This window comes from Salvelinus namaycush, chromosome 35, assembly GCF_016432855.1.
Source record: "Salvelinus namaycush isolate Seneca chromosome 35, SaNama_1.0, whole genome shotgun sequence".
In the NCBI taxonomy this organism is placed as follows: domain Eukaryota; kingdom Metazoa; phylum Chordata; class Actinopteri; order Salmoniformes; family Salmonidae; genus Salvelinus; species Salvelinus namaycush.
Window position 1 is genome coordinate 21,818,741 of NC_052341.1, and position 64,807 is coordinate 21,883,547.

Genomic DNA, 64,807 nt, shown 5'->3' on the forward strand with positions numbered 1-64,807 from the left:
TGAACCCGATTGAACATCTCTGGCGAGACCTGAAAATAGCTGTGCAGCGACATTCCCCATCCAACCTGACAGCACTTGATAGGATCTGCAGAGAAGAATGGGGGAAATTCCCCAAATACAGCTGTGCCAAGCTTGTAGTGTCATACTCAAGAAGACTTGAGGCTGTAATTACTGCAAAATGTGCTTCACCAAAGTACTGAGTAAAGGGTCTGAATACTTATGCAAATATGATATTTCAGTTGTTGTTTTTTAACTTTTGCTCAAATCTATAAAAAAAATATATAAAAAAAAACAGTTTTTGCTTTGTCATTATGGGGTATTGTGTGTAGATTGATGAGAAAAAAAACTATTTAATCCATTTTAGAATAAAGTTGTAACGTAACAAAATGTGGAAAAGGTCAAGAGGTCTGAATACTTTCTGAATGCACTTCCATTTGGACAGTGAGGCTATACTTAAATGTGGCTCTATATTCCAGTAAAATCTGGATTTTTCTTAATCATGACATTATTAGGATTCATTTAAAGGTGTTGAGAAACATCTTATCCACTCAAAGAAAATTACTCCAGTCATCATTCACCATTCAGCTTTTAGTGCTTTTATTTCTAAACGGTAAAACAGATATGTTTAGCAATAGGACATTCTGTACTGTTGCCTCATATCAAACATTTGATTTAAAATCCAAAACGCAATCCTGCCAATTTTTGTTTCTCCCTGACCTAAATTGATCGATGAATGACAGATTGCCTAGACTAGAGCGTGCATATACCTGGTTTACTAAGTCTCTCAATAAAAGAAAATATCAAAATCCAGACACTGACTGCGTCCCTTGACAGTGAGAGTTCTACACAGTACACGTGTGATCTATACTTGGAACACCTGATTAAGTTATCACAGACAATGGTGCACAATTCACTCAATTGTCAAGCTTCTGATAAATACTTTAATCCATCAACTTCCCCTTTGGCAATATAAGTCCTATCAATATCAGATCCCGCTAAAGCAATATGTCTGCAACTGTCAGTGTCCTTACACCACCACCTCCACCTGGGAGGCTTTCAGAAAGCAGCTCTTTGATCCAAAAGCAGCCCAGAAAATATCTACCGTGCCAAAACTGACATATTGGCATTTCTCTGCTACCACAGACATCCTATATTTGGCAATACACTGACAAAGCAGAGAAATCAAGGCCTTAGAAAAACAAGCTTGGCTTTGTTCGATCCCAGATAAACTTCTTGCTTTGTCACCACTTCACTTGAGTTGTTTTCAATCTTGATCTCACTTCTGACTCTAGTGCCCGAGGTGTAATCTCTGTGGTGGGTAGCGAGGAGTGGAGCTCCAAACCAGCTTCTCTCTCATGTGGTTTTGCCCTATAGGCTGAGACGTTACTCAGCATCCTGATTCCTGGCACCCTGAGCTCATCCATCGTCAGCTAAACCAATCACCTGTCAGCGTTTGGTGCGGCTTTTCTGCCCTTAGGCACAGATCTAGGATCAGTTTACTCTCCCCAAATCTTTAGCATAACAATTAGGGGGGAAGCTCTGGAAGCAACTTCATCCTGAGTGACCACATCAACCATCCATCACACTGCAGCAGTCATGACTCAGGTTAATTATAAAAGAGTAAAAATAGCAGCTGAGCTCTCAGGATGATTGTGGGATAGATTCACTTTCATTGCGCAAATATACTTAATGAAATGCTTGACATTTCAAATGACTGTTTATGTTTATTGGGTTATTTTCTGCATTCAAGACAATACTGCTGCGGAGTCTTTAAAGGGTAAATGTGGTCCTTTGTGGCTCAGTTGGTAAGCACGTGGCACTAGCAATGCCAAGGGGGAACATTTCAGTTGAATGCATTCAGTTGTACAACTGACTAGGTATCCCCCTTTCCCTTACTCAGACAACACCAGCTCCCATCAGTACTGAAGCCTGAGTCTGAGGAATGATGCAGCGTGATTTAAGATCCCCCTCTAGTGCTTAGATGCAGTAACTTTAGCATGAATGTATTTACCTCACTGGTCGCCAACCCTGGTTCCGGAGAGCTACAAGGTGAGAAGGCTTGGATAATACCTTTTGACGCTAAAATGAATCAAACTATCAATTATGATGGTGGTTTTGGCACCACTACCTCACCTTTGAGTGACAACAGCCTCTCACTTTGCTTGTAACAAGGAGTCCATTGTACTAGTCAGTGAGATATTCCATGCAGAAGGCTTATAGGTTCGCTAAAATGTCAATGTTAATCTAGGCCAGGGCTATTCAACTGGCAGCTCGCGGCCAGATCCGCCCCGTTTATTAATATAGACTGGCCCTTTGATCAATTCTGAACATTAATAAAATATCTGCAAAAAAATCCCCGCCAAAATCCTAAATTCAGTGCCAAAATGATAAGCACTTTGGTGGTTGTCTATACTGTAGTTTAGTGTTTTGCTTTTTCTAGTGCAGATTATTTTTCCTTCATATAAATTTGTCTCTAGCGTGTGAACGGTGTAAGCTACAAAATATTATGACCCCATTTCTGAAAGCTATGACTCTCAGCAACATGGACCTGCCTTCTGTTCCCTTCTCTGATGCTGACACGGACTCTTTAGAAGGGAGGTTGACAAAAAATGCACCTAATGACTGAGGGAAATGAAATCAAAGCATACTTCCTTAAGACTGGACTTTGGCATTACCTGATTTGACATATCTTTGTTATTTATTGAGATGCTTAGTTTTCAGATTTTAAATTACCTAATTCCTTTTAAGAAACTTTCAATAGTTGTTGAAATAATGCAAGCCTTGCGCCTTCTTTTTCAATTATGATAAAATTATGATTTTCGTAAAAACATTCAGCGACATTTAATTTGTAGAAAAGTGCTTTATTGGTGTGTTGCTTTTTTTATACAGTTCTTCCAAAATAATAATAATCTCTGGCCCACGTAAGAATATAGTTGAATAGATCTAGGCCATACGTTCTATGTATGTATGCTCTGTTGTGTTGACAGGCCATATTTATCAAACCTTAAGCCACACCATAAGTCCTGTTAATTCCTATCTTTCAGCTAAATGTTCTACATTCTTAATATTGTTTTCCTCCTACATTGCTAACTATGTTGCGGTTGTAGCGTATGCTATACCAGAGTAGTTAACATGTACTATGATCTATATGTATATAAAAATAAAATGCTTCACAAAAACATCTAGAAGGCAGTCTTAATGTCTTTTTTTAATAAAGGCATCACCATCTCTCATATTTTGGTAGTACAGAATTCAAGTTTTTACAGATTTGGTTCACAAAGGAGTCACACATTGAACAGAGCAAACTTCCCAATCAGACAACTCTTAATAATAAAAAGTATAGCTTAAATAATAAAAATGATACAGTACAAAAATAGCTGGATTCATCCTGAAACTCACTCGTGGAAATTACAGTGACACAGTTTTTCTGTCTTTTCTTTTTTAGAAAAAGTAACATTTAAAAAAACTAAAGTTTTTATCCTGGTTTTGCAGCGGACTGCAGAGTATAAAAGGATACATTCACTGGCGCTCTGTGTTCTGACACAAGGCACTATAGGTTTTATGTAGGTACAGGGCTGGGTGTGTAGAGGAGAGGCAGTGCTATTGTGCAAGTCCTGCATCTTTAGCCATACCATAGAAGATTCCTCTCTGGAATAAGAGGTTTGTAGGAGTGTCAAATTCAGCAATCTGTCCCTTGTCCAAGACCAGCACTCTGCAAAGAGGTGAAGAGGGGTTAGTAGAATGTTTCATAACTTTATTAGGTTTCTGGAGAGAATAAGACCAAACACAACACAATAACATGTCATCTTAGATCAAAATATGTATTTCTATGTCTGTCTGTCGGTTTATGCGTGTGTGCATGTGTTATGTATTGTACATTACCTAGTATAGTCCATGATGGTGTTGAGTCTGTGAGCGATGGTGAAGACGGTGCAGTCCTCAAACTGTGTCCTGATGGTTGACTGGATGAGGTCGTCGGTCTCTAGGTCGATGGCAGCTGTAGCTTCATCCAGGATCAGGATCCTCGTCTTCCTCAGAAGAGCCCTGGCTAAACACACCAGCTGCCTCTGGCCCACACTGAACACACAAAGGCATTACATTATTTTTCAGAAGAGTAAAATATGAAAGATATAAAAAGCTAAAAGAAATATTCAGAGAAGGAATACGTTCTTAAGAGAAAATCCTAATAAAGACATGTTTGCATTCCACATGTTTTCAGTGTTTAATTCCCACCTGAATATACAGGTAAAGGCCTTGTACAGGTGCAAACATGTGTGAATGCAAATGAAAATCAAAGCATGCAGTTGTTAAGTGGTTAGGATTAGGTTACCTAAGGTTCTCTCCTCCCTCTGAACACGCCAGCTCCAGTTTAGCCGGCTGGTTGCTGACAAACTTGTTGAGGTGGGACAGTTCCAGAGCCTTCCATACCTCACCGTCACTGTACTTCTCAAAGGGGTCCAGGTTCATCCTAAGACTGCCAGAGAACAGCACTGGCTCCTGGGGAGGGAGAGAGGGTAGTGAAGGTGGAGGTGAGGACGGTGTAGGGTGTGTGTGTGTGTGTGTGTGTGTGTGTGTGTGTGTGTGTGTGTGTGTGTGTGTGTGTGTGTGTGTGTTTACCTGTGGTATAATGGTGAGTTTAGATCTCAGGTCATGCAGTCCTATCTCTGATATCTTGACCCCGTCGATGGTGATCTCTCCCCCTGCCGCCTCCAGAAGCCGAAACAGGCACAGTGTCATAGAGGACTTACCAGCCCCAGTACGACCCACGATACCTATCTGTAAGGCATACACAAGGCAACTGTTAAATGGCTAATAACTACTGCCCCCCCTCACACCTACGCTGCTGCTATAATGATTATTGATGAGATGTATTACTACCACTACGCTGCTGTCCATTTTTTTTCCATTACCATTAGTATCTATTTATCCTGCTACGGGTCACTATTACTCCCTTTACATGTATACAGTGCATTCAGAATGTATTCAGACCTCAGACTTTTTCCCCATTTTGTTACGTTACAGCCTTATTCTAAAATTGATTCAATTGTTTTTCCCCCTCATCAATCTACACAAAAAATGGAAACATGACATTTATATAAGTATTCAGACCCTTTATTCAGTACTTTGTTGAAGCACCTTTGGCAGCGATTACAGCCTCGAGTCGTCTCAGGTATGACGCTACAAGCTTGGCACACCTGTGTTTGGAGAGTTTCTCCCATTCTTCTCTGCAGATCCTCTCAAGCTCTGTCAGGTTGGATGTGGAGCATCGCTGCACAGCTATTTTGTACAGTATATCCGTCTATCATATCTACACTGTCACTCTTGCACACATACTCACCCACCCACCACTTATGCTGCAGGCATACTGTTTACTATTATTTATCCTGATACCAGTCACTTTCTCATAATCCCTGCATATATGTATATAGCCTCCTCTCTTTTTCTTGTGTTTTCTTTATTATATGTATTTTGTATTTTTTTGTTACACTATTTTGATATGTATTAATGCATTGTTGGGTAGAGCTGACAAGTTAAGCATTTCACTGTACTTGTGCATGTGACAATAAAACTTGAACATTTCCTGCCTTTCTAGGGAATTTTTCCTAGCCACAATGCAGATGCTTCTACATCTGCATTGCTTGCTGTTTGGGGTTTTAGGCTGGTTTTCTGTATAGCACTTTGTGACATCTGCTGATGTAAAAAGGGATTTATAAATACATTTGATATGAATAAAAAACTGCACGCTGGAGATGCTCCCATACTCAGTGTAGTTCATCGTAGTTCACCAGTCTCAATTCAAATACTTCTTCCAGCTAAATAAAGGTTAAATATTTTTTTTCTGGATATCTGCATGCTCGACACACACACATCAGTGCCAGCTCTGATAAAGTTAACAGAACTTTATCTGTGTATAAAATGTGTATGAAATGTGATGGCAGGAGTACAGCGTTCTTTCATGGGGGTACATTCTATAAAATAGTGTGTTAAACAAGCATTTAACTTGTTCTGATTGGCATATGAAGCAATGTTTTTCACCTCAAAATGAACATCTGCCAGGTGTTTTCTTGGTGTCAAGTTTCTCTGTTCATGTGTGACTGAAATGAAAGCCTTATTGCAGGATCTGCAGTACCAGTCCAAAATTTGGACACACCTACTCATTCCAGGGTTTTTCTTTATTTTTTAAAACTATTTTCTACATTGTAAATATGGAATCATGTAGTAACCAAAAAAGTGTTAAACAAATCAGAATATATTTTACATTTGAGATTCTTCAAAGTAACCACCCGTTGCCTTGATGACAGCTTTGCACACTCTTGGCATTCTCTCAACCAGCTTCATGAGCTAGTCACCTGGAAGGCATTACAATTAACAGGTGTGCCTTGTTAAAAGTAAATTTGTGGAATTTCTGTCCTTCTTAATGCGTTTGAGCCAATCAGTTGTGTTGTGACAAGGTAGGGGTGGTATACAGAAGACAGCCCTATTTGGTAAAAGACCAAGTCCATATTATGGCAAGAACAGCTCAAATAAGCAAATAGAACTGACAGTCTATCAAAACTTTAAGACATGACGGTCGGTCATTCTGGAAAATTTCAAGAGCTTTGAAAGTTTCAAGTGCAGTCGCAAAAACCATAAAGTACTATGATGAAACTGGCTCTCAGGAGGACCGTCACAGGAAAGGAAGACCCAGAGTTATCCCTGCTGCAGAGGATAAGTTCGTTAGAGTTACCAGCCTCAGAAATTGCAGCCCAAAAAAGTGCTTCAGAGTTCAAGTAACAGACACATCTCAACATCAATTTTTCAGAGGAGACTGCGTGAATCAGGCCTTCATGGTCAGATTTCTGCAAAGAAACCACTACTAAAGGACACCCATTAGAAGAAGAGACTTGCTTGGGCCAAGAAACACGAGCAATGGACATTAGACTGGTGGAAATCTGTCCTTTGGTCTGATGAGTCCAAATTAGAGATTTTTGGTTGTTTCAACCGCTATGTCTTTGTGAGACGCAGAGTAGGTGAACGGATGATATCCGCATGAGTGGTTCCCACCGTGAAGCATGGAGGTGTGCTTTGACAGTGTGGGTGTGCTTTGGTGACACGGTCAGTGATTTATTTACAATTCAAGGCACACTTAACCAGCATGGCTATCACAACATTCTGCAGCGATACGCCATCCCATCTGGTTTGCGCTTAGTGGGACTATCATTTGTTTTTCAACACACCTCCAAGGTGTGAAAGGGCTATTTTACCAAGAAGGAGAGTGATGGAGTGCTGCATCAGATGACCTGGCCTCCACAATCACCCGACCTCAACCCAATTGAGATGGTTTGGGATGAGTTGGACCGCAGAGTGAAGGAAAAGCAGCCAGCAAGTGCTCAGCATATGTGGGATCTCCTTCAAGACTATTGGAAAAGCATTCCTCATGAAGCGAGAGAATGCCAAGAGTGTGCAAAGCTGTCATCAAGGCAAAGGTGGGCTACTTTGAAGAATCTCAAATAAAACAATTATCTTGATTTGTTTAACACTTTTTTGGTTACTACATGATTCCATAAGTGTTGTTTTGATGTCTTCTATTATTCTACAATGTAGAAAATAAAGAAAATCCTTTGAACGAGTAGGTGTGTCCAAACTTTTGACTGGTACTGTATGTCATGTTTAATGTGCTTGTTTCCCTCATCAGTCTACAGAATCAAGGCCTATATGTCTGTTGTGCTCACCTTCTCTCCTCCTTTGACACTGAGGGTGAGGTTCTTAAGGACCAGCTCCAGTCCCTCTCTGTACCTCACACTGTAGTCACTGAACTCTACGTTCCCCTGGGACGGCCAATCAGACGAAGGCTTCTTGTCCTCCACCTCCCATGGGGCCTAGCAGCATACACAATTATACACACCAATAAGCTTGATACACACTTGAAATTCTGTCCACATCTGCAGAGGTTGAGGACAGCCATATTTCATAAACAAACACACATGCACATACTGTAGCATAGTGTAACACTATAAACTCAATCACATGATCAGTAAAGAGGGTGACATATTTGTTGGGTGTAATAAACAAAGTGGTCTGAAATGTGAAATGTACAGTATACTAGTGCCCAGCCGCCCAACATCAAAGGTAGGCCTTATATGGCACATAATATCCAAGATATAGATGTAGTTATACTTTTATTAGTCTTATGGTTGTGATTGTGAGTTTGACTTGGCAGCCAAACAGTCAAAGGAATGTGTAAATTCCACATTTTTTATGGATTATTTTCCTGGAAAACAGCATGAACAATGTTTCTCTATTAAGAGCAAATAAAACACACTTCAAGTGCCAATTTATGAGAGAAAAAAAAAGGTGGTCAGTAACTAACAAAACAGCAGGCCACAACAACATTTCCACTGTCGCTTTGCCTTGTACTTATGAGCGATTAAACCTGGTTCATTTCCATATGTAATGTACCATTCAAGTAAGCATCGCGTGTATGTACTTTTTGTACCTCAGTCTTGGTCTCAGAGTACTCCTTGACTCTCTCCACGGCTACGATGTTGCTCTCCAGATCTGACGTCATCCTCACCATCCAGTTCAGTGACATGGTCACCTGTTACAAGGAAAACACAGTAGCATGAGAGATGCTTATGGGAAAAAACACACGCACGCCATTTAGCCATCAGTCTGAAGTGTCCCCACTTGCGTTGCTGAATAGCTAGCTTTCAGTGGGTTCCAGCCTCGGTATGAGCTGAATTAGGAAGAAGCGGTAGTCGCCAAGCAAGCAGCGTGACATCCTTAACACTAGGACTACAGAATCACAGTGGCAAGCAATGGGCACCATTTGCAGCAGACAGTTAAACGGACAGTAGATATGTTGTACTGTACCAGTAGAGCGTAGGACACAGAGAGTCCCACCAGTCCAGGGTTGAGCTTGTCTTTCCCGATTACAGCAAACAGAGCAGCAAACAGTACGATGCAGTTCCCAATGAACTCTATACGCACCCCTAACCACCTACACACACACACACAAGACACAGTTAGAGCAGCGAACCTGCCTTATACTGAAAGAAAATATGAAATGCAACATGTAAAGCTCAGGAGGTTGGTGGAACCTTAATTGGGGAGGACGGGCTCGTGGTAATGGCTGGAGCGGAATCAGTGGAATGGTATCAAATACATCAAACATGGTTTCCATGTCATTGGTGCCAATCCATTCGTGCCGTTCCAGATATTATTATGAGCCGTCCTCCCCTCAGCAGCCTCCACTAATGTAAAGTGTTGGTCCCATATTTATGAGCTGAAATTAAATAGAATTTTCCATATGCACAAAAATCTTATTTCTCTTAAATTGTTTACATCCCAGTTAGTTAGCATTTCTCCTTTGCCAGGTGTACCTTGTGCTTGGGAAAATAAAAAGCCACTCTAAAATGTGCAGTTTTGTCACAAAACACCACACATGCGTACAATTGGCATGCTGAGTTCAGGAATGTCCAACAAAGCTGTTTCCAGACAATTGAATGTTCATGTCTCTACTATAAGCCGCCTCCAATGTCTTTTTGAGTATTTGGCAGAACGTGTCCAACCAGCCTCACAACCGCAGACCATGTGTAGCCACACCAGCCCAGGACCTCCACATCCGGCTTCTTCACCTGCAGGATCGTCTGAGACCAGCCACTCGGACAGCTGATGAAACTAAAAAATATTTTGGTCTGTAATAAAGCCCTTTAGTGGAGAAAAACTCATTCTGATTGGCTGGGCCTGGCTCCCCAGTGGGTGGGCCTACGCACTCCCAGGCCCACCCATGGCTGCGTCCCTACCCAGTCATGTGATTTCCATTGATTAGGACCTAATGAATTTATTCCAATTGACTGATTTCCTTCTATGAACTGTAACTCAATAAAATTGTTAACTGTTGCGTTTATATTTTTGTTCAATATACATTACCATGCAAATACATCGATTAGATGCAGTATTAGGAGCACTTATTGGAAAGTGGGACACTCATGTTTTATGTACTTTGCGATGGAACGTGTATGTGTGCCTGTTGAGCATGCTTTCAACATGTGCACCAGTCAGTGGCTATGTTCCAATTCTCAAAATCCAATGGACAGACAAATACTGTACACTGAATGAAACCGTCATTTTGAAGAGAGAATCCTAGCACCCTTGGGATTATTACCAAGACCCTTCAGATCAGAGCAGTAGCCAAAAAAGGGAGCGAGGAAAGGAAGCAAATTAAGAATTTTACATTGGAGTCATTTAGCAGACGCTCTTATCCAGAGAGACTTAGAGGAGCAATTAGGGTTAAGTGCCTTGCTCAAGGGCACATCAACATATTTTCCACCAAGTCAGCGCCTTTTCGGTTACTGACCCAACACTCTTAAGGCTAGGCAACCTGCCGCCCCAAAGACAATTGGAACACAGCCACTGTCCTCCAGAGTCCATAGTGAATGTACAGTAAGATATAGACACCACCTACCTGTTGGACACTATACCAGGGTAGTAACTCTTCTGGTTCTCATCCACCTTCATGTCACTCATTAGTACAAAGGCATCGTGTCTGCCGTAGGCTCTGATAACACTAGAGCCAGTGACGGTCTCAGAGAAATGGGAGTATATGGGAGACCTGCTGACCGACTCCAGACGCTTTAACTGCCGAGATGTGGCCACATAAAATCTCTACAGCCGTGGGGAAGAGAGACAAGCAACGCATTATATAGTAACTGAACACTGGGATAAAGCTGTGACAGTAAGCAACTAGGAAGCGCACACTGCAGTAACACACGATATATATAGTAAGGTCAGGGTTCACAAAACATCTGCAGAGTTCCTTTGACAGACTAATAGAGTAATAGATTCATTTCATAGTGATAGATATATTTAATATTCATATTTAGCTAGCGTTTACATTAATTATCATAATGCCAGTTCTTGAACTCTGCGGATGCTCTTTCCACCCGGCCCATTCTACGAAATAAGGTATATTTAATTTGATTATCAAATCAATTTATAAATTATCCAGTACTAAACACATTTGATTACATTTTATAAATTAACACTTCAATTTCCATTAGTGTTTAAATGCCATCATAATATTGCAGTGTACGGTTTGGCTTTTAAACATTAACACATTATTAAGGTCAAATTCATACATATAGAATAATTAAAGTCCCAGTGAGCAAGAAATACCCCTTTTTTCAATGATTGAGAGACACATGGAGAAGGTAAATGAAAGACAATGCAGATAAATCAAAAAGGAGAAGGAATATATGCGGATGTTAGATCATGGCGACCCAGTTAACATCGCTGCAGTTCCAGTTAGCAGGCGTCTCACAGAGGCACATGTGAACACACAGAACCCTGCTTACATTCACCGTAAAGAACTAGTTTCAAATGTCTCACCGACAGAAATATATAGAGCCCGACCAATGTTTTTTGGGGGTCAGATTCTGATTTATTAGGGGACAAAACATACTGATATGTCTGCCGATATACTGTTTTACAGCAGGGAAATTTTTAAAAAGTCACATTTTTACTCACTGAATTTGCATAAATTGCCATTCAAAAGTGCAATTGTCCAATAACTATGCTTCAAATGTTGATTTCATACATCGTGACAAGAATGTATACAAATATGTCCCCTCGTTCTGAGAATGGCTGCATTTGTTCAGAAAAGCATGAGATTTAAAAATCCTTTTTACTGAATATTGGTTGATGGTTGAATTATCGTCTGATAACGATATAGCTGTAAAAGGCCAATATCGGCCGATAATATTGGTGAACTGATATATCGGTCGGGCTCTAGAAATATATCAGTTTTCCAACTTCTGGAAACTGCTAGCTACTGTACAATCGTTAAAGGAAATTATGACCAAGCACAAGCCCCAATAGCCCTCAGGGAAACATCCAAATGCAGATACTACAAACTAAACTATTTTTCGGTCGGGATCACGTAATCTCAATAGACCTTCTCAATCAAACTGATTGGAAGGTTGAAAGGAGGTGATTGCTTGTTGATTTCTTGAAATGAAATCAGTGTGCTGCAGGTGCGTGGAGCCAGGACATGGTGCATTTCAAACTGATGAAAATCAGATTAAGAGCAGTCATGTCAATTGATGCTCAACACATTCTATCATTGAACAGCAATTTGAAGAAGCCTTGTGGCTCCTATCAAGTGTCGTAATTTTGTGGGTCAAATCTCCAGACGCAAAAAAAAAAAAAAACACATTACAAAGTCATAGGGACCGTAATAAGCCAACTCATCTTAGTGTGTTAGTAGAGATAACATGATAGCCAAACAGTTATTCACAACAAATGGATGCTAAATGGATGTTTTGAAGTTTAACTGATTAGGATGAGTAATAAACGGCGGAATGAACATTCAGTATTCACTACAGTATTCACAACAGATACCGAACGGCTGCTCACCATCTAGCCCCAGTTGTTGACCGGCACTGATTCAGTCAAATTCTAAATTCAGTGCATCGAATTATCATAGTGAAGCCAAGTCAATGGAATATCAACAATCTTGGTTCTAATGCCATATGCTGAGGTTCCACATCCATATACCTTGGGGTGGTGTGAATTAGAAGAACAGCCGTTCCACACAAACCAAACAACTAGAGATTGGAGCCTTAGCCTACAGACTAAACCTCCACTCGCTAGTCTGCTACTGTATCTACCCACCAAGCAAACCCCACTGCAACACTAAGACAACGAGAATGATGGTCACATCTACCACAGCAAACTGCACACACAACAGCAGCAGTCTACCAGCCCACACACACACACACACACGCTGTATTAGAGTTATTAATGAGTTGTGTCCTATTTACCTGGACCCACCAATAGAACACCATTAACGGCACTACGACTAGTAGGAACAGAGGGGTGAGGGCAGAGCATACGATCAGCACATTCACTGTGTACCAGAAAGTGCGCATCCATATATCAATATTGTCTGGGATGTGCGAGTCTATAATGTCCACGTCTTTGCTGAAGCGGTTTAGTACGCGCCCCGTGGGGGTGCTCTCGAAGAAGCCCTGGGGTGCCCTCAGCACCCCCTGGAGCATGTAGAGGTGCATGAGTTTGGCTGCCCGCAGCATGCTGTAGGCCTTGGACAGCAGACAGTTGGCCAGCAACAGCACACCTGGGAGAGGGGGGGGGGGGGGGGGGGGGGGCACAGGTGACAACCACACTACTGTTAATTGGATCTCTCTCTCTCTCTCCCTCCCACTGGTATAGAAGCCTTTGGCAGTATAGAGTAATGACCCAAATATTCACTTCCTGGGTCAAACACTAAAAGGCACTGCATGGAAACCCTGCATACCAATACCCTATAGAGTCGGACAAGAAACAAAAGAACCTCAAACTCTCTAATGTGCGGATGGATACCTGTAGCATCAGACTACTACTTGCCTTTCCATTCATTCACCGCCAGAGGGCAGCAGCACACCAGAGTTCTCATCTTTCCTGTAAGCACAAACCTAAAACCCTCGCCTTTAAATCAGGTCTAGGGGCAACTTCATCCTACGCCACTCTAGTCTAAATCTATGTTCTCCAGCTACAATACATTCTCCACTGTGCCCCTGAGAAGGATGTTGGGTGGTAAAGAAAGCACAGTAGTGTTCTGAGCTCTCAGCTTGATCGCCTCAAGAGGACCAGAGTAAACAAACAACAAGATCAGCTGAACTGAAGCCTCCTTCACTACTGTGTGTACACAGCACCGGCTGTGGGTGAACCAACCCTGCTGTGTGTGTCTGCGCGTGTGGGTAAACAGGCTGCAGGCAGGGCAGGAAGTGCTATAGGGCCGCTGAGAGGGAGAGAGAGGATGTGAATGCATAGTTAGGGGAGAGGAGACAGGGAGGAGAGCAAATGCTCTACAGATAACAGGAACACAAAAAGCTGCAGAGAAACAAAAAGCCAAAGGTCACAAAAACTGCTCCAACAATCAGGGTGCTGCATGCTGCGTTCAGGAACGTAAGCAACCCACTTTGGCAGAAATTGAAATGAAAAGGAGGGGGAAAAAAACAAGTATTACTTGACACCATAAACTCCTGCCCTAGAGAGTAGAGCAACCAACCATTAGCTCTTCAGAAGAGAACCAATACCTGGACAAAGATGTATATGAAAGCCAGCGGGGCTATGACCACGGCGAAGATGGGGGTGCTGGCCACTATGACTATCATGGTGGAGAGAGAGGAGAAGAAGGTCCCGAGGAACATGAGAACGGTGGAGGGCAGTGCCTCGTCAATCACGTAGATGTCCTTAGAGAAGCGGTTGATGACCCTGCCTATGGGGGTGGTGTCAAAGAAAGACTGGGGGGTGTGAAGCTTGTTGTCCAGGAGGGCATAGTGGAGCTTCCTGGCTGCTCCGATGTTCCCCATGGCCAAAGTGAAGGAGGAGACCATGACCAGGAGCCCTGAGATGGAGGGAGGAGGAAGAGAGGGAGGGAGCGGGGAGATGAGGGTTGAGGAGGCAGTGGGTTCTGTATGTGTCCGCTCTCATGAATGCAGAGACCCTTTTCAATTTCATTCAAATCAAGCTCACAGTGTTACTGGAAAAGGACCTGAGGTGTTGAGGCCGAGGTCCTCACACAAGACCAACCACTCATAGTTAGCATCATACAGTAATAAAGTAAAACATACAATTGTCATATACACAGCAAAATCCACAACAACAAAACCTCTTCGGCACAAATGATCCAAACACCACAGACAAATTGTATGATTGAATATTGAGTACTTTCAGTCATCTTAAGGTGGATAGGTATCCTTATCCTAAAGGTACAGAACAGCAGGTCTCCTCACCTTGTGCCATGCCCAAAGCAGCATACACCCCCACCCTCATGCTGACATTCTCCTGGGTCACGTTCTGAGCTGCGTCATTGGTCCACTGGCTCAGCCAGACATTGGCTCCGATGGCAGCAGCACTCTGGCAGCCGTACAGGAAACAGATGAAGAGGGACAGCAGAGGCCCTACTGCCTTGGCATACTCCCAGAACACCTTGCTCTTCACCTGAGGACAGGGAGGAAAGGGCAGTTAGAGGTCAGGGGTCAGGGGTTAGAGATCAGTGGCTCTAAAGCTTTGGAATACTCCCAGAACATCTTAATCTTCACCTGAGGAGAGGGAGGAGACAGAGGTTAAATGTCAGGGGTAAGAGGTTAGACATCAGAGGCCGTACTCTCTCGGAATACACCCGGAACAACTTCACCTGGGGGTAGGAGAGAGTAGAAGTCTACATCTTCAATCAAGTTTACTAAACTATGTATGCCCATAGCTCTACTCACCCTGCCTGTCTCAGCGGTCTCTGCTTGGATGAGTTTCGCCACCTTGGGTAGTTTCTTCTCTGAGTCAGATTCGGCATGCTTCCTCTCGCTGCACAGACGCTTCCGGACAGACCTGCTCTTTGGGTTCTCCAGGTCCCCTGAGATGATGCTGATCTGCCTTCAGGGAGGGAGGAAGTGATTGATCGGTCAATCAATCGTGGTGTATATCATACATTTTAAAAAAGTGCTTAACAGCAACTCAAGTCCAAAGCCCCATAAAATATGGCATTTATCTATTAAAGAGGTAAAACATACCGTAGAACTTTTAGCTAAATAAACAATCCCCTGCATATTAAGCGAGGGCTTGCAATTTGAAACACTGCATTTTTACCCAATAAAATGGTTCAATCAAACAACACTTCAACAAACTTTTCCCCCTGTCAGCTAGGGTGACCACATGTTCCGGATTGTACGGGACAGTCCTGCATTTTGGCCCTTTGTCCCACAACCAAACAATCATGTCCTGCATTTTATCAACAAATTAAAACGCAACTAAATTTACAAAAAAAGGTTGATTTGGCCCATATTTCAGTCAGACTTCCCATTCATTTGATAAGAATTGACATTCCAACCTGTCTCTTTTGCAGTCACATTGCGCTTATGACAAGATATATAACATAAGGATGTGGTACTGATGATGTTAAACACTTCCCCAATCTGTGTTGAGATCTGATATTCTGCACAGTGCAAGATGAGACGCCAATGTGATATCGTCAACCAATCACATTTGTCAAATCTTTTCAGGCTAAATTCCAGCGGACAGTTATAACTACTTACAAAAAGTGTGCCTCTAACAAAGAGCTAAAAAAGTAAGTCAATAGCTGTATTAGACAGAAATATATAAGTTAACTTGTGACGCTCTCCATTAGTTGCTTATTCATCATATTTGCTGCTACTTCACTCAATTCCGTTTTAAAAGTCTTCCTTCCTAATTGTTGTACATTCCCTGAGACCAACCAGAAACATTTCCTTCGACAAATATTCCTAGATTTTCATAACAATCACACGTGGTCTCTCATTTTTGCATCACCACATTTTACACGAGGCAAAAGAGGTGCACTTCAATTCATTCGCTTAGTGCAGCGGGAGGGGGATTTTTGTCCGGGGGAGGTGCCCCCATTGACCCGCATTTGTTTGTTTTTTAAATGACCCTACTGTGACATTTTATAAAAACATTGCAAATTGGCATGCAAAATGTCCGAATTGCCGCAGCAAAATCAGGCATTTTGGCCCGCAACTATCACAAAAAAAAAAACACAGAAGAATCCTGGAGGGACTGCCTTATGAACTGTTACAGAGACTTATAAGTACCTTATGAACTGTCTCTTTGCCTCATTGACCACTGGTTCGTTGTCCACCATATCTGTATGGTTGCTAAGGGCGTCATCAGGGAAGTCTTCTTCTTCGTCAGTCAAAGCCTCTGTGGGTGTTGAGTCACAGTGTTACCGTGGTAATTATGTAGCAGGTGTACACACTCCTATAGGTGTTAGGCAGGGACAGCCAACTCTTCTCCTAGAGAGCTACTGGGTATTTAGGGTTTTGCTCCAACCCTACTCTAACAAACCTGAATCAGCTAGTAGCTTGCACACCCAGTAGCCTTCAAGGACACATGTTGGCACGCACTGGTGTAGGGGGAACAGTGGAACCCCAAGGGCATTAACATCAACAGAATCTGCTCTTCTGCTTTAGCCCTCAAATTCAAATCTGGACCTTGAAGCCAGTTCCACTGCTTTTCTTCATTCTTCCCCTCTAAATCAGAGACCAATTTAAACCTGGGACCACTTACGGAAGCCCGTCGGAGCGGGGGGGGGACAGGTCGCTGACTAGTGGTGGCAATTCAGCATGATACATGTCCATTGGGGTGGGGGCAGGGTAAAATGTCCATTGAGGTGGGGGGTTAATATGAAAACATTTAACTACACATAAGAAAACATTTGAAGTATTCCAAATACATGTTCTCACATGATTTCACGTGACCAAAAATGTATGTGGTTTTTCTTTAAGGGACACCAAGTGGGTGCAATTAATTACCAGGTGGAAGTAGAACAGAAAACCAGCATCGTAGGGTAAGATTCAAATACCCCTGTGCTATAGTAACTATAGTAGTTGTACCTGTTGCCTCGTCCTCCTCGATGATGTCCTCCAGGGAATAGTTCCTGAGGAACTCAGCGAATGCCCCATTCTGTTTGAGCAGCTCTTGGTACGAGCCCATCTCCGACACCCTGCCCTCCACCATCACCACTATGTTATCCACCTGCGGCAGGAAGCTGATGCCGTGCGTCACCAGGATACGCGTCTTGAGAGAAAAGAGGATCTGTCATTAAGGCTGGGAATTGCCAGGGACCTCATGATACTTTACTATCACGATACTTTATTATCACAATACTTAGGTGCCGATATTGGTTGCGATTCTATACGTTTCACTATTCTATCTATATGTGTTGCGATTCTATACGTTTCACTATTCTATCTATATGTGTTGCGATTCTATACGTTTCACTATTCCATCTATATGTGTTGCGATTCTATACGTTTCACTATTCTATCTATATGTGTTGCGATTCTATACGTTTCACTATTCTATCTATATGTGTTGCGATTCTATACGTTTCACTATTCCATCTATATGTGTTGCGATTCTATACGTTTCACTATTCTATCTATATGTGTTGCGATTCTATACGTTTCACTATTCTATCTATATGTGTTGCGATTCTATACGTTTCACTATTCTATATGTGTTGCGATTCTATACGTTTCACTATTCTATATGTGTTGCGATTCTATACGTTTCACTATTCTATATGTGTTGCGATTCTATACGTTTCACTATTCTATATCGCTATTGCGATTCTATACGTTTCACTATTCTATATCGCTATTGCGATTCTATACGTTTCACTATTCTATATCGCTATTGCGATTCTATACGTTTCACTATTCTATATCGCTATTGCGATTCGATACTGAGATTTTATTGCAATTCGATGTTCTAATAAATCTGCTTAAAACATGTTGACTCACCATTTAAAAAGAAGATGAGAACAAACTATAGAAGGAGAAATACCTGAGCTAGAGAATTTATATTTGGAGTCATAGAATCTATACAACATCTTCAGGTGCTTCTACACCTGCATTGCTTGCTGTTTGGGGTTTTAGGCTGGGTTTCTGTACAGCACTTTGAGATATCAGCTGATGTAAGAAGGGCTATATAAATACATTTGATTTGATTTAAAAATAGTGATACTATACTGTATACATTTTCCCCCCCATCACTTACTGTCATGTTAGTTCAATTATTCTTAGTGTTGCATATGCAGCAGGACAGTGAACATTCAAATATAGGAAGTGACACTCACTATAATAATGAAACAACCACAAACACACTGCACATGAAAGCCCCACCGAAGACGATGTGTATTACACATATTGAATTTACACACCCAAGTCTGTACATACGTTTCTTATCAGCGCAATAAAGTCGTACATTTGATACTAAACCAACAAGTATAGGATTGAAAACAATAAACCACAGATAAGAGCTACCATTTCCTCTATTGTAGGCGAGGACTCTTCAAAATGGGGTTTTACTATGTGAACTAGACAGAATATAGCTCATGTACTTGTCAGTTATGAGGAGATTCCCACTGTTGTCCTTTTTAACATGGCCATGTAGTGCCATACCACCAAATATTGTTGATAATGGACAAGATATCTAACCAGTTAATGTCTCTGCTACCACTCAGCATGTGTCTCTCTTCTTCTGTAGTGTATGGAGAACAGAGCAGAGTGACTCTTCTACTCACCTTGCCCTGCAGCGCCCCCTCTGGGCCAATGACATGGTCGAAGATGTGTTTGGCCACGTGGGCGTCCACGGCAGAGAGAGGGTCGTCCAGCAGGTAGACGTCTGCCTTGTTGTACAGAGCTCTGGCCAGACTGACCCTCTGTCTCTGACCACCTGATAGGTTGATTCCCTGAGAGAGAAAGAGAGAAAGGAGAAAGAGAGAGGAGAAATAGAGAGAGGAGAGAAAGAGGAGAGAAGAGAGAAAGTGAGGAGAAAGAAAGAAAGGAGAAATAGAGAGAGAGGAGAGAAAGAGAGTGGAGAGAAAGAAAGAAAGGAGAGAAGAGAGAGAGGGAATGAAAGAAAGAAAGGAGAAATAGAGAGAGTGGAGAGAGAGACAGAGAGAGAAAGAGAAAGAGAGGAGAGAGACAGACACAAGCAAATCACTGATCTCAAAATAAGTTGCTTTGTTTGAGACTCGAAGACTCATCTTAGCTCCCAGAACTGATGCCTTTAGTTGTGGGCTAACATGACCTTTAGCCCCAAAAAACAAACCAGGTTAGATTCTATTCCATCTCCCTACCTTCTCTCCGATCTCTGTCAGGTCTCCTCCAGGTAGTACTTCCAGGTCCTGGGTCAGAGCGCAGGCCTCCAAACAACAGCGGTACTTCTGCTCGTTGTAGGCCTTGCCAAATAGGATGTTGTCTCTCAGAGTGGCATTCTGGATCCAGGCTTGCTGCGGGACGTAGGCCACCGAACCCTGAAAGGAGAGGAGGGAGAAAACTCAGTACAGCTGGGAGAGGAGGGAGAAAACTCAGTACAGCTGAAAACTATAACTGGACCCAAACAATCAGTCTATCAATCGTTCAATCAATCAATAAAGCAATTGACCCACTAATCAATTCATCAATCGAGCAAATGCCCCAGTAAAATCAAATCAATCAACCAACCTTCAGTTAGCATAATTGAATTCAGTGGACATACCTGTATAGAGATGTCTCCCTCCATTTTCTCCATCTCTCCCAGTAGAGCTGACACCAGAGAAGACTTTCCACAGCCGACATGTCCTACCACCGCTAGCAGTGAGCCCTGGGGCACCATCAGGTTTATACTGGGACACACACACACACACACACACAGTCAGTGCATTCTTTCCCTTGAATAGTTATTGTCCTTTGCATGATGCAACTTGCCAACATACTTGTGTAGAGCAGGAGGATCTTGTTTTGCCCAGGTGAACTTCCCATTGACAACAGTCACTGAGCTATCTGAAGGCGAGAATGCATTGCAGTTACAAAAACAGGAACCATGACACAGCATTACCAAACTGGCAAAAACAGAAGGAGTTACAGAAGGAAAAGCAATGACTGTGGAATCCGTCCATCTAAATCTAAGTCACCTCAACTTAAGAGTCTAAAATGTTATTATTACAAAAGCCAAGAGTTATGACGATGCAAAACTGAAATTGATTACATAATCCCTCATAGTTTCTATTGAAAACCTAACCGCCTACAGTAATGGCAGGCAGTGGTGCCATGGTAACGGCCCATGTAAGCATGACTCAGCAGTAACCATAGAACTAGGAATTACAATAGTAATTTAATAGGATCTCTATGGCAGAAACATAGACAATTAGAATGCCTCAGAGGCCCCGTCCCATTAGCTTTCTTCTATACCACCCCTTCATGTCAGTGAAAACCTAAGGGGTATCGGAAGGGCCTAGGGGGTGAAATGAAACCAGCCCAGCCAAGTTTGGGGTGGTCCCTTCTTCAGCTGGTTCAATGTTCACCTGTGGCAGTGTTAGTCCGGTCCACAGACTCTGGGTCCAGCTCATCATGACTCAGGAAGTCCTGGATACGCTTCAGGGACACGCTGGCCTTGGAGTAGCAACAGAGTCAACACACGCACACAACGCAAAAGCATGCACAACATCCACAGGAGGAATGAAAGAAGTAATAAGAGGAGGAGTGAGAGAAAGAGGAATGAGAGAAGTAGCGGGAAAAGAAAGTGACAGAATTAAAAAATTGAGAGGAGTGAGACAAGGAGAGAAAAGAAGGAGTAAGAGAACGATAGAGGAGGAGAAGAGCCTACCTGTACGATACAGCTGATGACTTGGGGCAACATATTGAGAGGGAACCGTAAGATGTTGAACAGAGACAAAGATACAAAGGCTTTCTCCGCGTCTAAAATGTTATTTTTATCCACAGTCACATACACTGCAAACGTTGTCAAGGCAACCTGAGGAGACATTAAAAAAAAGAAGAAAAGCTTGGAAATAGATCCTCTGGACAGCTCATTGATCTGCAGCTTTCAGTTGTACTCTGTCCATCTAAAATAGCTAGCTAATAGTCAGAGTTAACCTTCCTTCCTCCATGCAAAGTGATATAGCGCGTACAACAATAATAATATAGGAGTGTGTGTGTGCGTGCCGGAGTGTGTCCCGTACTAGGAATGGTGCACTGGTCCAGGCCACGGTAGACAGAGCACCGAGGTAGGCCGTCTTGCGGAGGACATTGAGCTCGTTCTGTCTGATCTCCAGAACCTTGTCTTTAAAGGAGCTCTCCCAGGCGTACAACTTCAACACTTTGATCCCGTTCAGAATCTCGTTCATCAGTTTGATGCGAGCGTCCTTGTACTGCATCTGCTCCACCTTAAGAGACAACAGGAGGGGGGTGGAGAGAGGGAGGGGGGGAGAGAGGGGAGGGGGAGGTGGGAGATATCCTCTGTCCATGTCAAAACAATGCTACTTTAGAGATGTAGACCGCTTGGCTGTCGAAACGTTGGTAAATAAATGAATGCGTCGGATTTAACAGAGTGTCGCTTTTCCTTTTCTTTTAAAATACCTTACTTTAACACTCATTAAAAAGTGGCTTTGATAGCTGCTCAAAGACAAAAAAGCACAAACATTTCTGAGCAAACTGACAGACCACAGAGTTTTTGAAGTACAGAGGCGCAAAAAAGGTATAGAACACTTCACTCATCTTTCCACCCACAAGCCAACTAGTTTTAAGAGCAGCCTGCTCACTATAGTACAAACTCACAGGAGATCTTTACAGTGCTTTGGTGTTTGATCATGAGCATTTTTGTGGTAAAAAGTTGCACACGTTTCTACTTTGACACACTTGGATGAGAAGCCGTTTGTTCAATCTATGAGACTTCTTCATCTTAATTACAATCATCATCAACACCATCCTTCTAATCGTGATCATCACCATCACTTCAACGCCATATCACAAACAATAAGCAGAGGGAGGTGTGTATACCTGGTAGGCTCGTGTCTTCACAGCAATGGCAGCATTTAAGGGGATCAGCAGGATCATCACAGCAACACCAGCCAGCACTGACGGACCCAGATTCTACAACACAGAGATAAGGCAGGTTCAATCAACACAACAGAGATGGACCCCAGAAAGACCACGTATGACTAATCAACACAGAGAGCAGGGGTGTAATCATTAGTCGGATTAAGTTGCAAAACGTTAACCGTTAACTTTAGGAACCAAACGGAAGCAAACGGAGTGAAATGAAACAGGGAGGGACCTAGAAACTCGTTTTTGTTGCTAAATGTTTACCGTTTTGAAGTAAACGGTTTCCCTGGCAAAACATTTTCTGTTGCAAACGGAATCCCACTAATGAATACGCTCCAGGCACAGTCATTCTGGATCTCATCTCATTAGATCTATTCCCCATACAGTGCACTACTTTGGCTATGGTGGACTAATAAACCCACCTCCATGGAAAGAACCCACCCACCTGCCACAGGAAGTATAGTGCCAGTATGATCTGAAGTGGGGCGGACCACAGCATGTTGAGAAAGGTGGTGAGATCCATGAAGCGCTGAGCGTCCACTGACATCAGGTTGACTATCTCTCCCACTGTAGTTGTACGTTTGGCCGCGTTCGTGATGATCAGAGACTAGGGAGAGAGAGAAAGGACAGAAGAGAAAGACAAAAATACTATTTTCACCACTGTGTGTGTGTGTGTGTGTGTGTGTGTGTGTGTGTGTGTGTACCTTCCTGTAGATGGCTCCTATGATGGAGGTGCGGAGCCTCATCCCAGTGACGAAGCAGTACTGGAAGTGTTGGTGCAGAATGAGAGTCTGGAGAAAGGCTGCAAAGAACATGAGGAAGGCCAGGGCATATCCCCACCAGGTGGGAGCTCCCTTCTGCTTCGTGAATGAGATCAATAACCTGGAGGGAGGAGAGAGGAAGATGGGATAGTAAAAACAAAGAAAAACCCTTGAAGGAGTAGGTGTGTCCAAACTTTTGACTGGTACTGTATATACAAAATACATAGATTCTGTAGACTGATGAGGAAAACAAGCACATTAAACATGACATACAGTACCAGTCAAAAATGTGCACACACCTACTCATTCAAGGGTTTTTCTTTATTTTTACTATTTTTAACATTGTAGAATAATGGTGAAAAAATAAAAAAAACAAATTAAATAACACATATGGTATCATGTAGTAACCAAAAAAGTGTTAAACAAATCAAAATATATTTTATATTTGATATTCTTCAAAGTAGCCACCCTTTGCCTTGAGAGCTTTGGCATTGTCCCAACCAGCTTCACCTGGAATGCTTTTCCAATAGTCTTGAAGGAGTTCCCACATATGCAGAGTACTTGTTGGCTGCTTTTCCTTCACTTCACTCTGCAGTCCAACTCATTCCAAACCATCTCAATTGGGTTGAGGTCTGGTGATTGTGGAGGCCAGGTCATCTGATGCAGCACTCCATCACTCTACTTCTTGGTCAAATAGCCCTTACACGGCCTGGAGGTGTGTTGGGTCATTGTCCTGTTGAAAAACAAATGATAGTGGGACTAAGCGCAAACCAGATGGGATGCCGTATTGCTGCAGAATGCGGTGGTAGCCATGCTGGTTAAGTGTGCATTGAATTCTAAATAAATCACAGACAGTGTCACCAGCAAAGCACCATCACACCTCCTCCATGCTTCACGGTGGGAACCACACATGCAGATATCATCCGTTCACCTACTCTGCGTCTCACAAAGACACGCCGGTTGGAAGCAAAAATCTAAGATTTGGACTCATCAGACCAAAAGGACAGATTTCCACCGGTCTAATGTCCATTGTATGTGTTTCTTGGCCCAAGCAAGTCTCTTCTTATTGGTGTCCTTTAGTAGTGTTTTCTTTGCAGCAATTCAACCATGAAGGACTGATTCACGCAGTCTCCTCTGAACAGTTGATGTTGAGATGTGTCTGTTACTTGAACTCTGTGAAGCATTTATTTGGGCTGCAATCTGAGGTGCAGTTAACTCTAATGAACTTATCCTCTACAGTAGAGGTAACTGAGTCTTCCTTTCCTGTGGCGGTCCTCATGAGAGCCAGTTTCATCGTAGAGCTTGATGGTTTTTGCGACTGCACTTGAAGAAACTTTCTAAGTTCTCCGGATTGACATCTTCATGTCTTAAAATAATGATGGATTGTCATTTCTCTTTGCTTATTTAAGCTGTTCTTGCCATAATATGGACTTGGTCTTTTACCAAATAGATGGGGGGCGGGACAGGAAGAGTTTGTATACATTAACACAACTGATTGGCTCAAACACATTAAGATGGAAAGAAATTTCACAAATAAACTTTTATCAAGGCACACCTGTTAATTGAAATGCATTCCAGGTGACTACCTCATGAAGCTGGTTGAGAGAATGCCAAGAGTGTGCAAAGCTGTCATCAAGGCAAAGGGTGGCTACTTAGAAGATTCTAAAATATTAACACTTTTTGGGTTACTACATTCCATGTGTGTTACTTCATAGTTTTGATGTCTTCACTGTTATTCTACAATGTAGAAAATAGTAAAAATAAAGAAAAACCCTTGAATGAGTAGGTGTGCCCAAACTTTTGGCTGGTACTGTAGATGGGTTTATGCTTCACAGAAAGCCTCCCATCATTCAAATACACACCATCATAACAACCTACACAGGGAACACATTTGCACGTCGGCTTTACATCGCAAACAAATAAAACAACACTTGACAGCCGAGGAGGACCATAAGGACGTAGACCAATCAACATGCAAATCATATTTTTCCTGGAAATAAGAGACTATGACACATTTTTAATGTAGTGGAAACACTGTGGTAGTGAGAATATTTGTTTAAACATTTTAGTCATTTAGCAGACGCTCTTATCCGGAGCGACTTACAGGAGCAATTAGGGTTAAGTGCCTTGCTTCAATTAGACAGCTCTGGGTTACTGGCCCAACAGCTTAATCGCTAGACTACTACCCAGCCCACATTGGTAAAAACATTATTACATCGTAGCTACTAGAGTGTGCAGCTTTTCCTTTTCTTTTAAAATAGTGTATTTTAACACTCGTTAAAGCTGCTCAAAGACACTCTGTCACTCTGTAAAGCTACAAGGAAACAAACACCCACCCCTATGATGGGTCTGATACAGGAAATACTGCTGCTGTACTAAATTAGCTTTATATTCTGATCTTTACTCAGAACTTTATTCAGACCACATTCAGCATGTTCATCTGCATTTGACATATAGACTTGGTAGGGCTTCATAAGGGTTTATAATGCTGCATAGTGCTCTATTTACTTGAGGAGCTGTGGGTTGACGAAGGTGATGAGGTCCTGTAGGAGTTTAAATGCAGATCCGATGAGGAAGTAGGGTCCGAAGGCCTTGATGAGGGAACGGAGGAAGGAGGGCTTCTTGGGGTCTTTTTGTTTGGACAGCAACACCTCCACCTCCTCAGGACTGCTCTCCCCCCCTACATGGTTGGACTCTCCCGCTGGCGGAGGTTTGGAGTACAGAGCCTGGGTGGACTGGTCCTCAGCACTGTGGAGAGAAGGGGTGGAAATAGGTTCCAAGTAGAAGAAGCATTCATCACATCCAGTTTCTACCCTTGAACATGAAGTTAGCAGAAATACTGTATATTTACGCATGATTTTCTCACACAATCGGAATGTGGAGGGGTTGGATTCCAACAGTCAATGAAACACAACTCTCCCTCACACCTCTAAAACAGGTTTGAGCAATTACAGGCTTAGGTCTCTCTTTCCTATCACTTTACTGGTTCTTCTGTTCACTGAAGGAAAACCGGACAGAAGTTGGCAGAGAAACTGAAGAGTAGTGAAAGAGCGAGCGAACATGAGAGCGAGCGAGAGCCAAAGAGAACATTTGGAACAATGACAGAGGTTAGAGTTCAGCATTCAGCAGACACTCCCAAGCTGGTGTCAAGTGTGTTTGGACAAGATTTATATTTGCATTTTTGTCATTTCCCAGACGCTCTTACAGTTAGTGTATTCACCTTAAGGTAGCTACGTACAACAACCACATCTCACAGTTTTCGAAACTTTCCTCAATAAAGCAGCTCTCTGCAAAGTCAGTGCCGGTAAGAAACAAACAATTACAACGGTACTGTGGGGCCCATGGCTATGTTGCCTGGAAAATATACACTACCGTTCAAAAGTTTGGGGTTACTGAGAAATGTCCTTGTTTTTTAAAGAAAAGCTATTTTTTTGTCCATTAAAATAACAGCAAATTGATCAGAAATACAGTGTAGACATTCTTAATGTTGTAAATGACTATTGTAGCAAATACACCCGTTAAAAATCGACAATTGTTCTTTACTTTTCTTTCAAAAACAAGGAAATTACTAGTGGCCCCAAACTTTTGAACGGTAGTGTGTGTCCACTTTAATAAGCTGAAGCAAAAAGCAGTTTCAGCTAATAGTTTTTTGCTCTTGAAAGCTTGTTTGACAAGTTTAAGCAGAAAGCTTTCTAGTTAAAGGTTTTTTGTGGTAGCCACCTGCTTTGATAAGTTAAAGTGGAAGACAAGACATTTTCAAAGAGAAACTTTATATAAATCCAATCAATTATTAATATCGTAGGATTGGGACGAATGATAAAATGGTCTTTTATCAGAGAAAAAGCAGCTACTCTGTGTTCAGAGCAGAAAGCAGGCTTAATATGGATACCAGCCAGGCTATGCCAGACAGATTTTCACTCCACTGCTTTCCAGTCACATTCCAGTTTTTTAAATTCACTGTAGCAGCCTGTTGGAATTCTCTGTATGATGTAAACACATCATGTATTAATGTAAACACATCAAAACACACAATGTTCCATCTGTGTGTTTTGTAACGATTTCCCTCCAACTCATCTTACTGATCTGTGGTGCTATTTCTGTCTTTGATACTAGCATGTTGGCTTTACTACTGTGTTTTCCACCCAAGACCAAAGATGCAGACACTGACTCAACATATTAAATGCTCAAAAGGTGCTGCACAATCCAGTGCTTACTATCCTAACAAGTTTTTGAACAGATATGAGCGATACTGGCTGGCGCCACATGAAAAACACACTTTATCCTTCTCACACATACGTGCACATGTACAAACACAAGCGTGCACACTCAGATCCCATAAAGACAACTTCCTCCCTCAGCTCTCCACAGTTCTGGGAATGATGTGAAAGGGCAAACTACTGTTGACTTAGGCTGTGTCATTTGGCTGTGTAACCTTAAACAAGGGAAACCATTCTCTACACAGTCATACTGCTGGGTCAATGTTGTTGTAACAAGTAAAATAAGGAAATAAGGATACTGATTTTCAAACTGTGAAAAAATGTATTATAACAAAAGAAGTTGTGAAAACATTGGAAGCCTTTGAGATAAGAAGCACCAAATGGAATATGTCCATTACAGGAAAGATTAAAGGAAATGTGGATGCTGGTCTCAAATCTAAATTTCTTAGAAATACACACTGAACAAAAATATAAAGCGCAACATGTAAAGTGTTAATCAGCTGAAATAAAAGATCCCAGAACTGCTTATTTCGCTAAAATGTTGTGCACAAATTTGTTTACATCCGTGTTAGTGAGCATTTCTCATTTGCCAAGATAATCCATCCACCTGACAGGTGTGGAATATCAAGAAGTTGATTCAACAGCATGATCATTACACAGGTGCACCTTGTGCTGGGGACAATACAAGGCCACTCTAAAATGTCCAGTTTTCGACCAGCCACCCGAACAGCTGATGAAACTGTGGGTTTGCACATCTGAAGAATTTCTGCACAAACTGTCAGAAACCGTTTCCGAGAAGCTTATCTGCGTGCTCGTCATCCTCACCAGGGTCTTGACCTGACTGCAGTTCAGCGTCATAACCGACTTCAGTGGGCAAATGCACACCTTCGATGGCCACTGGCATGCTGGAGAAGTGTGCTCTTTACGGATGAATCCCGGTTTCAACTGTACCAGGCAGATGGCGTTGTGTAGGCGATCGGTTTGCTGATGTCAACGTTGTGAACAGAGTGCCCTTTGGTGGCGGTGTGGTTATGGTAAGGGCAGGTATAAGCTACGGACAACGAACACAACTTAATTTGATCAATGGCAATTTGAATGCACAGAGATACCGTGACGAGATCCTGTGCCGCATTGTCGTGCCATTCATCCACCTCCATCACCTCATGTTTCAGCATGATAATGTACGGCCCCATGTTGCAAGGATCTGTACACAATTCCTAGAAGCTGAAAATGTGCCAGTTCTTCCATGGCCTGCATTCCCACCAGACATGTCACCCATTGAGCATGTTTGGAATACTCTGAATCGACGTGTACGGCAGCGTGTTCCAGTTCCACCAATATCCATCAAATTCGCAGAGCCATTGAAGAGTAGTGGGACAACATTCCACAAACAACAGCCTGATCAACTCCATGTGAAGGTGATGTGTCGATCTGCACGAGGCAAATTGTGGTCACACAAGATACTGACTTTTTTTTTTGATCCACGCCCCTACCTTTTCTTAAAAAGGTATCTGTGATCAACAGATGCATATCTGTATTCCCAGTCATGTGAAATCCATAGATTAGGGCTTCATTTATTTATTTCAATTGACAGATTTCCTTATATGAACTGTAACTCAGTACAAACGTTGAAATTGTTGCATGTTGCGTTTATATTTGTGTTCAGTATAATAATAGTTTTTCAGTTTCCTATTCTACCCCCCCACCCTCCTTTGCTCCCTCCCTCCATTTCCAATCCCTCCCTACCTGTGAGCCTTGGCCTGCTCCACCTCCCACTCCCGCAGTAGCTTGGGGACGACAACCTCTGAGCTGTCCCTCTTGTTCAGTGACCACAGGTCTTTGGCTTCCAGAGGGTTCTTATAGCCCTTGATGGCCATGCTGGGACAGAGAGGGACACAACACATTAGTGGAACTTCATGAAGTGCAAGATCCTGGAAAAGGCTTTATCCGTGTCCAGGAAACCAGGGCACAGAGAGAAGACTTGTTTGCGGTTCCATTGATTATTGATCAAATGTACTGATTACTTGTGGGAATAACATGCTTGAACATGAAATAGCTACAAGCCGTACAAATGTATAGGATAAGTCAATCCTGCACCAAGTCATAATTGTTGTACAGTATGTGTTGTATGGGGGAAATCATGTTACCTAGTGAACCACCAGAAGGTCATAGTCGAGAGGAAACCAGCAGTTGATTGAGGACAAGGATTCTGAGGAGAAAATGGCAGAGTAAGAAGAGGTCACAGTGTGTGTGTGTGTGTGTGTGTGTGTGTGTGTGTGTGTGTGTGTGTGTGTGTGTGTGTGTGAGAGACTCACGGGGTCTGTGTCTATGTTGGAGAAAAGTGGAGGTTTCTCGTTGAAGCAAGAGAGGATAAGCTCGGCTACGATCAGGCTGAAGTAGAAATAGAATGTGGTGAAACGCAACTTGTCTGAAATCTCACTCTGAAACAAGAACAGAGAAAGACTTTATTGACCTGTTGGAGGACATTTTGTTATGAAAGCCATTTCTTAAGGAAGCTGACAGACAATGCACTAACTGTCCTAGTCTCCTAAAGCGCTCTCTTACATATCGATGATCAGTCCCCCCAAACCCTGCTGAGCTAAAAACAACTAAGTCATCCAAAATCATTGCTTTGTCTCCCTGACCACAAGCCCTTCAGTCATTTTAAATAAAATATATAAAACACAACTAGGGGCTAATTGGTAGGATCAATGGGATAGTAAATAGCCAGAGCAGACCACAGGACTGATGTTGGCATGGTTTGACCTGGCTTGGCCCCAGTGTAGCTCTGGCTAGCTGTTAGGGCATTAGACTATGTTAGAGTATTAGACAGCCCTCAGTAGGCTAGGTTAGATAAGACGGCTAAGGCCCTGCAGGTCGCTAGGACAACAGACCTACTATTTCCCCTCTCTCTCGCTCTCTCTCTCCACCCAACCTCGGCCCTGCCTAACCTCCAAAACAACCAACCGTAAGTTATTTAGCCAGGGAAGGAGAGGGAGGGAAGGAAGGAAGGAGGAAGAGGGGGGTGGTAACCATGTTTTGAGAGAGGGAAAAGAAGGAGAGAGCTGAGGGAGATGGAGACATCTATAGATTTTAAACATCTCCTTCACCTCCGCCTATACAGTACACGTTAGGGGAAACCCTGATCTCACCTGATATTTGGCCTGTAGGATCTTGGAGCGGAAAGGCACTATGGCACACATCACTGACAGGAACCAGAATATAAATAGAATCCCTGAAGACTGGACCCCCCTCAACCTCTCAAACTGTATCAGAAACAAAGCTAGCAGCTGAGAAAGAGAGGAGGGAGAAAGGGAGAGTGAGGGAGCGAGGCATTGAGTGAACACGATTTAGATAAGCACAGAAACACACAGGGCATGTAAAGGTGAACATGCATCTCAGCTCTACTCTCTCCTTCGCTCACTCATGCATAGGACATGAGAGAGAGAAATGTGAGAGAAAAAACAACAACTTGTGAACCAGCATAGCAACTGCCTGTGAATAACAGCATGTTCACTAGGCTTATTCTACACCTCAGAGCATGCAACATACTGTAAAGGCTAATGGAATACAATGACAATCTAATCATCTACAAACACAACAATCAGGCTGGTCTCATAGACTAGACGTAACATAGTAAACAAAAATCTGGGACACTCAACTTAGTATGTATGATATGTTACCTTGGTATGGTTACATAAGAGGGAAGGTTACTTAAGGCAAAAACGGTGGTTGGTCGTTATGGATGGATGAGCGTATAACGCGAACGTCTAGCAACCCAAAGGTTGCATGTTCGAATCTCATCACGGACAACTTTAGCATTTTAGCTGATTAGCAACTTCTTACTACTTTTTGATCTACTTTACAACTACTTAGCATTTCAGCTTCCCCTTCCCAATAACCCTTTAACATAACTCCTAACCTTAACCCCAACTTAGCTAATGTTAGCCACCTAGCTAACATTAACGTTCGCCACCTAGCTAATGCTAGCTACAACAAATTAGAATTTGTAACATATCATACATATTGCAAATTTGTAACATATTGTATTAATTGCAATTCGTAACATGTCATATGAATTGGGACCGTGCTTCCACCCATCCAGTACATCTACTCGAAGCGTGGTCGTCACGGAGGCTGTGCTTCCTTCCATCCGGGACATTACACAAAATGGTGCCTGAGGAAGGCACGCAGCATCAACAAGGACCCCACACAACTCAGCCACGAGCTGTTCGCTCCCTTACCGTCTAGCAGACGGTATCAGAGCATGAGGTCTGATACCAAAAGGCTCAGAGACAGTTTCTATCTACAAGCCATCAGACTGCTGAACAGTTGAACTGGAGTGACCACCTGCTCTGATTCTCTGCACCTTAGCACACATTACAACTGCTGCTACCAGACTCTTATTATACTGCTCAAGTTAAACACTTGCTCTCCATCCCCCCTTCCCCCAAACACATGTAAATATTTTACTATAAATTGTGCCTTCCTGTATTACATTTATACTAAAATTGTTCATCTATTCTACTGCCATTTACTTCATGTTCGTATTATTATTTTTAACTATTTCTTATGGTTGTTGCATTGTCGGGAAGGAACCTGCAAGTAAGCATTTCATTGGACAATGTATACCATGCGTATCCCGCATGAGTAATAAAACTTGAAACTTGAATTGTAAATCGTAACTTATCATACAAAATGGATGATGGACATCCACAAATTAATACATACCAAACATATTATACTAATTTGAGTGTCCCAGATTTCCGGTTACTATGTTACGTCTACTCCTGAGTCCAGGTTGCAACAATACATACATGATTGATTGACAAGTTATGGATTCAAAATACTGGTCACTAAGCAACAAGACCCCAAAAATAAGGTACTTTTCAGGAAGTGAGTTGAACACTGTACTGTATGACTGTACTGCATGTTTACAACGCCACGCCCTGTTGGTTGTGTACAAGTACCATCGTCATGCCAACCACCAGCGGAGTGACGAAGTAGATGGGTGGCTTTGTGTCCCCCTGCTGCAGCTCATGGAAGGTGCCGAAAAGATCTGTCCAACACACAATCCACAACACCAACCCAAAGACCTAGAGGATGAAAGGGGAGGGGTGAGAAAGAAATAAACCCAAAACTGAGCAGGAGTAATTTGATCAAAACCCATCTAAACTGTCTGAACAAGCTTGAATGTCTGGTACGTTTTCCAGTACCGGTCATTAGCCTGTCTGATAAACATTTCCACTATTCCCCTATCGTGCATCAACTAACTAATCTAATAAGGGCTATGAAACAGGATATGAATCTCAGGCAACAAACAGTATTGCATCGAGAGAGAGACGGAGACAGAGACAACTGGACAGACAGCGCATGCATGTCCGCATACAGCAGCCCAGTGCGTGGTGTGGTCCCTCACCGTTTTCACTCTGTTAAGGATGGACATCATGATATAACCCTTGTTGTTCCTCTGGAGGTAGAAGAGGTAGGGAGGGCAAGCAAGCCACAGGTACACACAAGGCAGCCATGACAGCACTGACAGCTGGAAACATTCCGGCAGGTCTGGGCTGTCTGTGTGGAGCGTCTGATTGGCTACCTGGAATCAAATAAGATGGATACCAATGGATTGAGACCAATACACTTTAAATGTCAACTCATCAAACACATATCCAGTGGGGCCCATCAAATTGCGCCCTATAGTCCCTGTGCAGTGCTTTACTTTTGGACAGAACCCATGACATCAATATGGCTCGAAGTAGTGTCCTATATAGGCCTAGGGAATAGTGTGTCATTATGAACTTACCCAGGTCTAGTGTTTGTTCTGACAGAACACCAGTACTGTATATAAATCAGTACTGAACATTATCAGTAGTCAAGCCACTTGCTCCTGTCTGACCCCAGGTCATTTGGGGCTGTCTAACTGTGCGGAATGTCGCATGACATCAGCTGGCTTAGAGGCCGAGAGAGGGACCGGCACACCATAGGTTGTTGCTGTACTTGTTGCTGTAGCCTAGTTACGTAGAAGGGACAGTGTTCATACTGTAAACTTCCAATGCAAATGTAGAGGGGAAAACCACAGCTTGGGGGCTGAGCTGAATCACAGACACTAAGAACTGAGTAGTGAAACTCGAGAGAGTGAGAAGCATCTTGTGATACAGAAACAAACTGCACTACTCTCAAACATCATATTTAATTATAATTATAATAATTACATTTTTAAAGCACTTCATTATACAAGAATAAGCTCAAAGTGCATTAGAGATCAAATAGAAATAGTTAAAAAACAAATACACTGAGTATACAAAATATTAAGAACACCTGCGCCGGAGAAGGCGGCAGACGTTTTACGTGTCCCCAACCGATTGTTATTTTTGTTTGTTTATTTGAGTTGTTTGTATTTTTATTTTTTTACTTATTTTGTACATAATGTTGCCGCTACCGTCTGTTATGACCAAAAATAACTTCTGGACATCAGGCCTGCGATTACTCACCACGCACTTACAGAATCCTTTTTCCCCCTTTAACGAGTCTGACGAGCCCGACGCGAACGATATACTGCTTTCTCGGGAACAGGCCCAGATCCCTGTGATTTGCGTGAAGAGGAGGCGGAGAAAAAGGGGCCAGAGGGCGGGCTGCCTTCTGAGAATTCGTATGCGATTGAATAAACCCCCACTTACTTCCATTCTGCTAGCAAACGTGCAATCTTTGGAGAATAAATCGATGACCTACGCGGAAAATTAAATACTAACGGGACATTCAAAACTGTAATATCTTATTCCTCACAGAGTCGTGGCTGAATGACGACACTATCAACATACAGCTGGCTGGTTATACACTGCACCGGCAGGACAGAACAGCGGCGTCTGGTAAGACAAGGGGCGGATGACTATGTATTTTTGTAAATAACAGCTGGTGCACGATATCTAAGGAAGTCTCGAGCTATTGCGCGCCTGAGGTAGAGTATCTCATGATAAACTGTAGACCACACAATCTACCTAGAGAGTTTATCTGTATTTTTCATAGCTGTTTACATACCACCACAGTCAAATGCTGGCACTAAGACAGCATCGAATGAGCTGTATTTTGCCATAAGCAAACAAGAAAATGCTCACCCAGAGGCTGCGCTCCTAGTAGATGGGGACTGTAATGCAGGGAAACTTCATTCCACATTTTTATCAGCATGTTAAATGTGCAACCAGAGAGAGAGAGAAAGATAAACATAAATAAAAATAAATAAATAAAACTGGACCACATTTACTCCACACACAGAGATGCATACACAGCTCTCCCTTGCCCTACATTTGGCAAATATGACCATAATTATATCCTCCTGATTCCTGCTTACAAGCAAAAATGAAAGCAGGAAGCACCAGTGACTAGATCAATAAAAATAAAAAAAATCAGATGAAGCAGATGCTAAGCTACAGGACTGTTTTGCTAGCACAGACTGGAATAGGAATATACCCCAACCAGAAGCCATGGATTACAGGCAACATCCGCACTGAGCTAAAGGCTAGAGCTGCCGCTTTCAAGGAGTGGGACTCTAACCCGGAAGCTTATAAGAAATCACGCTATGCCCGCCGACGAACCATGAAACAGGCAAAGCGTCAATACAAGACTAAGATCGAATCGTACTACGCCGGCTCTGACACTCGTCAGATGTGGCAGGGCTTGCAAACCATTACAGACTACAAAAGGGAAGCACAGCCGAGAGCTGCCCAGTGACACGAGCATGCCAGACGAGCTAAACTACTTCTATGCTCGCTTCGAGGCATGAAACATGCATGAGAGCACCAGCTGTTCAGGAAAACTGTGTGATCATGCTCTCTGCAGCCGATGTGAGTAAGACTTTGAAAGGCTGGTCATGGCTCACATCAACACCATTATCCCAGAAACCCTAGACTCACTCCAATTTGCATACCGCCCCAACAGATCCACAGATGACGCAATCTCTATTACACTCCACACTGCCCTTTCCCACCTGGACAAAAGGAGCACCTATGTGAGAATGCTATTCATTGACTACAGCTCAGCGTTCAACACCATAGTGCTATCAAAGCTCATCAATAAGCTAAGGACCCTGGGACTAAACACTTCCCTCTGCAACTGGATCCTGGACTTCCTGACAGGCCGTCCCCAGGTGGTAAGGGTAGGTAACAACACATCCGCCATGCTGATCCTCAACACAGGATCAACTCAGTCCCCTCCTGTACTCCCTGTTCACTCATGACTACATGGCCAGGCACAACTCCAACACCATTAAGTTTCCGATGACACAACAGTAGTAGGCCTGATCACCAACAATGACGAGACAGCCTATTAGGGAGGGAGGTCAGACAACAACCTCTCCCTCAACGTGATCAAGACAAAGGAGATGACTGTGGACTAAAGGAAAAAGAGGACCGAGCACGCCCCCATTCTCATCGACGGGGCTGCAGTGGAGCAGGTTGAGAGCTTCAAGTTCCTTGGTGTCCACATCACCAACATGGTCAAAGCACACCAAGACAGTGGTGAAGAGGGCATGACAAAACCTAAGGAGACTGAAAAGATTTGGCATGGGTCCTCAGATCCTCAAAAGGTTCTACAGCTGCACCATCGAGAGCATCCTGACTGGTTGTATCACTGCCTGGTATGGCAACTGCTCGGCCTCCGACCGCAAGGCGCTACAGAGGGTAGTGCGTATGGTCCAGTACATCACCGGGGCCAAGCTTCCTGCCATCCAGGACCTCTGTACCAGGCGGTGTCAGAGAAAGGCCCTAAAAATTGTCAAAGACTCCAGCCACCCTAGTCATAGATTTCTCTCTGCTACCGCACGGCAAGCGGTACCGCAGCGCCAAGTCTAGGTCCAAGAGGCTTCTAAACAGCTTCTACCCCCAAGCCATAAGGCTCCTGAACACCTAATCAAATGGCTACCCAGACTATTTGCATTGCCCCCCGTTCTACACCGCTGCTACTCTCTGTTGTTATCATCTATGCAATCGTCACTTTAATAACTCTACCTACATGTACATATTACCTCAACTAACTGGTGCCCCCGCACATTGACTCTGTACCAGTACCCCCCTGTTTATAGTCTCACCATTGTTATTTTACTGCTGCTCTTTAAGTACTTTTTTTTCTTATCCATATTTTTTTTAACTGCGTTGTTGGTTAGGGGCTCGTAAGTAAGCATTTCACTGTAAGGTGAACACCTGTTGTATTCGGCGCATGTGACTAATAAAAATGTTATTTGATCTTTCCATGACATAGCTTTCACCTGGATTCACCTGGTCAGTCTATGATCCCTTATTGATGTCACTTGTTAAATCCACTTCAATCAGTGTAGATGAAGGGGAGGAGACAGGTTAAAGAAGGATTTTTAAACAAATGACACAATTCAGACATGGATTGTGTATGTGTGCCATCCAGAGGGTGAATGAGCAAGACAAAAGATGTAAGTGCCTTAGAACGGGGTATGGTAGTAGGTGCCAGGCACACCGGTCTATGTCAAGAGTTTGTGTGTTTCAAGAATGGTCCACCACCCAAAGGCCATCCAGCCAACTTGACACAACTGTGGGAAGCATTGGAATCAACATGGACCAGCATCCCTGTGGAACGCTTTCAACACCTTAGAGTCCATGTCCCAATGAATTGAGGCTGTTCTGAGGGGGAAAAGGGGGGTGCAACTCATTGTTAGGAAGGTGTTCCTAATGTTTGGTATACTCAGTGTATATGCCATTTAGCATATATGTATAGCTTTATTGATGTAGAATGGAGAAAACTAAGTTAAAGGTCCAATGCAGCTCAATATCAAAACAGCTTCTTAGCAAAGAGCCATTTCTCAAGCAAGAATTTGATAGGACTGTCGGAGTGGTCTGAGTGGGAGGGGAGAACTGAAAACTAGCTGTTATTGGCAGAGAGGTTTGGAACTCTTTCTTATTGGTGTATTAACTAATTTACCGCCTGATGTTACCAGGCAGCCCAAAACTCCATTACACCAAAACAGACTGAAATTTCAGCAAGTCTTTTCAAACAGCTCTTACACTAAAATGGCATTATCATAATTTTCACAATATTATTCCAACATCATACAGTAGTGTGGAAATATATACAAAACACAGGACAATCTCATGTATGACTGCACTGAGCCTTTAATTTAACCAGCCAGCAAGACTGGACAGCAAGGCAAGGACTCATAATGAAGAGAAATGACTGCCAATTACATTTCTGTCAGGGCATACTTATTTTTAATCATTTTAGGGCTCAAAAGAGAATATATAATATTCCAGGTTAGCATATGTACAGTATGCAAATAAGGTTATTTCCCAGTCAAGTTACCAGACCCGGTAAGTCATCATAGTCATAAACAGACATTAGCTGTTATAACTCCTAATGACAGCTGCTATGGCAGTCTTATGACAGTTAGTGCTATAATGCCTACATGGCACTAACACAACTAAAGTGCTACCAGTTTTGTGAGGCCCGATAACAATCCCAAAAGCCAGTGAGAGTATCTATGGAAGTATTTACCATGAATAGCTAAAGGATGCAGCCATATCTCAAAGACACGAGAGATGAAAGCATATCGTATCAAACTCATATCATATCGGCAGTGTGGCAGGCAGCCAGTGGTGAATGTGCTTTTAAGGACCGGACCAGGCAGTGGTGGAACAGAGTAGAAGAGGCCCAACCCCAGATACTTGACTAGATAAACACAGCTGCCCATGTTTCTGCCTGTCGGCACCCATCAGGGGAGTATATGTGGACGTGTGTGCATGCCGTGTGTCTGTATGATGTGTGTGGGGGGGGGGGGGGGGGGGGGGGGGGGGGCTGATCCAGACTGATCCATCCCATCTGTCAGTTTCCATTTCTGTAATGTATGTATATAAACATCCCAGGTGTCCTCCTAATAGTCTTCAGAACAACATGGAGAATGTGAGACAACAGTTGGACAGCGAAATGAATAAAAATGTGTGAATATGATAAGCAAAACATCATTTATTTGTACATATTCACATTGCCAGACTTGATTAATTTGTTCAGATGCCCTTTTAAAGCCAAAGAACTCACATACAGTTAGACACATGAACCATACCATTCCTTCCAATTAAACCAGTATAAATCAGTTGACAACAATGGAGGTAGCACTTTGGTCTTCAGTAGGACAATAGTTATACATAGAATGACTGGCCTTTACATTTGGCCCATCTGCTTAATGACCAGGATGAAAGAGCAGACCATGACTGAAAGAGCAGAGCATCATGACTGAATCATATTAGCATGACAGGACACAGGAATACACAGTATGGTTGTGTAAATCAAAAAAGGGACTGAACTGAATGAAGTGTGACTAAATAAAGTGAAGGTTTGCCCCTAGCCTGGCTAACAACCCAAACTCTGTATAACCAGGTTACTAGTTTTCCATTGTACCACGTGGGATGTTGCGTCAGGCTAGGCGCCTCCCCAGTGTGGCCATTATTTAGCTGCATCACTACAGTAGCTCAAATAAATATCACACTAGGGAACAGCCACACACCCTGAGCATTAGAAAACAAAAAACGCATTGACTTTGCTCTCAGTGAGTCACAAAGCGTGGCCTTTGCCTTTCCACTCTACGTGATGAGAACAATGGCCAGGTCTGCGGGAAGGTTGTGGTGTGTAGAGTAGAAGCTACGGTTGGATGATAGGTTGTGGTGTGTAGGGTAGAAGCTACGATTGGATGGTAGGTTGTGGTGTGTAGGGTAGAAGCTACGATTGGATGGTAGGTTGTGGTGTGTAGGTTGTGGTGTGTAGAGTAGAAGCTATGATTGGATGGTAGGTTGTGGTGTGTAGAGTAGAAGCTACGATTGGATGGTAGGTTGTGGTGTGTAGAGTAGAAGCTACGATTGGATGGTAGGTTGTGGTGTGTAGAGTAGAAGCTACGATTGGATGGTAGGTTGTGGTGTGTAGAGTAGAAGCTACGATTGGATGGTAGGTTGTGGTGTGTAGAGTAGAAGCTATGATTGGATGGTAGGTTGTGGTGTGTAGAGTAGAAGCTATGATTGGATGGTAGGTTGTGGTGTGTAGGGTAGAAGCTATGATTGGATGGTAGGTTGTGGTGTGTAGAGTAGAAGCTATGATTGGATGGTAGGTTGTGGTGTGTAGGGTAGAAGCTACGATTGGATGGTAGGTTGTGGTGTGTAGGTTGTGGTGTGTAGAGTAGAAGCTATGATTGGATGGTAGGTTGTGGTGTGTAGAGTAGAAGCTACGATTGGATGGTAGGTTGTGGTGTGTAGAGTAGAAGCTACGATTGGATGGTAGGTTGTGGTGTGTAGAGTAGAAGCTACGATTGGATGGTAGGTTGTGGTGTGTAGAGTAGAAGCTACGATTGGATGGTAGGTTGTGGTGTGTAGAGTAGAAGCTATGATTGGATGGTAGGTTGTGGTGTGTAGAGTAGAAGCTATGATTGGATGGTAGGTTGTGGTGTGTAGGGTAGAAGCTATGATTGGATGGTAGGTTGTGGTGTGTAGGGTAGGGTAGAAGCTACGATTGGATGGTAGGTTGTGGTGTGTAGAGTAGAAGCTATGATTGGATGGTAGGTTGTGGTGTGTAGGGTAGAAGCTACGATTGGATGGTAGGTTGTGGTGTGTAGAGTAGAAGCTATGATTGGATGGTAGGTTGTGGTGTGTAGAGTAGAAGCTATGATTGGATGGTAGGTTGTGGTGTGTAGGGTAGAAGCTACGATTGGATGGTAGGTTGTGGTGTGTAACCGGCTGGTCCATGTGTGATACACCCCAGCCATTCCTTTCTGTAGAGTCTGCCTGTCTCATCAACCTTCAGTACAGATGGCGGATGGTTAGCAGCACTAGTCAGTATTTACTGTATGTTTTGCATCTAAAATCAGGCCTGCTGGGTTGTGTTAACCAGTTTGAGGGAGGTAGCTAGCAGCCATCGCTCTGCTAATGACTTTAGTGTCCCTGTCTGTCCAGGAGAACAAATATTACATTATGGGGGTGATACTGAATTATGTAAATAAATAGCTGTTTGTCCAAGGAAGGTCACCTTTCTTTGATGCCAGTGCCGAGGCAGATTTGAGAATGAATGCAAATGTTTGGCCGGTCATTATTGCTCACTTTATCATTGGGACCATTTCTGAAATCAAACTCTTTACATTTTTGTGTAGTAATTAACGTTAGTAGTCCTTTGACATCAACACATCACAATGTCAAGAGTTCTAGCTTGGCAGTGTCATGGTGAGTCTATAAACTGGCTTTTTTTCTCCCATCCCCCTCTAGTGAAATTAATGTATGTAACACCCTCTGTGAGCATGATTGATAACTTTGCATTGTAAAGGCAGTGTATGCAAATAAATCATGGGCTGACAAGTAAAGCAAAGGAGATAGGGAGGAAAAAAGGGTAGCAGGTAGCATTGCTTTTGCGGAGCGCGAGTCCCATCTCCCAAATGACTAGAATGGCAGAAACAGATAAGAGTAGTATGCACTCACTAATAATAATAAAAGTCACGCTGGACAAGAGAATCTGCTAAATTTCTCAAATGTGAGAGAGATGGGGAAAATAAACCTGCAGCAACAGCAAATGTGAAAGATTATGTGGATTATTTAAGTGATAATGCCTGAGAAGCCGCTGTTTGGAGGATATTGGTACAGGTGTTGTTAGGCCCGAGCTGAAATCGAGGGCCAGTAAACCGTGCCAATAGATCTTCCAAACACCGGCTTTGAGGGCATTTATACAACGGGTTACCAACATATTCAAATAATGGTTGACATATTTTCATTAAAAACATTATTTCGATGAATTTATTCATACCATTTCATCCTTCCACAAGATATAGTCCCAACACAAATCTAGGTTTGCTACCCAAGCTGGCTGGTCGTTCATTCAATCGGTTGCCAGAGACATGACCCAGTCATTCAGTCTTTTTGTTCTGTATCTATGGACGCGACCCAGTCATTCGTTCTAAATGTTCTATTGCCATACTGACTGGCAACGTTCTTATCCCTTGCTTACTAGCGAGCCAACTACGGCTAACTTACAGTCACGTCAAACAGTGCAGCCCGAATAATAAAGTAGCTGCATTTGCATTTGTTTAAGCTGTTTTCTAGTGACATTTATTTGGATACATCCATAAGAATGAGCTAATGAGGAGCGATTTTTCCTGGCGTAGAAAATGTGCTCTCTCGTCAGGACACTGTTGTTCAGAGGAGCTATCCAACAATACAGCTAACACAATCACTGCAAACTGAAGCTGGAAAGACTGCAAACTAGCTGCACTTCGTTTCGTTGTACCTTTTTTCAGTTGACGTTTCTTTGTATATATCCATAAAAATGATGATTCATGATTTTGGCTGGCTGAGAAACGCTGCCTTCCTATCTGTCACGTTCCGACTCCCGACACTGGCATTACTATGGGACAGCTGGAGATCGAATTTGAATGTTAAAACAATGTTACAAATGTCATAGAGACAGACAGCAAGCTTTAAACAAATCTCCGCTGTTGAAAACTAAATGTTAGCCTAAAAGATGAGAGATGATGTCTCGATGCTTTTTATAGTGGAGATCAAGTTTATAAATTGCCTGGCTGGGCTGATAAGACAGTGGATTGCGCAGTCAGATGGAAAATAGTAAATAGGCATTTTAACGTCATAGATTTAGCCAGTGGTAACTTGTGGAATAGACACCAGCTGGAATGTGGTTTTAACCAATCAGCATTCAGGATTAGACCCACTCGTTGTATAAAATTAAAAATTGACATTGTTGTAAGGATTAATAAATGTTTTATTAGGGCAAATCAAGTCTGACATTGTTAAGTAACTGTCCAGTGTTTCCAGATTTCTATGAAATATGACCTATAATTTACCCATGAGTAATAGTTTTCTTTCCATTTAATTTAAAAAAAAAATTCAATCAAGTACAAGCTTAACTGAATGACAACAGAAACAGAATGCAATTTTACTGAACAGTTTGGGGAAGGCCTCATCTCCTAGATGCTGATGACAGATCTGCCCCCCCTCTTCTGTGTGGAATGGTGTTGGCGTACCACAACAACAGAATGGTGTGGGCGTACACCGTGGGGGGGTTCTCCTATTTATGCTTTGGCCACAAATATGAGTATAGGATGAGTCAACAACATTATTTGGGTATGAATTAACCAAATATGAACTTTTAAAAGTGACATTTTGACTGGACAGTTCCTTTAAAACTTTAGAAGACTTTAAACCTCAAATACACTACAATTTGCATTTAATGCTGTGCAGGAAAATTCTCTGTGACAACAGAGTGATCAAATTAAGATATTATATTTGTAGTTAATTTGTCACCATATCAAAACCCCACATAGGGCGGTGCACAATTGGCCCAGCGTCGTCCGGGTTAGGATTTGGCCGGGCTAGGTCGTCATTGTATATGAGAATTTGTTCTTAACTGACTTGCCTAGTAAAATAAAAGGTTAAAAAAAATTGCCAAATACAACAGATGTAGAGTTTTTTGTGAAATGCTTGCGGAGTAACACACACACACACACACACACACACACACACACACACACACACACACACACACACACACACACACACACACACACACACACACACACACACACACACACACACACACACACACACTACTGTTCAAAAGTTTGGGGGTCACTTAGAAATGTCCTTGTTTTTTAAAGAAAAGCTAATTTTTTGTCCATTAAAATAACATCAAATTGATCAGAAATACAGGGTAGACATTGTTAATGTTGTAAATTACTATTGTAGCTGGAAACTGACACATTTTTATGGAATATCTACATAGGCGTGAAGGGGCCCATTATCAGCAACCATCACTCCTGTGTTCCAATGGCACATTGAGTTAGCTAATCCAAGTTAATCATTTTAAAAGGCTAACACAATGTGCCATTGGAACACAGAAGTGATGGTTGCTGATAATGGGCCTTTGATAAGTACACTAAAGGTGTTTCATGGGGAGATAAAAATGTATTTGAACCTCACAATGACCACCACAATCTTCAAAACATGACAAAATAAGTAAAGCATACTGTATATGCCCAGAAGAAATAGCTATGATCACTGAGCAGTGTGCTTCTCATGTGAACATCCTGAATGAGACCACTTATCATGGGTAGCTGTTTCACATCTATGAAGTGGAAAATACATTCAGGACACAACCACAGTTCTTTGAAAAGAGCTTAAAATTGATAGCTGAGTCAAATATCCAACTCATCATCAAGCTTTGACTATTTGAATCCTCTATGTAGCGCTAGGGCAAAAACCAAAACGTGCTCCATTGGGGGCCCTAGGACCAAGTTCGGGAGTGTACGTGCCAAAACCAGAGTAGGCACATGTTATATTTAATGCAACAGTTTGTGACAAAACTATTAGTATATTTGAAAATGTGATGGAAAAACATTGAACTTTAGATTTTTATTCAGTACATGAAAACTTAAGCGAAAAAGTACATTTTGTGTGCACTACGTCATAACCCACTGACTTTGGTAGAAACACACTACTGGATTGGAAATGTGCACATTTTCTTCATGCGCATATTCTAAAATCCGCATTAAGATTAGGGATGGGCGACATGGCCTAAAAATCTTTAAAAAATGTAAAACGTGCGATTCAGGATATAAACTACATATACACACACACACAAAAGTATGTGGACACCCCTTCAATTTAGTGGATTCAGCTATTTCAGCAACACCCGTTGCTGACAGGTGTATCAAATCGAGCACACAGCTATGCAATCTCCATAGACAAACATTGGCAGTAGAATGGCCTTAATGAAGAGTTCAGTGCCTTTCAACATGGCACCATCATAGGATGGCACCTTTCCAACAAATCAGTTCAAATTTCTGCCCTGCTAGAGCTGCCCTGTCAACTGTAAGTGCTGTTATTGTGAAGTGGAAACGTCTAGGAGCAACAACAGCTCAGCCGCGAAGTAGAAGGTCACACAAGCTCACAGAAAGAGACCGCGAGTGCTGAAGCGGGTAACAAATCGTCTGTCCTCAGTTGCAACACTCGCTACAGAGTTCCAAATTGCCTCTGAAAGCAACGTCAGCACAAGAACTGATCGTTCGAAACTTCATGAAATGGGTTTACAATGCCGAGCAGCCGCACACAAACCTAAGATCCCCATGCGCAATGCCAAGCGTCGGCTGGAGTGGTGTAAAGCTTGCCGTCATTGGACTCCGGAGCATTGGAAACGCGTTCTCTGGAGTGATGAATCCCCCTTCACCATCTGGCAGTTCGACGGACAAATCTGGGTTTGGCGAAAGCCAGGAGAACGCTACCTGACCTAATGCATAGTGTCAACTGTAAAGTATGGTGGAGGAGGAATAATGGTCTGGGGCTGTTTTTCTTGGTTTGGGGTAGGCCCCTTAGTTCCAGTGAAGGGAAATCTTAACGCTACAGCATACAATGACATTCTAGATGATTGTGTGTTTCCAACTTTGTGGCAACAGTTTGGGGGAAGGCTCTTTCCTGTTTCAGCATGACAATGCCCCCGTGAGCAAAGCGAGATCGATACAGAAAGGGTTTGTTGAGATCAGTGTGGAAGAACTTGACAGGCCTGCACAGAGGCTTGACCTCAACCCAATCGAACACCTTTGGGATTGGACCGCCGACTGCGAGCCAGGGCTAATCCCTCAACCTCAGTGCCCGACCTCACTAATGCTCTTGTGTCTGAATGGAAGCAAGTCCCCTCAGCAATGTTCATCTAATGGAAAGCCTTCCCAGAATTGTGGACGCTGTTATAGCAGCAAAGGGGGGGACCAACTCCATATTAATGCCCATGATTTTGGAATGAGATGTTCGACGAGCAGGTGTCCACATTAATTTGGCCATGTAGTGTATATCTAAAAAAAAAAAAATGTTCTCTCTAAATAAGCATTGTTGTACAATTAAAGGTCACATACACTGCATTTCAAACAGCCAGCAATAATCTAATGAATGCAGGGCTTGTGAAGTTACACCTAGGCTAAATGTAAGCATTCCACAACCATAAGACCCACTAATAATTCAATTATTTTATCCAAATAGGTTTAACCTGCATTTCTTTTGCTGCAATAATCGCTGATCTGGCTTTCAAGTCTGTCTATGAAAATGCCCTTTTGTCTTATAAATTTAACTAGAACCATGCATAATGCACATTCACTAATGATAACTTCTTGTAGCAGGCATTAGGCTATAGAAAATTAAACACAGGTTTCATCAACAACCTCTCAAGCCCATGTGCTAGTGATTAGCCAGTTAATCTTTATATTTCAAGTTTAGCCAACTTGGATCTACAGTATTTTCTAGCTAACAAGGTTGAACAGTTGAATTGTTATGAACACGCCCTTCTGTCTGTCTACGACTGTTAGAAAAGCATGTTAGCCTGTCCACTTTGTTCCGATGTTGAAATCAGTTGCCAATTGAAAACAAGTTGCCAATTCCTTATACAATTGTGTTTTATGCTTATTGCACCTTTATAAAACACAAACTAGACAGCTAGTATAACAGTATTTGGTTGAAATGCTGCTAGCGGTACGTGGTATCCCAATGCCCTGCGCGACAAACTGATCATTCATTTTCCAGAATCAATGTTCATAGATACTCTTGTTTTAGTAGTGTCTGCTCTGTGTGCAATTTGAGGAGTTGACACATAAAAGGGCATCGTTGGAAAGGTTAACTTCTCCTCCATTACAGTAAAATAATGTCTCAATGTGTTTTGGTGTCCATTTGACCGATTCTGTTGGCCTAAACCTCAAATGCAAATAGCGAGTTGAAACCACTTGTCAGAGAGGAAGATGTGATCTCTCTCAACTTTGTTGGCGAGAGAGGCAGGGGCTTGGTGTGTGTGTAAACCATAGAGGAAGAGACGAAGACCTAAAAGAGCTCAAATCTGTCCAAAATATAAGGCCAATGCGATTCTATGGGCTTATTTTGTACGGAAGCTCATTGCCTGTCTTCCCACCTTTGGGACAAGGACTCCCATTGTTAGGGAGGAGACGTGCATCTCGTCATTATATACAGATCTCTGCTTTAAAATGGGAAGGTGCACACAGCAGACGAGTGAAGGAGACGAGACCACAAATAGAACATGAGAACAAGCGGACATAAACGCTCATGAAAAGGAAAAATAAAAAAAACTTGATTCTTGCGATACAGGTATTTTAAATATCACTCAAAAACATTCATTCAAATTAATCAAATGAATTTGATATATCGTCCAACCCTAATTAAGATCTGGTCGCCAATTGGATGGAAACCTAGCTACTGATCAAAATTATTTTTCTCATAGCTATCTCTTATCCCTCTGCACCAGACATATGGTGAGCAATATTTTTGGAACATCGAATAACAATAAAATCACAGTATCGAATTGCAATACATACGGTGCCGGCACTTAAGTATTTTGATAATATCATATTGTGAAATGCCTGGCAATTACTGCAGTCAAGTTGTGGCAAGTTCCCTACTGTTACTCAATAGCCAATCTGTCACGACAGCCTTAATTTTTCAACTTCATATTCATGTCCACCACCCCAACATCAACATTATGTGAAAATTGCGTGCTTATGTTTTGTATTAAAAAAGATCGAGGGAGATACTGTAAGTGTTTCCAATGACATCATCAGTGCGCATCGTGCCGATTTCTTCTACCAATTATGAGTAGGCATTGCCCACTAACTGCCTACTAATTGGTTGATGTCATTGGAATGGAAACACTTATCTTCCCTGTCTTTTTAACTACAAAATATAGAAACGAGCCATTTTCACACGTCGATTTTGTGGTGGAGCTGGAGATGATGACATTAAAAACATTAGGAACACATTCCTAATATTGAGGTTGCTCTCCTTTTTGCCCTCAGAACAACCTCAATTATTTGGGCATGGACTCTACAAGGTGTCAAAAGCGTTCCACAGGGATGCTGGCCCATGTTGACTCCAATGCTTCCCACAGTTGTGTCAAGTTGGCTCGATGGCCTTTGAGTGGTGGACACTTTCTTAATATTGGAAACTGTTGAGTGTGAAAAACCCAGCAGTGTTGCAGGTCTTGACACACGCAAACCGGTGAGCCTGGCACCTAATACCATACCCTGTTTAAAGGCACTTAAATCTCTTGTCTTGCCCATTCACACTCTGGATGTCACACATACACAATCCATGTCTCAATTGTGTCAAGGCTTAAAAATCCTTCTTTAACCTGTCTCCTCCCCTTCATCTACACTGATTGAAGTGGATTTAACAAGTGACATCAATAAGCTTTCACCTGGATTCACCTGGTCAGTCTCATGCAAATAGCATGTTTTGTACACTCAGTGTATTTGTTTTGTTGGCATTGGAAGAAAGCATTGATTTGTCTGATGTGTGTGTGATTGGAATCTGATATGAAGTACAGTAAAACGCTGCCTTGTTATCGGCATCTCTGTCTCAACTCAAGTTAAATGTGCCCCTTATGAGTTCCGTCACTCAGAGGGATTGTCTCTACAGCATCTAATGAGCATTCAACATACGTTATGAACAATAGGCATCTAATTACTTAGTATGATGTTGCATGAACATAATGATTGGTGTTTGAATGCCAGCTTGTATGCCAGCTGTATGTATGCCAGCTTGTCTGTACAGACTATACTCACTCTCCCCCCTCCATACATTATAACCAGATAGTAAGTAATCGGAGGCGTTTTGTTAATCAGATGTGTTGTGTGGGGGTTCTGTAAGCCCTACCAGATGGTTAGCACTACACCGTAAACACTGACAACCCCGGGTCAGGTGGAGTTCACAGATTATGTTTTTCAGAGTTTAGAATCAAAGAATGTTGAATCGTGTCTTTAAAACTCACTTTTCTACTTAAAGTAGAACCCTCCAATGGATGTTGTACTCTGGTTACTTACAGAATTCATCTGAAGTCATCATCTGAAAAACTGGAAGTTTTCAATAATAATAAAGTAATCAAAGAAATGTGAATCATCTCTGAACGTTCACTTTTCTACTCGTGAGTACGTGGTGTTAGGGGCAACATTCTTTAGGCTGGATGTTATGAAATCGTCTGAGGTTGTAAAAAAATGAATTGTGCACGGCACCATCTGTTCCGTGTTAGACCAGAGAGCTCTCTGCTGGGGAAATGGGCTATTAACTACTGTACCGGGAGTTGCCCGTAGACACTGACCTAAGGTCAGTTTTACATTCCACCCCTTAATGGTTAAGGGTAAGACTTGGCTAGGGTAAATTGATCCTAGATCTACAGTTGAAGTCGGAAAATTACATACACTTAGGTTGGAGTCATTAAAACTCGTTTTTCAACCACTCCACAAATTTCTTGTTAACAAACTATAGTTTTGGCAAGTCGGTTAGGTCATCTACTTTGTGCATGACACAAGTAATTATCCAACAATTGTTTACATACAGATTATTTCACTTATAATTAATTCACTGTATCACAATTCCAGTGGGTCAGAAGTTCACATACACTAAGTTGACTGTGCCTTTAAACATCTTGGAAAATTCCAGAAAATTATGTCATGGCTTTAGAAGCTTCTGATAGGCTAATTGACACCATTTGAGTCAGTTGGAGGTGTACCTGTGGATGTACAGTGGGGCAAAAAAGTATTTAGTCAGCCACCAATTGTGCAAGTTCTCCCACTTAAAAAGATGAGAGTGGCCTGTAATTTTCATCATAGGTACACTTCAACTATGACAGACAAAATGAGAAAAGAAAATCCAGAAAATCACATTGTAGGATTTTTTATGAATTTATTTGCAAATTATGGTGGAAAATAAGTATTTGGTCAATAACAAAAGTTTCTCAATACTTTGTTATATACCCTTTGTTGGCAATGACAGAGGTCAAACGTTTTCTGTAAGTCTTCACAAGGTTTTCACACACTGTTGCTGGTATTTTGGCCCATTCCTCCATGCAGATCTCCTCTAGAGCAGTGATGTTTTGGGGCTGTTGCTGGGCAACATGGACTTTCAACTCCCTCCAAAGATTTTCTATGGGGTTGAGATCTGGAGACTGGCTAGGCCACTCCAGGACCTTGAAATGCTTCTTACGAAGCCACTCCTTCGTTGCCCGGGCGGTGTGTTTGGGATCATTGTCATGCTGAAAGACCCAGCCACGTTTCATCGCCAATGCCCTTGCTGATGGTAGGCTTTGTTACTTTGGTCCCAGCTCTCTGCAGGTCATTCACTAGGTCCCCCCGTGTGGTTCTGGGATTTTTGCTCACCGTTCTTGTGATCATTTTGACCCCACGGGGTGAGATCTTGCGTGGAGCCCCAGATCGAGGGAGATTATCAGTGGTCTTGTATGTCTTCCATTTCCTAATAATTGCTCCCACAGTTGATTTCTTCAAACCAAGCTGCTTACCTATTGCAGATTCAGTCTTCCCAGCCTGGTGCAGGTCTACAATTTTGTTTCTGGTGTCCTTTGACAGCTCTTTGGTCTTGGCCATAGTGGAGTTTGGAGTGTGACTGTTTGAGGTTGTGGACAGGTGTCTTTTATACTGATAACAAGTTCAAACAGGTGCCATTAATACAGGTAACGAGTGGAGGACAGAGGAGCCTCTTAAAGAAGAAGTTACAGGTCTGTGAGAGCCAGAAATCTTGGTTGATTGTAGGTGACCAAATACTTATTTTCCACCATAATTTGCAAATAAATTCATTAAAAATCCTACAATGTGATTTTCTGGATTTTCTTTTCTCATTTTGTCTGTCATAGTTGAAGTGTACCTATGATGAAAATTACAGGCCTCTCTCATCTTTTTAAGTGGGAGAACTTGCACAATTGGTGGCTGATCAAAAGAAATCAAAAGAAATCAGCCAAGACCTCAGGAAAAAAATGGTAGACCTCCACAAGTCTGGTTCATCCTTGGGAGCAATTTCCAAACGCCTGAAGGTACCAAATTCATCTGTACAAACAATAGTATGCAAGTATAAACACCATGGGACCATGCAGCCATCATACTGCTCAGGAAGGAGACGCGTTCTGTCTCCTAGAGATGAACGTACTTTGTGCGAAAAGTGCAAATCAATCACAGAACAACAGCAAAGGACCATGTGAAGATTCTGGAGGAAACAGGTACAAAGGTATCTATATCCTCAACAAAGCTCCACCAACTCAAGGTCATGGAGAGAATTCTGTTGGAAGAATGTTATACGTTTCTTCATAACACCTAAACTGAAATCAAAACAGACTGGCTCGCCACACCCTTGTTGGAGAGAATGCGGTCTATTGAGAGCGGACCACTCTCATATCTTTTGGTCCTGCCCCGCAATCGAAACTTACTGGGGAGAAATAAGATCTAACATTGGAAAAATAATGGGATTTGACATAGAACAAACATTCATTTCTTTGTACTTGGGTGAAATACCTGATAACTTACACAATAGAGAAAAGTACCTCTTGAAGGTCCTACTGGCAGCCAGTAAAAAGGCTATCACTAGGAAATGGCTACAAAAAGACCCTCCCACAGTGACACAATGGATAGACATTGTAGAAGAAATACACCACATGGAGCGTATGACCTTTGTTTTAAGAACTCAACAGGAGAGAGGTCAGGAATACTGGGAAAAATGGGTTTTGTACTTGGAAAAGGTCTAATTCAAAGATGCCAATGTAACTAATATGATGATGAAGGTATGAAGTGAACTGTAACTGCCAGATCTTTGTTATTTTATTTTACTTTATTTGTACTTTCTTTGTGTTCCTACAATAAAAACAAAGTAGAATTTTTTTTTTTTTTTAAGTATCTATATCCACAGTGAAACGAGTCCTATATCGACATAACCTGAAAGGCACCTCAGCAAGGAAGAAGCAACTGCTCCAAAACCACCATAAAAAAGCCAGACTACGGTTTGCAACTGCACATGGGGACAAAGATTGTACTTTTTGGAGAAATGTCCTCTCGTCTGATGAAACAAATAGAAGTTTGGCCATAATGACCATCATTATGTTTGGAGTAAAAAGGGGGAGGCTTGCAAGCCGAAGAACACCATGCCAACCGTGAAGCACGGGAGTGGCAGCATCATGTTGTGGGGGTGCTTTGCTGCAGGAGGGACTGGTGCACTTCACAAACTAGATGGCATCATGGGGGAGGAAAATTATGTGGATATATTGAAGCAATATCTCAAGACATCTTTAGTTTAGTTTATTAATTCGACCATTTAAAAAAAAAAGTCAGGAAGTTAAAGCTTGGTCGCAAATGGTTCTTCCAAATGGACATTGACCCCAAGCATACTTCCAAAGTTGTGGCAAAATGGCTTAAGGACAACAAAGTCAAGGTATTGGAGTGGCCATCCCAAGCCCTGCCCTCAATCCTATAGAAAATGTGTGGGCAGAACTGAAAAAGCGTGTGAGAGCAAGGAGGCCTACAAACCTGACTCAGTTACACCAGATATGTCAGGAGGAATGGGCCAAAATTCACCCAACTTATTGTGGGAAGCGTGTGGAAGGCTACCCAAAAGGTTTGACCCAAGTTAAACAATTTAAAGGCAATGCTACTAAATATGAATTGAGTGTATGTAAACTTCTGACCCACTGGGAATGTGATGAAAGAAATAAAAGCTGAAATAAATCACTCTACTATTATTCTGACATTTCACAATCTTAAAATAAAAGTGGTGATCCTAACTGACCTAAGACAGGGAATTTTTACTCTGATTAAATGTCAGGAATTGTGAAAAACTGAGTTTAAATGTATTTGGCTAAGGTGTAAGTAAACTTCCGACTTCAACTGTATGTCTAAGGAGGACCACTATACATAGGCCCTGATAAAATAGAGGAAGTTGCCCGTCGCCATGCTGGCTGTTTGTATGGTTTGGGTCTGAGAGCTGGCTGCAGGCATACAGTAGGGGCCGGGGAGAAGAGGCATAACTGCTAGAAGGGCAATTAGAGTTAGACTTAGGTTTAGGGAAAATAGAATTTTGAATAGGAATCAACTGTTTGGTCCCCACAAGGATAGTAAAACGTATGTATGCGTGCTTCATATGTATTTTCATGAGAAGATGACCCAGTGAAACTGTGGTCATTCTGGAGGTATGAGTATGACTGTACAGTCAGCAAATCTAATTTCCTGATGTTTTTCCAGATCAGCAGAATCTCAAGAGTTCAGAAAACGTTGCTATTGACGAAAGAAAATAAGCCACGGCGAGGAAGTGTAAACTGAGGGGGTAAAAAATGTACATTTCAGAAACAGCAAGACTGGAAAGTCGACATTTCTCAACAATAGAAAATAAATGTGAAAATATAATTATAGACAAGATTAGCGTTTGGACATCAATAGATGACAAAGGAAAAATAGCACACTTACATGACATACAGTGACTGAATGATAATACGATCCGTCCATAGGGGAAAGGTTAGGAGCAGGGAGCTGGCAGTTATTAGATGAGTCATTGAGCTAATCAGCACAGGGCTGATTTCCTTTCTAGAAAACATCCTTTGTTAGTTTATTATCAGTGCTTTGTCTTCCTCACAAGACAGAAACGATGAATGAATGAATGAATGAAAATAACACAAATAAAATATAGACGTGAGCAACATTAACAGGGTCCTAACAATAGAAATAGTACCTCTTGGTCCCCCATTGTGTAATAAAGGCCAGGTTAACTGGACACACTGTCGTGGCAGAATCAGATTTAGCTAAGTAACATAGATAGATAAGATGCTATTTTCATCATATGCTTGTGAGATACTTGTCATTAGAATGGTGCCCTTTGGAATATAGGGTTGGCAGTGCATTTTCCCCTTCTGTGATAGGGCTTAGTAACTTGGGGCCAGAGAGGGGAGAGGTGAGGCTTGTCTTCATAAGTCAATGTATCTGTAACTATTCTTAAATCATGTGACGGGATGGCGTTATTAATGGGGAACCAGTTAGTTATCTCATACAATGTCTGTTCGCCAGTCACTCCCTACTTTTCTCATAGGGGGAAGGAGTTTGGCAGTGTTTGGAACCATTGTATTTCCCCTCTGAGGTTGCCCTTATCTTGACCTAGTATTTGACCTAAGAGGCTCACTGTCTGATTTTGAGTTTGTCCAGGTTTGGGAGTATCTAGAAATGACAATTGATATATGCCATTGGATGAGGTAATGTTTTGGTAGACAGTGAAGTATCAAGCATGAGATTGAAACCTTGTCTTGGGAGATCAAACTGAACAATGATTTATAGCTGATGCTGTCTAGCAATAGGATACTCCTCTTTCGGGTAATGGATTCTTTGTAAGTTGAGAGGGGTGTATCTTGGCTATAAATGAAACTAAGAATTGTTTCATAAGCACTCTCAGAGAATTCATTTATAGACACTGAATTGATCTGAGAGTCAAAAAAGGGCTTTGGTGAAGCTTGTATATATATTAAAGATGGAATATATATAATTTAACTCTGACTTGTGTGTGGTTGGCTCTCTCTCTCTCTTTATTGAGTAATACAGGAAATTACCATGACAACACCCATGGATGTTTCACTGGTCATTAATTAACCAAAGAAACGTCTATGGTGTACTCTACATGACAAGCTGTATACTTGACAAAATATTTTCATCAAAGTAAGGTGAACATTTGCAAAAAAATCAACAAATGACCAATTAAAACATCCATGGTGTACTCTTCGGGCCGGTTTCCTGGACATAGATTAAGCCTCTATTTATGGACTAAAAGCCATGCTCCATGGTGTCTGAGAAACTGGCCCTTCATGACACAATATATATTTAATAACTCAACAACCACAAATTGCCAGTCAGGACTGAATAAGTGGGTCACTTTAGAATTACAAAAGATTACAGTAAGATTGCGGTTATACATAATCTCAATAGACCAGCAGTCTTTCTATACCTGATGAAATGGATGAGTGTTGTAGAAAGAAGGTAAATGTAATATTATTTGCTGCTCAGAAAACCATTTCCCTTAATTAAATACATTACAAAGTCAATGGAGCTGAAACATACATATATATGTGTGTAAAATAAAATGTGACTGCATTGGGCCTTTAATTACAATACGAGTGAAATTGTTATCCATCCAAAAATGTTTTATTAAGTATGGATGTTGTGAACTACTTTTTCAAAGTTACTAGTAAACTGTATTTTTCTTAAGGGTAACTTTAGTGCAGCTTAACTTATTCCATTGTGAAGTAATTGGTAGCTTGGTAAATGAAATTTTCAGAAAAGCTCCCTAACACTTGTGTTAAAAAGCAGATGTTCTGTGTTGGAATCAGGGTTTCCGTGAGTCAGTAATAGCCGTCTTTTGGCCTCCAAAAAAATAGAGAAGTCAGATTTCCGAGTTCCCAGTTGTTCTGAACACGGCATCTAACCGCAATGGCAGGCAGGCTTCATCAACAGAACACTTTGCAATGAGCTGGAGGCAGTATGCATTTTGAAACGCATAATTCATTGTTTGAAACCTGGACGTTTTAATACATACGAGGCCTTACCTTGCTTCAAAGTTGCCTATTAGATCTCCTCTCTTTCTACATTTCTAACGAATATTTTCATCTCGGTCACATGAAACCGCTCGCATGAGCAGTGCCCTTTTGACAACAGTGTTTTCCCGCTGACTGCATTATGGAATGAACATTTGCACGTAGCCTACTGCCTTGTGCACATTGCTGAGCTTATAATATGAAGAAATAATTATGTATCAACATTAGAGGCTAAACTTTCTCATCTGTTGCATCAGACTCTGCTTTTGAACTTTTTTTTTAAAATGTAGCCTAGGCCTACTAGTTTTATGAAAGTGTGATCTATCGTCCCACAACTGTCCCAGAGTCTGTTCGGAATAGGCCATTTCTTTTTTGACAAGCTGATCCATAGAACTTTTTTACATTAGTAGATTGACATAGGCTAGTGATTTTTCTATTTGTTACTTGTCTTGTTGGCTGATGAAAAGTAACTGTGCACAGTTATTCTAACATGTTCACCACTGGTTGGTCACCCTAATCATTCATTCCTTTACACTTGTGTGTATAAGGTAGTTGTGAAATTGTTAGATTACTTGTTAGATATTACTGCACGGTCAGAACTAGAAGCACAAGCATTTCACTACACTCGCATTAACATCTGCTAACCATGTGTATGTGACCAATAAAATTTGATTTGATTAGGTTACACACCCAATGCATATCTGTCAGGTAAATTTCTCAAATTTCCAGTAAATTAAAATGTTGCCAGTCAAAACCCTGGTTGGAATGGTGTGGGCGTATACCGGTCATTAAAAATATTAACGTGAGTATAACGCTGATTGGCCAGACATCATCTTCTGAAGAAATAGAAAACATTTTTTAACAGTATGTTTGATATACAAGTTTGAGATGGGTTTTTAAAAATGTTTTTCCCTCAAATACAAGTATAGGGTGAGTCACCAACATTATCTGGGTATGAGTTAACAAAATATGAACTTTTAAAAGTGAGATTTTCACTGGACAGTTACTTTAAGGCTCACAATTTTACAAATTGTGAGATGAGTGAACCAAAGGATTAGCTTTACCGCATGTCAACAGTACACCTGTTGCAGCATATAGGGAATTAAAGTGATGAAAAACTGAAACCATACTACGTAGCTGTAAAATTAAGCTTTAGGTGTGGAGTTACACGCTGTCCTCCTGTGTCAAAGACATTACTGTAATCCTTCCTAGCCTACAAGCCTAAAACCACCTTGAACTCGTCTCAAATTAGGCCTTAGCAGCCACTACTGCACTGTACTAAAGCCCTTCAGATCTCCCTCTCACACACATGCACTCTATTTATCTTTCGCTCCTCTCCGTCTGTTCTCATAGCATAAGGTTTCTTAAGAACTAGGTTAGTCTACTGAATAAAGGAGGAGGTAACATACTGTATATTGACTTTACACACACACACACACACACACACACACACACACACACACACTCAGAGAAAGAGAGAGAGAGAACAGGAGAGTGGGGGGAGAGAAAGAGACAGACATTCTCTGGTCAGACATCATACTTGTTCGTTTGCTGAGAACATCATTGGTATGATGAGCACATGCCACACACTACACACTCTGCAGGACTCCATCTAAGATCTGAGATCGATAGAGAACGAGAGCAGAGAAAGCCGAGGGAAGGAAGGTGAGAAGGGGAGGAGTGCAGGACAGGGGGAACCTTATATGCCCTGTGTGCTTCTGTGTTAATCTAACACCTCAAACACACCTACAGCGTTATTGGGCAAAACGGTATGCAGCATCATTTGGATATGTGTGCAAAAAAAGTTAAACATTCACCTTCTGCTACCATTTCTGTCAAGCCGTCTACGCATACAATTTGACGCATAGCTTTGATTTATCCATTCTGAAAGTATTCAGACTCCTTGACTCTTCCACATTTTGTTACATTACAGCCTTATTCTAAAATTGATTAAATTGTTTGTTTTCCTCATCAATCACCACACAATACCCCATAATGACAAAGCAAAAACAGGTTTAGACATGTTTGCAAATATAAAAAATAAATCACATTTACAAAAGTATTCAGACCATTTACTCAGTACTTTGTTGAAGAACCTTTGGCAGCGATTACAGCCTCGTGTCTTCTTGGGTATGAAGCAACAAGCTTGGCACACCTGCATTTGGGGAGTTTCTCCCATTCTTCTCTGTAGATCCTCTCAAGCGCTGTCCGGTTGAATGGGGAGCGTCACTGCACAGATATTTTCAGGTCTCTCCAGAGATGTTCAATCAGGTTCAAGTCCAGGCTCTGGCTGGGCCACTCAAGAACATTCAGGGACTTGTCCCCAAAGCTGCTCCTGCGCCGTCTTGGCTGTGTGCTTAGGGTCGTTGTCCTGTTGGAAGGTGAACCTTCACCCCAGTCTGAGGTCCTGAGCGCTCTGGAGCAGGTTTTCATCAAGGATCTCTCTGTACTTTGCTCCGTCCATCTTTCCCTCGATCCTGACTAGTCTCCCAGTCCCTGCCGCTGAAAAACATCCCCACAGCATGATGCTGCCACCACCATGCTTCACCATAGGGATGGTGCCAGGTTTCCTCTAGACGTTCAGGCCAAAGAGGCCACTCAGGCCAAAGAGTTCAATCTTGGTTTCATCAGACCAGAGAATCTTGCTTCTCATGGTCTGAGAGTCCTTTAAGTGCCCTTTGGCAAACTCCAAGCGGGCTTTCATGTGCCTTTTACTGAGGAGTGGCTATCGAAGGCCCTTCTCCCGATTGCTCAGTTTGACTGGGCGGCCAGCTCCAGCTCGAGTCTTGGTGGGTCCAAACTTCTTCCATTTAAGAATGATGGAGGCCACTGTGTTCTTGGGGACTTTCAATGCTGCAGACATTTTTTGGTACACTTCCCCAGATCTGTGCCTCGACACAATCCTGTCTCTGAGCTCTACGGACAATTTTCTTCGACCTCATGGCTTGGTTTTTACTCTGACTTGCACTGTCAGGTGTGCCTTTCCAAATCATGTCCAATTAACTGGAGTCCACCTGTGGAAAATTCAATCAAGTTGTAGAAACATCTCAAGGATGATCAATGGGAACAGGATGTGCCTGAGCTCATTTCGAGTAACGTAGCAAAGGGTGTGAATACATATGTAAATAAAGTATCTGTTTTTTATTTTTAATACATTTGCAAAAATATCTTTACCTGTTTTATTTGTAATTATGAGGTATTGTGTGTAGATTGATGAGGGGAAAAAACAATTGAATCCATTTTAGAACAAGGCTGTAAAGTAACAAAATGGGGAAAAAGTGAAGGGGTCTGAATACTTCCCGAATGCACCACACTGAACGTTCTGCAATGCTGCAAGGCAAACGCAGCGTTCCTTTGGAAATGAATGTACATCTGGTGTACTTAAACGCAATGATGCTGTAGGTGTGATCGAGGCCGAAATCATGTTCTCTAAATCCCTCTCTCTCACTTCCCAGCCAACCCCATCCCCCTTTCACTCTCCTTCTCCCTGTCCGTCAATTCAATTCAAGGGCTTTATTGGCATGTTAACATTGCCAAAACAAGTGAAGTAGATAATAAACAAAAGTCTGTCTCTAACCCAGCTGAGGGGTATAATGAATTGAGTTGTGTGAAAGAGGCAATAAAGGTATTTCTAAACGGCCTTTTGAGAGCATTCCCAATATAAGCAAAAACTGTCCCTCAGCACAGTAGTCCAAGAAACGTCAATGCCACTATCTGTCAGACACATACAGACCAATAAAGAGTCTAAATAGGCTGGGTGTATTTAGCTTGAACTAGTTGAACTTGTAAGGTACAGTATTAGAGTCCTAACCTTGACTGAGACCTCTAAAGTCAACAATCTCTGGACCAGAAATGTGTTGGCCTGTTCTCCTGTTGACTTTGGGGAGCAGAACACTGGCAACCAACTGCCAAGACCCAAAATATTTTAAGGAACCAAATGTAAGACGGGTCCTTGAATGTGAAGATCTGTCAGTGATGTGTTGCTCTCATACCATGAGAGCTAGACCCTGAGTCCAGGGGGATTACCAGGCATTTTTCAGTAACCTAGACCAAGCAAAGGCAGGCAGCACAAACACTTGAGGTCTTCACCTCTCTTGACCTCATAAACAAAGCGTTTTTGTGGAATACGCACCAGAGTGAGGGAAATCAGGTGCCTAGTCTCATACCAAAACAGACAAGCACAATTGACCTATATTGTGCTCATGCGCTGTGAACTTTAAAAAGGTCAGGTTGACTGAGGTCACTGTGTGGTTTCACACAGAGATTAATTGATTTAAAAGGGTAGGTTACATGTTCATCAACATTGTAACAATTACATTTTGATATTACGCTTTTTGGACCGCTCTGGACAGGCCTTGATATGGACCTAACATAGACATCTATAATTGGTCCAAATATGTTTGGTTCAAATTTGGTCTTGTTTGGGGGCAAATCCAATTTAAATAATACTCAGTGTGCTTTGCAAGTGTTCATTTTTACATTTTGGTCATTTAGCAGACGCTTTTATTCAGACTGATTTACAGTCAGTGGATTTAACTGGTAGACAAACAACTACATAGGATGTAAAACATTTCTGTAACCATTACTGAAAATGTTGTTGTAGTTAGTGTTCTGTTTGCCAGCAAACTTGGAACATTAACTAAATTTTGCTATTTAAATAGGAAATAAAACTGTTGAATGTGGAATAATGCTCTCTTCATTGACATGAACATTACAGTGAAATTATTACTGTTGAAATTTGGCCCTAGAAACAACGACCAAAGCAAATGTCTTCTCAATGTCTGCAAAATACGTATTTTCAACAAATTTTCAAAATACTTTTGCTTAGTAGGTGGGCTCCAGGTTGAGTTTATGAAAGCCTCCAGGACCGACTATTTATTTCCTTGTCTTATAATATCTATTTTTTCAGCTGCGCTCGTTGTCATGTTTAAATCGCCAACGCAGGGGTATTATACTCTAACTTTAGGCTAAAAACCCAAGAACCATGAAACGTTGCTAGAAGTCAACTATATAAAGGGGTTGTTAAAGCGAAAAATATTCTTATATCTGAGGTGAGGAACACAGAGTAAACATTGTGGCCAAGGCAATGGCCTTGTTTCAGATCCTTGTGATATGCACGAGGTGATCACAACCGCGAACTCAACTGACTGCCACCGACAAGCCCTACTTACCCAGAACGGGAGCTTTGGTCCGCATAAGCGCTCCATGTCCACGGGGCTTCGGTACAACGAACGAATGATCTTTTCCCGGCGTTAACAGGTCGCTCCCTCTCTTTTACCTTATTTTGTTATTGCACATACAGAGACTTTCAACAAACACACTAGTGGAGCTCGTAGTTGATTTAATCTGGATTAGTAGTTTGTCCCTGCTTTCGAAGAACCCTCCTCTCTCTCCTCTTCTGCCTCCAGAGAGTTGTAAGAGAGAGAAAAATCATAAGGAGGTTGTTATGATGATATGACGAGTCCGCCCACTCCCTGGCTGTAGCCTAGGTCCTCCCATCACACACACACGGTGGTGGAAAAAGTACTTGCATAAAAGTAAAGGTACCTTAATAGAAAATGACTCAAGTAAAAGTCACCCAGTAAAATCTTACTTGAGTAAAAGTCTTAAAGTATTTGTTTTTAAATATACTTAAGTATAAACCATTACAAATTCCTTATATTATACAAACCAGACGGCACCATTTTTAAATGTATTTTATTGATGGCTAGCCAGGGGCACACACCAACACTCAGACATAATTTACAAACGAAGCATTTGTGTTTAGTGAGTCCACCAGATCAGAGGCAGACCAGGGGTATTCTCTTGATAAGTGTGTGAATTGGACCATTTTCCTGTCAAAATGTAATGAGTACTTATGGGTGCCCTGGAAAATGTATGAAGTAAAAAGTACATTATTTTCTTCAGGAATGTAGTGCAGTAAAAGTAAAAGTTGGCAAAAATATAAATAGTAAAGTACAGATACCCCAAAAAACTACTTAAGTAGTACTTGAAAGTATTTTTACTTAAGCACTTTACACCACTGCACATACACACGCACACATGCACTCTTCTTGATGCAAGATGGCGCCGACAGAGATGGTCGCCTCGCTTCAGGTCCTTAGAAAACTATGCAGTTATTTGTTTTTTAATGTATTATTTAATGTATTATTTCTTACATTGTTAGCCCAGGAAATCTCAAGTGTTATTACATACAGCCGGGAAGAACTATTGGATATAAAAGCGATGACAACTTACCAACGTCACGGCCAGGAATACGTCTTTCCCGAAGCGGATCCTTTGTTCGTACCTCCACCCTGGACATGGGATCTTATCCCAGAGGCTGACCCAAAACAACGCGGTCACCGCAAGAGAGGCAAATGGAGCGGCCTACTGGTCAGACTCAGAAGCCGAGCACACCATCCACCGCTCCCAAGCATATTACTCGCCAATGTCCAATCTCTAGATAACAAGGTGGACAAAATTAGGGCACGAGTTGCCTTCCAGAGAGACATCAGAGATTGTAACATTCTCTGTTTCACGGAAACATGGCTCACTCGGGATATGTTGTCAGAGTCGGTACAGCCACCTGGTTTCTTCACGCATCGCGCCGACAGAAACAAACATCTAAGAAGAAGGGCGGGGATGTATGACTTATGATTAACGACTCATGGTGTAATCACAACAACATACAGGAACTTAAGTCCTTTTGTTCACCTGACCTAGAATTCCTTACAATCAAATGCCGACCACATTATCTTCCAAGAGAATTCTCTTCGATTATAGTCACACCCGTGTATATCCCGTGTATTTTAACAAAGCTAACCTGAGAACGAGACTTCCTAAATTCTATCAGCATATCGAATGCGCGACACGGGCTGCTAGCATTCTGGATCATTGCTACTCTAACTACCGCAATGCATACAAAGCCCTTCCCCGCCCTGCCTTTGGCAAATCTGACCATGACTCAATTTTGTTGCTCCCAGCCTATAGACAGAAACTAAAACAGGAAACGCCCGTGCTCAGGTCCGTCCAATGCTGGTCTGACCAATCAGATTCCACGCTTTAGGATTGCTTCGATCACGTGGACTGGGATATGTTGTATGCGCTGACTCGGTGAGCAAGTTTATAATTTTTAAATTTTTTGTTATTTAATGAATATCCGAAACATACAATATACTTGCAGTGTAGCTGCTCAACAACTACATCATACCAGCCATCCAACAGTTTCCCATTCAGTGCGACACACAGAAGCATCCAGGTTCAATGCCCTGCTCAAGGACCCGTTGACAAATCTGCCACCAGGCCAAAAAACGTGAACCCGAACCCTCCAAGATCCCCCCCACAGTTCCCCAATAGCTGTCCCTCAATCATTCGAGTAATATAGGACTACAATTGGAGAAGGCTCTCTCCATGGCATTCAATTACAGTTATGTACAGTAGGATGGTATAATTCTTAGAAGACACCCCCCCAGGCAGCCAATGTTCTTCCTTTTCCCCTGTTAGTATCAGAAAGTGCTATAGATTTACACTCCTGTCCAGTTGGTGGTGGGAATGCACCTTTTTGGTTGCCAACTGCCATTTAAAAATCACAGAAGAAGAAGAAGAATGTTCTAGATCTGGAGGTAAATGAATATTGTATTTCTGACATGGAACTTCCCCAAGAAGATGGAAAAATTATTATGAGATGGAGTTACGTCGGGATGCCACCGGGCCGCTAGCAAAGCTGGGAGAAGAGAAATATTGGGCCAGGGACACGGAAAGGTGGATTTCGGGGCAGGAATGGAGGAGAAAGAAGAGGTCAAAGAGAATGAGGAAAGAAGAGTTTGAATTTGATGAAGATTTTGATAAAAAGGGAGATGGTGTGTCGAAGAAGACTGGGGTCAAGTAAAAACAGAGTGAGATGTCTGCCAGACTGAGTTCTGGAGGTGAAATGGAAGTGAATGAAGGAGATTTTAAGTGAGGTGTAAGTTGTGGTGAGGAGCTTGGAGCCCGAGCCTTGCATCGATGGACGTGGTTAAGATTAAGATGAGATTGACCCAGTGGGAGTGAGATTCTTGGAGAAAATGGATCCAAGCCTTTTGGCTGATCCATATGTGGTATCAGGTTGGATGGAAAAGATGAGTGCTGTTGAGCCGGTGAAGGTGGACTAGTGGACTTGTGATGTTTGTTGTGTACATTCTGCCCAGAGGGTGCGGACGCTCCGTGCAACACAACATGGGGCAAGATCTGTATCTTGCTTTGCTCTTAGGAACAGGGCACCATTGAAGGGAGTGATTTCTAGGGTAGCGTTAAGTGTGGAGGTGGAGCAATTGATGTTGAAGATTTCTAGTGTTTGTGACACCTGTTGTTTGGTGCGACTCAGACCCGGTGGGGAGCATGGTGAAACAGAGGTGACACATTCTGTTCTTTTGAGTCTTTACCCAACAAAGTCATGTTAGGATATATAAGTTATGCTGTTTCAGTGGGAAAGTTGTGTGTTAACTGTAGGGGTGCCCATGTTTCTGGGGATCGGAGGTGTCTGGTGTGAGAGAGGCAGGTTGAGGTGGCCAGGGTCAGAGATGTGCAGAAGGTGTTGTATGTTGAGGCAGTGAAGAAAGTTGAGGAGGATGGATCAAAGGTGAGGGATTCTGAGAGGATCACTGTGAGTAGTAGATCTCTGCCAGCACAAAGGGATAGGTTTGCTTCTTAACGTTCATAGCAATGGTTATCAGCTGTACTGCAGAGATGGAACATGAGTCACAGAAAATAGATGTTGTGGTGCCAGCTGCAGAAAAGTACTTGGGTGTACGAGATTTGACTTTAGAAGAGTTACAGGATGTGCTGAGTGGTGGTGTCCTGTACTCCCAGAACGTTGGCCTAGTGTAGGATCAGAGAGGTAGAATAGTGGAATTGGGTGGTGGGTTTTAATGAGTGTAGGGTTAGTTATCACAAAGTATAATGGATTTATACTATAGTCCAATTGGGGGCGGTAATGCAACATATTGGATGCCAACCGCCATTAAACCCCAACGAAGAAGAGGTTCAATGTTTCCAGGCTGCCGCCCACAGGAAGAGATGCAGTCCAGAGGCATGGTGGATAGTCGTTGACACTAGATATTATAGCTGAAATGTTTGAGAGCACAGGGCAAATGGACTTTGTGCTGTATTACTAAATCTGAGAAAATATGGATACCTGCCTGTTTGCCTGCGTCACTGTCTGTGCCCCTTTGTTTCTTCATGTTTTATGTGTGTCTGATGATTTTAAAAGTTCATATTCTGTTAACTCACACCCAAATAATGTTGTTGACTCATCCTATACTCATATTTGTGGCCAAAGCATAAATAAATAAAAAATCTCCACCTCAACTTGTATCTTGAACATACGTACCATTTAAAAATGCTTGCTATTTAAAATCAGCTGTCTACTCACATTAATATTTTTAATGACCGGTATACGTCCGCACCATTCTGTTTTTGAGGTATGCCCACACCACTCCAACACAGAAAAGCTGCTTTTTAACATGCTCAATTACTATTTTTTGGAAGGGAAACTATTTCACTCATATTGTAATTAATTATGGTCAAATCATACAAATCTGGAAACACTGGACAGTTCCTCTAAAAGAAAATGGTATAAGCCTACTGAAATGAAGCATTATAATTGAACTGTGAAAACGAGTTGAGAATGTGTTTAAACTTGATTGTTGAAACGCTGACTATTGAAAACCAGGCATTACATTTTGAAACTATTTTTGTTGTCTGCCTCTGCTCTGCCTGCTCAACCCAGACCATAGAACCTGCCACTTTTCCACCGAATGACACTTATAAAACCATATCCTAAATCCTTTAATGAGCCACTGAACAAAACTCAGTAGTTGTGAATAGCCTTTATGAGCACTAGGCCTTATAATGACAGTAGAGCTTTAGAGCTACAATGGGCTCATTTTTGGAGGGGAACATTTTATTTGTATTCTTTTTGGAATAGAATGTCTTATGCATGCCAACAGAACCCCCCTGCCCTGGCCCTTTGCAACCTATGCCACCATTGCTAAAAAATAAATCCAGGGGGAACACTGCGGTTGCGTGCTAATATATTGGGACTCTT

The 64,807-nt window shown here is 42.1% G+C and overlaps 1 protein-coding gene across 5 annotated transcripts; it reads right to left on the minus strand.

Annotated features, from left to right (window-relative positions):
* Nucleotides 1–3,188: 3,188 nt before the first annotated feature.
* On the minus strand, nt 3,189–60,159 carry abcc3 (ATP-binding cassette, sub-family C (CFTR/MRP), member 3). 5 transcript variants are annotated; one of them, XM_038974800.1, is made up of 31 exons: nt 59,913–60,159; nt 32,783–32,959; nt 32,334–32,459; nt 30,516–30,653; nt 29,679–29,804; nt 29,511–29,572; nt 29,110–29,241; nt 25,655–25,894; nt 23,090–23,267; nt 22,831–22,992; nt 22,341–22,433; nt 21,524–21,727; nt 21,169–21,315; nt 20,867–20,954; nt 20,279–20,345; nt 20,062–20,188; nt 19,661–19,837; nt 19,103–19,270; nt 17,409–17,592; nt 16,608–16,716; nt 15,258–15,414; nt 14,778–14,985; nt 12,804–13,117; nt 10,448–10,647; nt 8,854–8,980; nt 8,477–8,578; nt 7,713–7,859; nt 4,618–4,776; nt 4,331–4,497; nt 3,883–4,077; nt 3,189–3,712 (listed from the first exon to the last, which is right to left on the minus strand). In XM_038974800.1, exons 1-31 carry the CDS (start codon nt 59,946–59,948, stop codon nt 3,601–3,603), a joined length of 4,629 nt encoding a protein of 1,542 aa, XP_038830728.1. In that variant the 5' UTR covers nt 59,949–60,159; the 3' UTR covers nt 3,189–3,600. The 5 variants fall into 5 exon arrangements, with proteins under 5 accessions (XP_038830728.1, XP_038830729.1, XP_038830731.1 ...); XM_038974801.1 differs by lacking the exon at nt 12,804–13,117 and adding an exon at nt 14,079–14,389 and having other exon boundaries at nt 3,601–3,712; XM_038974802.1 differs by lacking the exons at nt 3,189–3,712; nt 3,883–4,077; nt 4,331–4,497; ... (3 more) ...; nt 8,854–8,980; nt 10,448–10,647 and adding an exon at nt 14,079–14,389 and having other exon boundaries at nt 12,905–13,117.
* Between the last annotated feature and the right edge of the window lie 4,648 nt (nt 60,160–64,807).

Excerpts from the sequence above, each read along its gene's own strand:
- abcc3 (XM_038974800.1), bottom strand. The coding sequence starts at position 59,948 with ATGGAGCGCTTATGCGGACCAAAGCTCCCGTTCTGG. Across the intron at positions 29,805-30,515 it reads TCCTACAGGCCAAATATCAG|AGTGAGATTTCAGACAAGTT; the intron begins GTGAGATCAGGG and ends TTCTTGTTTCAG. Across the intron at positions 19,271-19,660 it reads TGACAGAGATCGGAGAGAAG|GGAATCAACCTATCAGGTGG; the intron begins GTAGGGAGATGG and ends TTTCTCTCTCAG.